This window comes from Myiozetetes cayanensis, unplaced genomic scaffold, assembly GCF_022539395.1.
Source record: "Myiozetetes cayanensis isolate MyiCay16 unplaced genomic scaffold, myiCay2020 scf23, whole genome shotgun sequence".
NCBI classification, from domain to species: Eukaryota; Metazoa; Chordata; class Aves; order Passeriformes; family Tyrannidae; genus Myiozetetes; species Myiozetetes cayanensis.
Genome location: NW_026087445.1, coordinates 6,669,411 through 6,726,829, shown reverse-complemented (window position 1 = coordinate 6,726,829; position 57,419 = coordinate 6,669,411). Strand labels below are relative to the sequence as shown.

Sequence of the window (57,419 nt, the reverse complement as noted above, 5' to 3'; positions counted from 1 at the left end):
TAGACTGAGTATTTACTGCCTTAAGAGACAAGGAAAATGAACATTAATGCTGCCACAGTAATGTGAGGTGTGCTAAAGCTTCTACATGGCAAAGCATTAAAACTCAGTCCGGGGAAATTCAAGAGTTCCAGAAGTAATCGCCAGGAATTAATCTAATCTGTTATTATGCTGAGCCTTTGGGTCAGTCAGACTGAAAACACTTCAGCAGATCAGGATATTTTTGTGGTTTCTAAGCCACTATCAAAGCAGTGACCTTTGGACTTTTTCTGAGAGCACTGACATGGTTCTGCAGAGCTCCCTCCCCTTTGCCACAGGCAGGAAAGTTTCTGATTTGGAACATTTACTGATGAGCAGGTCACGACTGTCAGGGCAAGGACTTGCAGCTTAGAACTTAGAACTTTCTCAAGCACCACAAGTAAAGCAGCTGTTCAGCTCAGGCTGGAAATGGATGTTCTGTTCCCTCCAAGCCCCATCAGCACTGGGAAGGAGAGCAGTGTTGTCCCAGAGCTGGCCCCAAACTCCACACACGTTGGCTATCGAGGTTACTCTGTGTTTTACTGGATGCCATCACGAGCTACATCTCCTTTCTTTGCAGACACACACTGAAGTAATTTCAATTTTCAATGCACAGCAATAAAAAACTAAACATTTCTTTAATACAATTATGGTACCACTTCCAAGGATATTTACAAACAAGGCTAATTATTTTACAGATGAATGTGCTTCTGCTGTTCTAGGCTACTGTAGTAATATTATTCTCAGCACGGTCACACTTATGCATGAGACACTGAACAGAAGGACAGCTGACTTGGTTAATGTGAGCTGAACAAAAACTTGCTGCTACTGGAGGTGAAGGAACATTTCCAAAATATGCATAGTCATTGAATCGAGGAACCAAGCACCAATCACACATGCACTGTTGGGAGACTGATGCTGTCAGGACAATTCCACGATTTCTCAACAGCTGTAGAGCACCTCCCACACAGTTAAAGTGTCAGGAATCACCAACAGGGCGACACCTCTGCCACTGATGCTCTGCAGAATGGAAATACATAAACTCAGGATTATTTGACAGCATGGATTGAAGTTAACAAGACAAACTGTACTGGGTAACCAGAGACATTTTGGAGGTGTTATTCCTCTAACACTGCATAGGAAGTTGAAAAAGATTCTCCTGCTCCTGGTAGGAACAGATGGCAAAGAGAGAGAGATGTTTTTTTTCTGATAGGACAGTTAGAAGGCAAATTAAATGTCCAGGCTCAGCCACACTACATCACTGGTGTGTTTGTGAATCCCTGGATGAGGGACTCAGGGTTATCCTGAAGGAGCCTACAAGAAAGATGGAGAGAGACTATTTACAAGGGCCTGGAGAGACAGGACAAGGGGGAATGGCTTCACACTGACGGAGGGAAGGGTTAAGGGGATATTGGGAAGAAATTGTTCCCTGTGAGGGTGGGGAGGCCCTGGCACAGGTTGCCCAGAGAAGCTGTGGCTGCCCCATCCCTGGAAATGTCCAAGGCCAGGTTGGATGGGGCTTGGAGCAACCTGGGCTAGTGGAAGGTGTCCCTGCCCATGGCAGGGGAGGTGGAACAAGATGATCCTAAAGGTCCCTTCCAACCCAAACCATTCTACGATCTATGAACAGCTTCACCAGACTCCTTGGCCTTACCTGGAACGTCAGCCACGGTGGGGGTTTGGATTGGGTGTTCTCTTTGTTTGGGGTTTTTTACTGTGTTGCTATGAAAAGAGAAACTGTCAGCTGGGAGTGATTGCTTGTGTGTCAAACTTGTGTAAAACTCAATTCCTGGATGAGGGAGACTTGCAATTTCATTGAAAATGAGGTAAATTAGTAATTTAAAAAAGGAAAAGATGATTCCTGTTGGTAGAGGGTTAAGTGAAGCCAAAGGCAAATACACTGGCAAAAGCTGGGAAGGAGTTAGCTCAGAAAAAGAAAGTGGGGTAAGAGAAGAGCATTGGAAATTCTATATATATATTAGTGTTTAATCTAATTGCTATTAGTTTAACAATTATTACATTTTAAAATTATTTTTACTGATCCCTGTTTGACCCAGGCAGCCAACATCCCCCTCCTGACTTCAAGGGTGTTACAAAAGTTACTCTTCTAGACTTCAAGTGAAAATACTGGAATGGCCAATTTCTCTCCCGTGGCTGTGACTGGCACGTGCTTCGCTCAGCAAGGAACTGGAGCCACAAATTCTTTTGATAGTTTAATATTCTGCAGCAAGTGCCAGTGCTTGTTAAAAAGCAAAGGGAGCACTACAAGCTGAAGCCTTCTCTACCCACCAGGACCATTCCAGAGGCAGCTCCATGTTCCCGTCCCAGCTTTTGGGAAATGACACATTTGGGCAGAAAGGACAGTTCACACTGTGCTCAACACTTCAGTTGTCAGTGTCCAGCTGCTGAGCCTTCCATGGGGTGCTCGTCCAAACCTCTTTTAAACTGGCTCTTCCAGGTGTACTCCTGTTTCTGGAGCATGGGATGGGCTCTGGACTCAAGGAGTTTGCAGAACCCCTGATGTTTTATGTACAGGGCTGTGGACAGTGTGTTCCTGTGCTCTGTGGCCCTCGAGGCTGAGGGGAGCTTATGGAGTAGAGAAAACGCTTTCAGTCTTTGCAGAGCTTTTCTCTAGAACACAGGAGAGTCACAGAATGTGCAAGGTCCTTGTAATAACCTCTTGATCCATTCAGGATCTGCAAATAAGAAAACAAGTTGTTCAAAGCTGGGGGTAGAGATGCACAAAGAGGGATCCTGAACAGTTTATATTCACCATGCAGGAGTAACTGAGAATTCAGAGGAATCCAACTCCATTTCTGCTCTGAAATTTTAAGTAATGCCAATTTAAATTCCACCTCAGCAGGGGACAAAACGAAGGTGGAACAGTCTGTGCTATATCATTACACACTCATCTAAATACCTATATGGGAAATAAATTTAAAGGTTCACCATGGCACAAATGTGGTGTTCTCATTTTCTAAACTGAAATTAGATCCTTCACATAACACAGTCCTTGGTTCCTGTTTCTTTGTCCCTCTTCCATAACTGGATGCTAATATATTCAACCTGAATATAAACTAACTGCTGTAGCATTCCAGCACAGATTGTGTTTACCCGGCTCTCATTAAAATGTGGCATTTATACATCAATTTCTGCAGTCACTGATTAGTAATTAACACATCAGACAACAGGACACTGTGAAGTGCAGAGCACTAGTGCTTCACATGGTAAGTGCCTGAAAGAGGAAAGTCAGTGGAACTAATTCAAGACATTTTGCAGATGCAAGTTAAAAAGACCTAATCGTGCCCCTTTTGCCCCAGGACAATTTACCTTCGGGGGTCGGGTGCCGTGCGATGCTGTCGTGAAGCAAACACCTCCTGTACACCAGACTCTGACAGGACTGGTAGGTCAGAAAGCACCTGTGGAAGGACGAGGAGTTTTATCAATATACCACTGGAAAAGGTTTCATCACTGGCCAGAATATTTTTAGCATCCAGCAGAGGAGGTGAAAAGCTTGAGGCTCCTTCAGGCCATGCCTGTTTACCCAAAGTAGCACCCAGTGCCTGTGAGGCAAAGTTTTATCTTTGGGACAGACTACTGGCTTGCCAAGGCTTCAGGGACAATCTCCGTGAACCCCACGCAGGAAGATTTAATTTTCTAGATGTTCCAGAACTTGCCTGACTTCTCAGTGTACCTGTTTTCCAATCTTTTTTTGTGAACATTGCTTTTGTTTTCAAACAATGAAGGAGCCAGAACAAACCTTCCTTTGCCTGATGTTCCACAAAGGAAGACTTGTCCTTAATTTTCCCTTGCCTGCTTTTTCCCTGTCCCCACCTTCCCCCACGTGGAAAAAAATTAAAAAGAGGATCAAAAAGCATTTTAGTATAAAATTAAAATGTATTTTATAATAAATACATTTATAAAATAAAATTTTATTTTAAAAAAGACTGTGCTGCTAAGGAACCAAATCCAGTGTCCTCCCTCTCTCATGGAAGAGGACAAGTAACAGCCAGCAAACACTGCAGCATGGATAAGATGCTTCATGACTTTTTACTCCAACACTAACAAGCAGTTCAGGTGGACTCTTCCAGAATGTTTAAATGATCCAGAGGAGGGTAAAAGCTCCTGCAGCCCCAGTTACCTGAGCCAGATGTGGCCGTTGGAGCACACGGCCTGCTTGCGGTCGGTGAAGGGCAGGATCTCTTTGCACAAACTGCAGTGCTCCGGGAACGTCTGTTTGTTCATTTTCTTCAGGATGTGCCCAATCAGCACCTGGAACACACAGGAGTCAGCAGGGATTACAGCAGCACAGCTGAGGGGTGCAAATGCCTCCCAGGGTACTGTGGTTTCAGAGCATGATACAGGATGCACTGAATTCAAAGAAATGAAGGGGTAAGAAACGTAACACCCCACGAAGTGTTCATTTATTCTCCTCGTGTTGTCATCTCCTACAGATTTCTGTCCCACAGTAAAGGGACACAGACCTGAAGAGCAATAATGTTAAGCTATTTTAAAAAGCACTGAAGGAACTGGTATCACACCACTGACCATTACAGCAATGCTTTCCCTCATGACTATCACACTGGATGGGCTACAAGATAATTCCTGTTCAGAAGTGACCTGGATGCATGTCCTGAGCAGCCAGCTGGGAGTACAGTGGAACATTTCTGGGATCAGATTTGTCTGTGATGTTTCAACCGACATAAACCATGTCCTAAAGACCTTTAAAGTGTGACAGCAAACCAAACAGATAGAATACGATCTAGAAGTCGGCTTTTAATCACTATAAAAAGAAGAATCTTGTTTCTAAGATAAGAAAAGCAGCCTCTCAAGCCTTCCATTCATCGGAACGGGATGCTGCAACAACCCAGCAGTTGTGCCAGAATACTCTCCCAGTGAGTTACTGATGGCCACGCCTGTGATTCCAGCAGGGAGAACACCACACACATCAGCAGTGGACATGTGCTTCCTTCCCCTGCCCTTCTGGATGCAAAGTAAAGGCTGATTTTTAGAGTTCAGGGGATTTAAGGACTTAGGGACTGAAAAGAACCGTTCTCTGCTCACGCAAAGAGGTACTTGAGCCATTCTTGTCATTGAGTCTGAAGAGCCAGGAGGCTGATGCAGAGTGTTCCCACCTGTCTCAGCCTCTGGAGCTGATCCTTCCACTGAAGGCTCAGGGAGCAATGCCAAGACCTGATGTAGCACCTGAACAGCCACAGAGCTCAGTTATGGAGACTTTCAGAAACGATACTTCTGCAGCTCCTAAAATTGGAACATAACTGACTAGAGGAGATGCAGCCAAAGTTTAGTTTTGCAGAGATGATTAAATAAGCTCAGTCATGAAAACATCTCTCTAAATTAGTGTTTTAAGCCACTGAGAGCAGCAGAACCACCCCAGTCCTCTCCCTTGTGCTGCAAAACCTCAGGCGTGATTATTCTTAATTGTACCTGATCCAAAAGGCACCACCTGTACTTACGTTCCTTCCTACCCCACAATTTGAAGGAAGGGCAGTTTAAGCAGAGTGCTCTGCAGGAGCTGACTGGTAAGGATGACATGATTGCACTTCTCTTTCCCACCCCAGTTGAATGTTCAGGAGTGGGGAGAAGGAACTACCTCCTAACATGGAACCCCCCGAGCACAGGGGTCACTTACTCGGGCTGTTCTGTCATCGTAGCCATCATCAGACATTAAGAAGTCACAGACTCCTCTGGTGGGAATGCTGGTGTTTTCTGTAATCCACGTGTGCAGGTAAACTTCTCCCAACACCCGTTTCATGTGTTCCCGAGTCAAGTGCATTTCCACGGCCTCAATCTGGGCCTGGATTTCAAGAAGTTTTTCCTCCATTGGCTCCCGCCCTGCAGTGTCACTTGGCTGATGGAGAGAATCCTCTGCAGTGTCATCTAAGTCCACACCTTTGCCTGTGTCACACAGGCTTGGCTTGCTGGTTTGTTTCGAAGTTCCCTCCTCTTGATCATCCTCAGTGCTGCCCATCCCAGGGGAATCCGAGATCAGGATTTTGACATCCTCGTGTGAAGGTCTCCACGTGGCCTCTGAGGGAGCCTTCTGCATGGACTGGTACAAAATCCTCAGGAGAAACAGCTTAAACCTCCAGAAGTAAGTGGAACCACAGCTCTCTATCTTTTTATCCAGTGCCTCCTGCAAGAACTGAGGAATGTGCTTATCCCTCAGAATTTTCCAGCGCACCAGATCCGTCAGGTCCACCTGCCGGAAAAGGTTCTGGACGGAAGATTCCAGGAGCTGTGCAGCCGCCTCCTCGAAGGTTTTGAGGGTGACAAACTGCACCTGGTAGTTCTTGCTGACGGGGTGCAGCCCGTTGGCCATGCCCTCGGTCGTGATGACCGCCAGGTACGCCCCGCAGGGGCTGACGGCGATTCCGTGAGTCCTGACGGAGCCAAACACCTCCGAGAGCTTGATCAGCTGGTGCTCAAACTTCAGGGCCACGTCCGTGAAGATGGGGATGAGCTGCCGGACCTTCCCGTCGCTGGAGCAGGTGTACACCGTGCCGTTCTGCTTGTCCGCCGTCATGGACACGATGGGCAGCGAGTGCAGCCCCGTCACGTGGGAGTTGTGCACGTTCAGGCCCGCCTTGGAGATCAGCAGGAGGCACCAGAACACGTAAGGGCCTCTCGCAGCCACCACCAGGCTGCAGCTGCACTTCTGGTAGGGGTGGTAGAGGGGGATGCACTTGATGCTGTGCACGGGCAGCTGGTCCATCTCCTGCCACAGCACCACGGGCTGCCTGAGCGTGAAGTAGCCCTTGACCGCCTTGAGGTTGACGGGCAGGATCTTCACGGGGCCGTAGGCGCTGCCCACGATCAGCCCGCTCATCTTGCGGTTGCCGTGCTCGTACTCCCACCAGGACAGCACGCTGGGGGAGCTTATCCCGGACTCGATGGTGTTGCAGGAAGTGATGGACTCCTTCCCCAGGAAGGGCAGCTGGAACTGCCACACGGCGATGGCGCCGCTCTCGAAGAGCACGGCCAGGAGCACGCTGCCCACGTCCCGGCACTCGTTGTTGTGCTTCACCTGCTGGGTGGTGCAGATGCCCGACCACTCCATGCGCACGGGGGCCTGCATGCTGTGCCGCCGCTGGAACTCCGGGAAGTCGCCCAGCTCCCCGCGGGGGGCGTCGCCCTTGCAGAGCTTGTAGCCGGCCTCGAACAGGCGCTCCCCGTAGAGCTCGGTCAGGTCCACGAGCTGCACCCACTGCAGCCGGTTGAGGTTGGCGTGGATGGTCAGCCGGCTGTCCATGGTCAGGGCGGCCAGCAGGCACCTCCCGTTGGCGTCACAGCCCAGAGGGGACCAGCTGGAATATTTGAAGCCCCTCATGGGTGTCAGGGACTTCCCCTCGGGGTTGAACATTCGGTCCAGCATGAACGTCTGGCTCACGGTGGGATCCGCGGAGCTGGCGAACTTCTCCTTGCACTCGGCCACCTCCTTCTTGGGGCCGACCTGCAAGGCAACAGAAAGAGCCATTAAAACAACCGTACAACTATTTTTTTTTAACACAATTAAAGAAATCCCTCCCGGTGTCCAACCTGAAGCTCCCCAGCGGAGCCCCCCTTTACATATTCACACACGTTAACGAGGGTGCTCCTGGGGCCGTGCCGGGCGCTCACCTTGAGCACGCAGGCGGCGGCGGGCGCGGGCACGGCGGTGCGGTGGATGACCATGTCCTGCCCGCCGCTGTGCACGTCGCTGAGCTGCTCCAGCACGGCGATGCTGCGGGCCGTGCTCACCGACACCCGGTGGTCCTCGGACCACGCCAGCGGCTCCAGCCCGCTGGCGCCGTGCTGCAGCCGCACCGCGGGCTCCCGCCGCACGGCCGTGAGGCGGAACCCGGCGCTCGCCGCCGCCGCCTCCTCCGCCGCCACCTCGAGCCCCAGCGGCGGCTCCTCCCGCCCCGCTGCCGCCATCTTGCCGCCGCCTCACGGGCCGCGCGCACGCGCCGCCGCCGAGGCCCTCCCGGGCGGGCCCGGCACGGGGCTGCCCCCACCGCCGCCTGCGCGCCACGCGGGGCCGGGACGCGGGTGGGAGGGGAGCGGGGAGACCCCCGAGCCCCCCGCGGCGCTGAGGGGTGGGAAGAGGGTGGTGGGAGGGCTCCGGTGCCTGGGAGGGGGAGCCGGGCTGGCCGCCGCTCTGCCCTCACGGAGCGGGCCGGGCGAGGGGCGGCCCCGGGGGCCTGCGGAGGAGAGGGAGGGACATGGCTGCGGCAGCGGGGCCGCGCGGGAGCGGCGCGGTGAGAGCGGGAACGGTGGGACAGGGCGGGACACGGCGGGATACGGGGATGTGCGGGATACGGGGGGACACTGCGGGACATAGGCATGTGCGGGACACGGGGGGACACTGCGGGACACGGGGATGTGCGGGACAGGGGATGTGCGGGACATGGGGATGTGCGGGACACTGCGGAGCACGGGACGCCCCGACCGGCTCGGGGGCTCAGCGTCCGGCAAGTTGTTAAATGGGGCTTTGTGGGTCCCCCCCGCACCCCCCGAGTCTGATCCCGCTCCGGGGGCTCGCAGGGGCTCCCTGGGTCAGGCGGGTCCGAGCTCCCCCGAGCCCCGCTCCGGTCACCGGCCCGCGGGTGATGCTCCCCCGGCCTCATCCCCCCATGCTTTAAAATGCTACCAGAGAGAGGAAGTTTTACACTTTGTAGAAAACTTTTATACAGTGAAGTTTTGTGTCTATAAAGAGAAGTGCTGTGAGACGCAGGAATGGGTGCTTTGCTCTGAGGAAAGGAGAATAAGAGTGGATTAAATAGACTTTTTCGGTTTTAAAGTTGTTGTTACAGTGGTTCTGGCCTGTTTTGGTTTTTATTCCGAATTTTTGAATTGCTCTTGAAATACTGTGCTGAGGGGTGTGTGAGTGAAGGGAGTGACAGGATTTATCCTGGTTGTATCAGGTTTCTAAAGACAGGGCACCCCCACTTTTTCTGATGGTGGTTGTTGGTGGAGGGAGGTTGGGTTTTGGTTGTTTGCCCATAATGTGAAGAAACAGGTGAAAAAAATAAGAGAGCCTGAGGACAGAGTGGTTTGTGGGAAGACAAAGAGTGGGGGAGAGAGAGGGGGGAAATGGGGTGAGATTCCACTGGTGTTTCACATTTCAGGAGCTTTGCAGTTGTGATGGGGAAAAACACGTTCATTGGAAAAGGGCTGGGGGACGTTGAAGAGCTCTGGGGGCCAAATGAGGTTTAATTTGCTAGTTCACTCTTCCTGGAGAGATATGAGGAGAGTTTTTCTGAGGGGATTGAAGATCAGCTGCAGAAGGAAAAATCAAGAGCTCAGAAATGCTGAGAGTTGGCAGCAGCAAAAGTTGGAGGGAAGTCCAGGCCCACAGAAAGAGGGAATCCTGCAGGGATGGCTTTAACGTGGGCTGGAGATCTGCAGAGCTTGAGAAACAGGTTGTTTTTTTTGCTGGCCGTGATGTCCTGTTCACTGTCACCCACAATGACTCTGATTTGTTCCTGTTGAAGCCGCCTGGTGCTCTGAAGAGGAAGCTCCAGTCCCCACAGGGGACCCCACCCTTGAAACGCCAACGCAAACCCTCCCTCAACACCTTCAGGAAAGGTGCTCCAGGGGCTGACACGAGGGACAGGGGGAACCCACCACAAAGGCCTGTTGGCAAGAACAAGCAGCAGCTGCCTGACAAGCAAAATGAAAGCCAGAAGGGCAGACCTTTCATCAAGACATCCAGCCTGTTCAAGAACAACCCAGATATCCCAGAAATTCACAGGTATTCGAGACAAATAGGAGGGAAAAACCCTTTCAGTGCCTTGATAGTCGGTGTCTTGAATTCTTGCCCTTGCTTTGTATTGTAATTTCTTTGCTGTTTGTGTAGAATGCTGATGTATAATTTTTAACCCCAGTTTGTGCTTTCTTTGCTTTGTTTCCCCTGGCTCAGAAAAGCAGTGCAGCAGGTGCAAGAAAATGTTTTCACTACGGATTCTTTCGGCCAGTTGGACCTCCATCCTCATCTGGTGAGTGGCAGGGAGGCTGCACAGCTCAAAACATGGGGTTTTTTGGGTGGGGAGCAGGTTAGAAAGCTGAGAGGGGCACCTTTATTGATGGTGACCCGGACAGGGCTGCCAGTTCTTCAGCTGATTCTGTTGCAGTCTCTCAGCTCAAGGTGCTGGTCCCTGTCCTGACCCAAACACAGTCCCAGCCCCTTCACTGCTTGCAGCTGTAATACCAAAAAACCCCAGAAAACCAGCAATGGTGTAATTCTGATTAACTAGGAAGTACTTTGAGGACATGAGAACTTAATATTTGGTTGTCCTGGACCAGCTATGTAGAGAATAAACATCAGTCTTCTGGTTTTTGCTCTGTCTTGTGCTACAAAAAAAATGATAAAAGGAACAGTTTGACAATGAAACCTTTACTGCTCTTTATTGTCTCTCTAGATCTCCACCATAAACACTGTCCTGAACATAAGTAGCATGACCAGGTAAGCAAATTTATATAAAATCTTTGTGCTTCACTACCCCCTAAAGCCAATCATCTGGGGTTATTTCATTATATGGAATTGGTTTGTGAAGACCACAGTGCCATTTGCTTTGGGGTTTGTTGCTTTCAGAGTTTGGGATGGGAAATAACTTCTTAGTTACACAGGAGGTCACAGCTGAAGGTGGAACCTGGGAGTCCTGCCTTCTGCTTTGGTCCTTGAATCATAAAAACCTGATTTGAATTGATCACATCTGATGCCTCTCCAATGGCCCTGCTTGGAAATCAGCTCAGCTGATGTAGCCACACAGCAGAGATGAATGTGTGGAATTTGGGGGACATAAACTGCATGTGAAAGCTGCTGGATTCTATCCTCTGTCTCATTTGTTTTTCCTCACCTGTTTGGTTTGTCACACAGTGTTCAGAAGCAAACAATCCCTGTGCTCCTGCAAGGCAGAGATGCTCTGGTGAGATCTCAGACTGGCTCAGGTCGGTATTGAATTGTCACTCTCCTTCCTTAAAACATTTTAACTGGGTCCCAAAAACACAGAACTGAAACCTCACATTCCCAGTACAGCTCATACAGTGCCAGGCTGGGAAGGCTGGTGGGGGTCAGGCTCTGTCTGCAGTTCAAGAATGGTGGGACAAATGGTGCTTTAATTGGCTGAAGTGCTGTAATTACCTTTTTTTTTTTTTTTAATGGAAAGTTTTTCTGATTGTCTCCCTTTCAAAAAGGTAAAACTCTTGCCTATGGGATTCCACTGGTGCAGTCTTTGCAAGGAATGGAGTCCAAAATACAGGTAGGTGCAACAGAATTAAATACATTTGCTTTTGATACTAAGATTAATAAAAATAAAATCCAGCTCTTGTAGTCATTACTGTCTCTTCTTGATGCAAAGGTCAAGCAGTGTGTCCTCCCCTTTATTTGTGCACAGGATGTGTGGGATCCTCCTGTTCTGTTGAGATACAGCTGATCCAAGATCAGTGTCACCCATTCCCCATTGCTCCTGGGAGGAGGGTAAACTGAAAATGGGCTGAATTTCCAGGGTTGGAGAAGGCAGAGTGCAGAAGAGACAGTGCTCTGGAAGCTGGGAGAGCTGAAAACAAAGGTTACTGCCTTGTCTTTCACTAGACTTTGACATGGAGTGAGATCTGATAATTGCTCCCAGTTTGGATCATCTGGTTGACCAGGAAATGCTGCTGCAGATCTCCCATCTTTTTATGGAAAGAGGTCATCCTGACTTACAGGTGGAAGTGTTTCCAGCCCATCCTAGGTAGTTACTTTCTGCAGGTGTTACCTGTAGATTGTTGCTGTTCATCGAACAGGAGAGTGTTTGTGCAGCTCAGAAATACAGAAGTGAAACAAGATGTGTGTGGAATAAAGGGTTGGGTTGGACTGTGAGCGGGTTCCCAGCAGGAAGGAGAAGCCAACACAGGACTGATACGGGAAAAACTTGATTTTTTAAAAAATCTGTGAGGTGGCAATACCCTAAAATGTTGTGTACAAACTCGTACTGAAGCCCTTCAGAACTCTCTGTGCTGTCTGAGAGCTGTGAGGTGTGAAAGTGCTCTGTTTATTGGTGCTACATTCTTAGTGGACCTGACCTTGTGTGTTTGCAGCGCAGTGATGGCCCTTACGCACTTGTACTCGTCCCAACAAGAGAGGTAGGTGGCCTTTTTCCTTCTGAATCTCAGTGTCTGAATGCTGATTTTTAATGTGGGTCCCCCAGGGAAGGTGAACTCTAAATGCACCCCACCTTAGGAAATGTTCTCTGTCCTCGTGCTCACATCTTGCCCTCCCTGGAGGAGCGTTGTCTTGTTGTTCAGTGCCACACCAGAGTGAGGGAGGAGGGATTTCTGAGTTATTCTTGTAAGTTGTGAAGGCTGCAGAACCTCTCCAGCTCAGTGCATGCCTCGTGCCTAACTCACACAGGGGGAGGTGGGTACAGCCAGTGGAATCAGCTTTGCAAATGTGCAGGTTTATACCAGCAATTCGTTTTTAAAGCTGTTTTTTCAAATCCAGGAGTGAGCGCTGAAATTGAGGCCTCCAAGAGTTGGTTTCTCCACTGAACTCTCTTCTATTTCATTTATATTATTTGCAACTGCAAAAGGCAATGTCAGGGGAGGGTGTCAACCTTTTCTTAATTTTTTATATGACAAATGATAATAACTTCCACGTGGAGAACATACTGCAGGTGTCTCATTTGGGGCACAATATTTTATGCAACCTGCAGTGCAATATCTCTGCTCAGTTCCATGAAAGGAGAAGGCTCTAAAGCTATTTAAATTTTTACAGCAGCAACTTACTGCCTCTCAAGGATGCTGTGTGAATACTAAGCTTGGAGGAGACTGTGTGTAAGCTTGTTTAAAGGGCTGCCATGGAGAACACTTAGGAAGATGATTTGTAATTACAATTGGTATTACTTCGAATTGGAAGCAGTGGCTTTCCTTGAGAAAAGACATGCAGGGGTAGAAAGTTCCAGAGACATCACTCAGTGGGTCAGGGGAGGGGACACTGTGGGCTGCCCTGACTGCCAGAAGATAACTAAACTCTGAGCTACATCTCCCTTTCATAGTGGTTTTCTTCCAGAATTTGTGCCATTTTCCCTTTTACTCCTCCAGTGGAGCAATTTCTTCTGTGCCTTCAGCTTGTTTTCTGCCAGGGGCATCCACAGAATCCAGCAGAATTCTCTCCTGTCCTGAGAGCTGAACCGTGGAGAGGGTTTTGAACAGGTCCAAATATAAGAAGAGAGGGATTATTCAAGAGAACAAAAATTAAGAAGCAGCTTCTGAAAGAAGAATTAAGGGTGTATTTAGAATTCTGATGATAGACATAACTAAATTAGCTTACAGATTTTAGAGCCATAGGGACTTGTAGTCCAGTTTTGGGGTCCAGAGACACTTTGTCAGAGCTCATTTTCTTCTGTTGGTTTCCATAGCTTGCACTCCAGAGTTTTGATACAGTGCAGAAACTACTCAAGGTAAGAATTCCATGTTCTGTGTTCTTCCTATTCCTTGAGATTCATGCTGTAAGGGGCTAAACAACTTCAGTTCCTGAGAATTCAGCAAGTTTTTTTAGGAAATCCAGCACCTGGCAAGATGCATAGTCCTTAAAGATAAATGTGTTTAAGTGCATGATTTCCCTGTGGCATGTTTGAAACTATTACATGAGCAATTAAGTGATTAATTATGGCACCTTGGTTGCACATGTGTTGATAAACAGGAGTAGTTGATTTTCAGAGTGATTTGTTTTTAGAAATCCCTTCCCATTGTTTCAGTCTGAGTTATGAATGGAGACTCTCACAGTGACAAGGACCATTTTACTGAAACTAATACTGGCCAGATGGGTTTCAGATGGGGAGCAGAACTTGGGGAACTGCTTTGCCAACTGAATGACTGGAGAAATGAGAAGGCTTCTAAAATCATTAAGTGATAGTGCTTTCCTTTTAATTGAGGCAGAGTATCTGAGGCAGAGTATCTTACCATGGGGCAGAAGGTACCTAAATTGTTTATCTCACCCCTATTCCTACTCCCTCTTCTTTTTTTTTTTTTTCTTGAAATGTTGAGACTTCCCAAGTCTTTTTTTTTTAATGCTGGAATTACCAAGTAAGATTTTGTTGTGTCATTCTTGGGTTTAAAGTACTTCAGTCTTCTTCCACAGTAATTAGGAGTTATTAGAGTGGACTTCTGATGTCCTTCAGAGGGTGAAGTCTGGTCAGTCTGGGCCAGCTGCTAATGCCAACCAGCTTGGATATCTTCCTTTAAACCTTTTAAAAGAAACTTGTTCTGTAGGCACTGTTTTGTTGGAGTGGTTCTGGCCAGCAGTGACCTGTGCAAACTGAAGCCTGTTTCCCACTCACACCCTTGTGCAGCCCCAGCTTTGCTGCTGCCCTGGTTTTCCTCCCGAGTGAGGCAGTGGCAGTGCTTTGATTATCTCCCCTCTAAATAATTGGGCAGTAGTAGATTCAGTGAAGGATTGGATCTCAATAAAGTGGCAAAAACTCCTGCAGTATCAGTGAGACTGACATTTGGTGTTCACAGACACAGGCACTGTGTGCACGTAGCTCTGGGGATGGGTCTATAAACTTTATAAGTCCTGTGCTTTCCTGACATTTTCCCTGGCCACAGCAAGATGTTGCTGAAAGGCAAGATGAGGAAATAGCCTTGTAGCTTGTCTTTGAACATTGAGGCTACGTGGGGAGAAGGGAAAGAAATATCTATAACGTGATTGGAAGCGGTGCAAAACCCATTTAATTTCCATGTTCCTGGATGATGTGGGAAGTGAGTTACTGGCTAGAACTAAAGGTGCCATTGGTGGGGAGCTGTGGGTGAGAGTGCATGGAGGCTGTGTGTTAGATCACATCAGATACATGCTGCTATCAGCCCCCAGCCCTTTCTCTGTTTGCCAAGAAACATCATGTTTTGATTAGGCTTTGTCTCTTTATTGAGAAGAATCAGTACTGGTCTTGTTTTCCTTCCTGCAGCCATTTAACTGGATTGTGCCTGGAGTGCTAATGGGGGGAGAAAAGAGAAAATCAGAAAAAGCCAGGTAGGAAGCCAACTTCTTTAGCTCTATTTTGGGTCCTTCTGCCCTACAGTGTCTTTATCTGTTACTCATCTTCTGAGTGTTTTTCTTACTGGGAGAGAGGATGGTGGGCTTGGATCAAGCTGTGATCCCCCTCGATCTTACACAGACACAGTGACTGGGTCAGCAGGAAATATTCACTTCCCCCAGTTGGATCTGCTCCTAAAATGTTGATGAGCCTTCTGAGAAGATGATCTCTTCTGTCAGTATTTTTTTTTTCCTCTCCTGACAAACTCCTCTATTTGCTTACCACCCAGTGCTGCCTACAGTATTTGTTATGGGGGAAATTGCTTGCTGGAAAAGAGATTTCCTGGTGTTAAAAATCCCTTCCTTTTCCCTTTTTAAAAATTGAATTGTAAGCTGATAATCCAAAATGGCATTTTCATTTCTCTCTGTATAAGCATACACAAAAAGAAGTTTACTCTTTACGAGTGAAACAAGTACTCAATTAGAAAGGAAAACCTAGCTTAGATGTATTAAATTTTTTTTCTAATATTAATATTTCTTTCTACCCTGTCCTTCTCACTGAGTATGCCTCTGAGTATCAGTGATGATCAAGGATAAATTTTAGCTGTGCAAGAAATGTCAGTTTTAATCAGTGAGAAAGCACTGTCCCTGATTTTACTGTCACCCTTTTTCCCTCTGAGAGTTCCCCTTCCTCACTCTGGCTTCCTATTCCGGAGTTACTGGTAACCTATACGTTTTGGGGTTTTTTTTCTTTCCTTTTCTTACATGGATTTTCTTTTTTCTTTGGTTTTTAAATCTAAACAGATTACGCAAAGGGATAAATATCCTCATTTCCACCCCTGGTCGCCTGGTTGATCACATCAAGTCCACAGAATGTATTCATTTCCATCGCACTCAGTGGCTCATTATTGATGAAGCAGACAGGTAAACTTGCAAGTCTTTAGATATGGAAAATTATTATGATGCCCTCTGCATCCTAATTCACTAAATATTAAAAGAAAAATACAAGAGAAAGCCTGATCTTAAGCCATTCATGCCCAGTGGCCTCAGCCAAGCACCAGATGTCTGGGATTAGGAAGAAATACCCGCTTTGGACAGATTGTTGTACAATTATTCATTGCAAAGATGTCATGTAGTATTTAAGACTTTCTCCTCATTCCTTCCTGCAGCACCTTTTTTCCCCTCTGCTGTTTTTGTAGGATCCTGGACCTGGGCTTTGAGAAGGACGTGGCTGTGATACTCAACACTTTAAATGCCCACAGGGAGACACGGCAGAATGTCCTGCTGTCAGCCACCCTCACAGAAGGTGGGTTATACACACTCTTTTAGCTGAAAAACACACAGGCAGCTGCAAAATAGTTGGTTGAGTCTGATTATTACAGCCCAGTTTGAAGCTTTTTGCAGAAGTGGAGCAATGCCTGTTCATTTCTTTGGCTGATGACACTTGTCCCTCAGTACTGGAATTGCTATCAGTGTCTATGTATTTACAGGGTCCTTACGTCTCCCAAATTGGAGAGCAAAGTCACCTGGGAAGCACTGATTGGTTACTTTGCTCTGCAAATGCAGAATTAAGGCAGAAAGCTGATGACAAGAGAGCTGCTGTGTGATTTGCTCTGTATCAGCCAAGCAGGCAGTTGCCGAGGCAGGAATTGAACCAGACCTCCTGACTCCTGCCCTCTTGAGAGAGCGAGGATTTGTTCTTTTCTTTCCCACACACACATTTAAAACCAGGGCTGCCAAATGCTGTCTGTCTGTAAAGACATTTATGTACTCTGAAATAGCACAGTTGGCCGAAGCAGTGCCTTGTGAAGGTTTTGGTGGAGTCCACTGCAGCTAAGCCTGGCAAGCCCTGCTAAGTCTGAGGCTTGGGGAGGTGTTCTGTCAGTGGCACAGGCATGGCTCACTAGGTCCTTTCCCTTCACTCCTTTTCACTGGAATTGTGTTAATTGTTTGGTTTCTGTGAACACATCCTCCCACCCCAGGCTGGGCCTCACGTGTTTCTCGCTTCCTGTGGTTCAGGAGTTACCCGACTGGCCGATATCAGTTTGAACGATCCCGTCAGCATTTCCATAGCAGATGAAGTCCAGAAGGTGCTCAAACCAGCATCACAAAAGGATAGAGAAGCCAGTAGTTCATCAAACTGCATGGAGCAGGACAACTTTGCTGTTCCAGAGAAGCTCAAGCAGTATTTCGTGATGGTCCCCAGCAAACTGAGGCTTGTCACGTTAGCAGCTTTTATCCTTGGGAAATGCAAGGTGAGATTCTGTTTGCATTTATATTACTAAGTAGCCCTTTGCCCTTTCCAGCTCCTTTATCTGTTCCTCTGTCAAGGATAGCATGGATTAAACCCAGGGCTTTATCTTGAACCACAGGAGAGCTGAGGTGCTGTTGCATCTTTCGTGCTGGCAGTGAGATGTGTACTCACACTTCTTTTGTGCTCTCACTATTTGGTGTCAAACTCTTGTAATCCTTTTTCCATGTAATTGTATCTCCAGAAGTGTAAACCTCTGGGATCTTTCAGCAGTCGGGGAGAGTCCTGTGGAAGTGGTCACGTGCAATTCTCTTGTCTTTCGTGCAGTTTGAAAAACACCACAAGATGATCATCTTTTTCTCCAGCTGTGAACAAGTGGAATTCTACTATGATCTCCTTGTAAAGGTCCTTGCAGGAGGGCCAGAGTTGGAACAACCAGGACGTTCATCTCCCTCCTCCGTGTCCTTACAGTTTCTCCGCCTGCACGGCGACATGGAACAGGAAGTAAGCATTCCCAAAACGTCAGGATCCGCAGCTTTATTCCTTATTCCCTGTGATTTATTGTGTGGCTATTTCGGGGAGGAGGGCAGAAGAGAGGACAGAGAGTCATTTCACCTCTAGGGGCCTCACTCTTCCATCTGCTAATGAGAATAAGGATATTGTCCCATTTCTGGGAAGTGCCTTGGTAGCTGTATCTGGAAGGCACAGCTGAAGAGGCAAGAGGTGTTATTTCAGCAGGCTGAGGCAGCCTTTCTCTATTCCCACTGGGTGCACTTAAACCATTTATATCCTGTGGTCACAGTGTCCACTCTGACCTGTGGTTCTCTCTCCTGCAGTCCAGACAGACTTCTAATGCCAAAGGAAAACCTTGCCCAAGCCCTGAAACGTTACCACCTAACAGGTTGCCCCCATTAGATGAGGATGGAGCAGTTTGGCTTTGGTTTTGAAGAACAGTGTCTTGACAGATTGCTATTATTCTATCCAGGGAAAAGAGCAGCGCAACAGTGATTACCTCAAAATAGGTTTAGGTTTTAGTCAGATAGACCTGAGTGAAGAGGTTGGAGCTTGTTACAGAGGGCTGAGAGGCCAGGAGAAGAGTGTCAAATGAGCTGTCACTGCAGAGTTTCCCTGAGTAGCTGAGAGACCTCCCTTGGAAGTTCAGCCCCTGATCCTGCCCTTGGTCTGTGATGGAGAGAGTTGCCACTCTACTCTGAGCTGCACAGCAGAGATGGTAAATGAATAGAGCTCTTCTGATGAAGCAAGAGGTGAAGAGCCATTGTTTTTCTCACTCATTCCCATCCTGTGGAGACCAGAAACATGTGCTTTGCTGTCCCTGCAGTCTGGCCTTTCCTCAACCTGCCTGCCTGAGCAAGTGAGCAGGCCTGGTCTGGCCCAACTCTACCCTGACCAGCTGTTAAGCCAACAGAACACCACTAAGTAGCTGGCACCAGGGGAAGGGTTTTGCCTTTTTAGTACCCAGTGTGTAATTAGTGCTTGATGTCTTCAAATTAAGAGCATTAATGGAGCTAAATTGTGGATCCCATATGGTACTGCTGAGCACGGCTGCTGTCATTGTCAACAAGATACAGCGTGCTCTCTTCTTTAATTTTTGTCAGCAGAGGGTTCAGTGTGTAAGCAAGGGCCCAAGTTTCCCTTCTTTGTACCTCTAGCTGGGAGTGAAGTACCTGAGATTTCTTCTATATCATCGACATAACGGGACATTCACTCACCTCCCAGCCAGAGCTCTGGGAAGGAGGGTTTGAAACATGGAGCAGGGATGTTTTGGAAGGAGGGCGCAGAAAGGAAAGGGGTTTGGTGTCTCTGAGGCCAGAGAAGACCTAAGCTCTGAAAAGCAAAAGAGCAAATGGAACCAGATCAAGGGATTGTGTGTGGGCAGTTGTTCCCCACAATTACAGAGGGGGAGTGTAGGTGCAGAAGTGGTACTGGAAATGAAGACCGAGTGTTGCTGAGGCCTTTGGTTATTAGTGCTCAGAGATTGTCTTGACAGATAGCAGATACCATTGGGATGTAACATGAGTTGGGGAGTCCCTTTTTGTGCCTTTTATCAAGTTAAAAACAGCCCCCAAAGTTGTTAGTTAAGCTGACAAGAGTGTGCTTGGGATAGTTTGGGGACTGGCAAAGCAGGAGGCTTTTGAAGTCAACTGAGGAGCTGTACTGGGTTCCTGCAGTTCTGGGGCTCAGTGGTTCAAAGACTGCTGGTGGGATAATTTGGGATCTAGAGATGTGGATGACCCTGCCTGGGGGCCTGAGCTTGTGTTAAAAGTGGGGACTGCAGAGTTCAGGCTGGGGAGAACCTGGCTCTGACACTCGTGGGAAGGAGCAGCCTCTGTCCCAGTGTCTGCGGCCCCGTTGGTGGCCTTTGCCAGTATGAGGGAAGGGTGCCCTGGGAGCTGCCTGCAGAGCCCAGGAGTCCTGCCTCCTTACCCCCTTGGACAGGGGTTTCTGGCCAAGCTCTCACCTCTCCTGCCCTGTTACTCGAAGTCTTGTCCCACAGCAGTTCACGTGAGCAACTGTGCAGCTGAGCATCGCCGGTGCTTCATAATCCCAGAGTCAGTCCAGGGCTGTCTGCACGGCCCATTGGGCACATGATGAGCCTGATCTCTTGTGATGTGATTATATCACTGTGTCAACAAAATGGGCTTATCCTGCCCATCGTGTGACTGGGCAGACAGCAGTGAACGTGTCCAGCTTTTTCTTGCACTCACAAAAGCCTGTGTTGCCCACCGAGTGTGCCAGTGCTTCTGCTGGTGCTGCCTAATCCTTTGTGGATCCCCTCTCCGTGTAAAACTGTTCCTGCTTTTTGGCATACACAGGCTGTGCTTCTGTGCAAACTGTGGAGGTGTTGGCTGCTTTGATTTGACCAAATGCATCCAGGCTTCCCCAGACACTGTTCTTCCTTGCCTGGGATCACACCTGTGTGCCACAGATTTATTTTTTTTTCCATTCTCAGGAAGAGTCTTACTGGAACTCATGAGGCCAATTCCTTTGCTTTTGAAGCTGTACATGATCTAGAGAACAACACACAGTTGTTAAATTGTTACCTTAGCTAATTTGCTTTGTCTTTGATTGCAATCTGCATAAGCAGTCTTTTAATTTTTATTTTTCAATCTTCTAGGAAAGAACAGAGGTCTTCCAGGAGTTCCTGAAATCCAAGACCGGGGTCTTGCTTTGCACTGTAAGTAACTTGGAGTCCCTTTGCAGCTCCACACTAATGGGCCTGTCTGATCCCTAATGGTAGACCAGAGGATTTGGCACTGAGCTCTGATTCCAGCTCTGTCTGACCTTGAGGAAAGTCATCTCCTTTCTTTGCATCTCACATGTTAAGTAAGGACTGGGGCCCTCTTTGCAAACTGTTCTATGATCTTTTGCTGCGAGGTACCACGCACAGATGTCTTACACAGAGGCCACTAAGTATTTTGCATGGCTCTATGTCTGGAAAAATCCGTTCATTTGAGGTTGGAGCCTTGCCCTCTACGTGCAGCCAGCAGAACGCAATCCTGATTTGTGGTGTACCCCATAACTGCCAGAAAAATGGGATGTGATGTGGTATTTCCCATCTTAATAACTACCCCAGGGTTAAAACCAAACACCTGCAGGGGTGGAAGGGGAGCCCAACCAGAGAAGGGGGTCACTGGAGATGCACATACAGTGCTGCTCTCCACGCCCTGTGCCCTTCAAGCTTCTTCCAGGGGCGCTGAGGGAGAAATTCTTGTCCTCTGCTGAAGTTTGCCGGCACCCTTGCGTTGTGGTGGCACCTTCCCCTCTCGTTGCTGACCTGTGGGTGCCACAGCCTGCTGCAGTGGTGCAGAAGGCTGCACGATTTGCTCTCTAATAGTGGCAGCTGTTGATCTGCAAACGTGTGAATCTTGGCGATTTCTGCCCACCGCAAACCTGTAAATTACAGCGATCGGGAGTAATTAGAGCTGAGAAACCCTCTCCAGCTCTGAAATGACTCCTGTTCTTGCAGCACAGTGTTCTTAAAGGAAACCAGTTGCAATTTCTTTCAAAGAGTGAGGGCTGGATTCTTCTCTAGTTTTTATGCCTGCAGTTCATCCCAGGACTGCCACGTGTGTGGGAGTGTTTGATTTAGCATTGCCAAATTATGTATTATATTATATCACCTCTAAAGTGGTACTTGTTACATTCCAGTGTTGGTCCTGCTTGCGTGCAGGACCTTTCAGTGGTTTGATCAAGGTCAAAATGGATCCTTGCTATGCATAATTGTAGTTATAACTTGATTTCCTTGTATGCAGAAGTAATATTTCAGTATCTCAGCTGAGAAGAATGGCAAAGCTTAGATCATTCAGGTTAAGTGATTTGAAGATAAAAAGTGTTTGGTAAATTCTAAAAAATAATAGCTAAACTTTGTTATGCTTCATGCACGTGCTGCCTATAACTGAGAAATTTCAGGTGCGTATCTTGTTGAAACTCCAATTTAATGAGTTTGGAAAGATGGTGAATGCTCAATTTTAGACAAAGAGAAGACAGAATCTGTGGGCTATCAGTTCCTGGGTGAGACCATTTGAAGGGGAAATGGCAGCCTGTGACAGGAAAAATCTGTCAGGAAAAGTACAGCTGTTGACAAGGTAGGAAGAAGAAGTTGGATAAAGAAATCCCAGTGGATGGGATTCCCCTCTTGAGACACTGGAGTTGTGGTTTGATTTCCTGCCGTGCCACAGGCTCTGTACAGGTGGAGATGGGATTGGGGGATGACCAGGCAAGTAGCAGTGATAGTTGAGTTTACCCCAGACCTGTCACAGCTTGGAGGTAACGTGAGTTAACCTGGATTGCCGTGAAGAGGGTGGTGTGAGGTAACACATTTATCAAAACCCTCCTCCATTTCAATCTAAGCCACTGTGCATTTCCTGCAGGGCAGGGATGCAGGTCCTGAGGGTTGTGGTGACCGTGGCTCAGCTGGCACGTGGGCAGCACGTTAAGCACAGTAAGTTGCGTGTCTGAGCCCAAAATCTCTCGGCGCTTCAACTCCCCACCTGCAAAATGGGGAAAGCAGCACAGTTCTATCTTACAGAGATGTTGGGAGGACAAATGCATTGAAAGCAGGAGGTGGCCTGTTACCACAGTAATGGGGACCATATGGACACCTTAATATAGAGATACACTTTGCACCAGTCCCACATTACAGGTGCCTCCCCAACGCAGATGTCCAAAGGGCAGCCAGGCGCTGTGACCACCTCCTGCCTCCGAGGGCATTGCTTTTTCTGACACTTTTTCCTTCGGATCAGCAAAAAAACCCTAAATGTTCTGCAAAAAAAAGACGGTCCTGTTCTTCTCGCCGCAAAATCACGCTCTGTGCCCACGAAATTTCGAAACCTGGCTCGCTAAAGAGCCACACAAATAACGTTGCCGTCCTTCCCTTGTCCCTTATGCCATGTTCTCCACCCATCTTTCCGCTCTAGTAAGCAATGGGACCTGCTGTTCCTTTTATTAATTTGCTCTATGTCATATGTATATTAATATATTCCATGAAATATTTTTTTTTGCCAGGCAATATAAGCTGGCAGGCGAGGAGATAAAGAAAGGGCCGCTCATCTCAGAGGGTCTCATCCAGATTTATTTCTCTCTCCTTCAACCGAAGTTCTCCGCGGCTTCCTCTGGGACGTGCCTTTTAAACAAGTTCATCTCTTCCAGGGAGGGAGGAAAGATCATTTGGAGATTGTTTGCTGTTTACTCAGTCACGCTAACTCATCTTGCCAGTTTTCTGGCGGCCCCAGCCAAGAGCTTTCGCCTCTGACAGCTTCTGTGCTCTCCCCTTCCTCCTCTGATTACGCAGCCCAATCTGTCACCCTGCCGACGGGGGTCTCTACCCTGCTGATGGCTTTCCACACTCGGCAGTAATGACTTTTGGCAGGCCGGGAAGGCGCGAGAGCTTCTTCCCCAGCTTGGAGAGCCGTTAGGCCCTCTCTGCCTGTTAGCTAAAGCACTTTGTGAGCTTCTTTGGTAAATAAATGAGTCATTTTAATCCAACTGACAGCCTGGCACCTGAGCAAGCTGCCTTCCATCTGTACTTCTAGGCCTCATGTAGGCAGCCAATTGTCAAGCTCAGGGCCTTCAAGACCTCACCATTGAGTGTCTTTCAAAAGCAACTTTAGCAATTTCCTTTGCCCTAATTAGATTGTGTGAGAGGGACTGAGCGAAACCAAGGCCTTTGCAAAACTTTTGTGGCCATGTTGGTTCTGATCCTCTGCAGTGACAGGCCTTGCTTTTGGGGTGGCCTTTTAGTTCTCTGTTCCCTTGCACCCACCCCCCTGTCCCCCACCACCACAAGCACAGGCTGGTAACACCAATTATTAGAAGCAGAAATTCCAGCCTTTCTGGCGTTCCCCAGGTGGATTGTTCCTCGATCCTGTGTCTTGGAATTGGGATCAGGGCAGGAACCTGGTCAGGGCTTTAGATTATAGTGTTTGCTTGGCACCTGGGCTTTCTTTAAAATTGCACTGGTGTAGGTTATTTGTCCTTGCTCCCATCAGATGGTCACTGAATTCTGCCTTCCACTGCCCACTGAAAGGAGTCAGCAGTGACCTGCCAAGGTGTCATATCCTTGATTTCCCTGTAATTAAGGAATGGTGGTGTGAGGTCATGCGTGGAAAGGGGAATGTCTGATGGGTGGAAGAGAGGTATGTTGGAAATCTATTGGGCTTCTTGAAAGAGTACTGGCAGCAGGGTAGTGCTTCTGTGCATGGAATAAATGTGTGCTAGTGAAACTGGGTAATTGTTGCTTGAGCTGTATTCTCTCTCGTGGTGAGCTGACCCACAAGTAATTTTTAAAATTCTGGGAAGTGGAAGCTCACAGGCCCTGCCAGCAGAGGAAAGCAAATCAACTCCCAACTTTTTACCCCAGTTCTACCTTGCTACTGTCTGCTGGGGCCTTTGAGGAAAAGGAGCTGCAGGGAGACACAGGTGGACTGATACTGAGGAATCTTTGAGAGTTTGCAAAACACTCCAATTACCAGTAAATCCCAAAAGACTTCTGAAAGAAAGCCAAGTGAAACCCCAGGAGAATAGCTGTTGATGTGTGTCAGTAAGGACTGAGGGGATTTGGTGGCTTGTGAAAGCAATAGTGAATACAAGGCTGATGATGGGAGAGAGCCTTCTGCTAAGTGTTGTCCCTGGCTATTTGTTAGGCTTTTGGTTACTCTTTTCAACTTTGGCAAATGCACATGAGAACAGTGCTGTCTGTGGCAGCGATTTTCCAACCTGAGGTGTTGGGAAAATGCATCTTGGAGGAGGAGGGAGAGAGTCTGGATGGATGAGAGGGATGGCTCCCGCCCCTGCTGTCTGCGTCTCCTTCCCGCACTGGAGGTGCCTTCTCCTGACCACAGGGAGGGCTCGGCTGGTGGTTTGTTTTGGGGGAAGGAACTGACCCTGTCCCAAGGTCAGAACCCTCTCATCAGACAGCCTCTCCTCACCTCCTGGGCGTGAGGGAAGAGCAGAGCAAAGGAAAAGACCAAAGGCCTGTCAGCGTGGAAGAACAGAGCCGGCAGCTCCGAGTCAGACGTCAGCGCTCCCGTCTGATCGCGCTGCAGAGTTTATAGTCTTGTTATCCCGGTAACTGCCGTACACACTCCCCGACTTCTCTTGATTTATTTTCTCCAACCCCCCTTTAAATGGCTTTTTGTACATCTGTTCGTTCCGACTCTGGGAACGAGTCGCTTCTTAATGAGCGTGTTGGAGCACAAGTGTGTGTTATTTCGGAGTGGGCGCTGTGGAAAGTGTCTCCTCTTCTACTGCACTTGGAGCCACAAAGCAGCCTGGCTAGTGCTTGTGGGAAGGGCCTTTGCTGCCAAAACATCAGCTTCCCAGCCTTTTAACGTGTGTGGGAGTTGCAGGAAAACACTTCAGTGGGTGGCTGACACATTTTTAGTACATTAAGCTCCTGCTTACGTCCTTAATATATTCTATTTTGCAACTAGCTAAAAGATACATGTGTTCCAAAACATTCCCTAACAGAGTTAAACCTGCACACCTGCTCTGCTATTGCGCCTGGTGAATGTAAAATCCAAGGAGGATGTGAGGACATTACTAATGAACAGAAATTCAAGAAGGGAGATTGAAATGTGTTTGCACTCTCCGTTTTGGGCAGTATTTAAACTCACTTTTCCCTCTGAAAGGGTATGTTTTTTGAGCTATACTGGCTGTGGATAACTGAAGGGTCTCGTTCAAGTCCTTCTCCAAGTTGATGGGTTTTCTCACCAGCTGGCACATCAAATAACACCCCTGACAGCAGCTTCAGACTCTTTTTTTCATGGCTGAATTTTGTTTCTCCAAATCAAAGCCAGACTGGTGCACATGGAAGGGAGAGCTGAAGTCCCCTCTCCTCGAGCTGTGCCCCAGCTTCCCACAGATTCTGCTGGATTGTTTGTTGGCCTTTGTTTTTAGGGCCAGGTGACCTGCAAGTCATCTGCTCCTCAAATTCAGACCATCACCTAGGAAACAACTAATTATTTGTGGGTAGAGATCAGTGTATCTTTGGGCGCTCCACTCAAGGCCAAGGATCCTTGACCATTTGCCTTTTTTTTTTCTTCCCTTTTCATCATAAGCAGCCTGGTTTTGGTACTTAGGCTTGCTGTGGAGAAAGATGTGCTCAGAGATGATGTTGCCTTTCAGAGGTTGAATTCTGCCTCTCATTGTTTGGGTGGTAGGTCTGTTTTCATCAGCGAAACAATCTGAGGATCCAGAGGCCATTCAGGCAGTGGATTCTCTCAGATCAAATGTAAAAGGACTGCAGCAAACTGCTGTAATTCAGCACCACCCTCCTGAAACAGGTGTGTTTATATCCTCCAGGCTTTGGGCCACAGTAGTGGGTCATTGCTTATTGTATTGGTCTGTTAACAACAGTCCTTGCATTTTAAACCCTCAGTGTTATTTGTGACCTTCAGTCCATCTCTCCCCAAACTAGGCATGTACAATTCCTTCTTGCACAGCCTTCTGACGTAACTGCCATCCCAGAAGAGTTGTCACTCATGCTGATACCCCCAGAGCACCTTTACTAAAGTAATTTCCTTATTAATTTTAAAGGATGTCGCAGCACGGGGACTAGACCTGCCTCAAGTTACCTGGATCGTACAGGTGGGTTTGCTGGGAGTGTCCATGTGTTTTAAGTGCTCAGAGGAAATCCCTTTTCAGTCCAGAGCTTTCCAGGGAGGGAGTTCCATGAGGAGTTTAAGTGCAATCCTCATGTTAAACACCGAGTAGCCCAATAGTGTCTGTGCAGTGACCTGAGTGTTTGGAGTAAGGCTTTGCTGGGTTGAGGCTGGGTAGCTGGAAGCATCCAGCTTCCAGCAGAACTGCATAGTTCAGATTTTCCCTGAAAAAAAAACCACCAAAAAAAGCCCAACAAAACCCCCACACTGCTGTGTTGCTGTTGACAGAAATGTAGTCTTTGGGAAAAAAAGAAAAACAAAACAAAAAAAACAACTAAAGAAGATGGATTGAACCTTAAAAATAGCAACCTGTCGTTTCAAAGAGGAGCCTGAGAGCATGAGGCAGGTTTCATTTCTATAAAAGATTTATAATTAAAAAAAGGTTAGTTGAATTGAGGAAGAACTGATCCAGAGATTCTCGTGTATCAAGCAACAACTGGGTAGAAGGAACAGGGCACAGAGCCTCAACAAAGCTTTTTAATTTCTACCTCATCCCTTCAGGTAACAAATTTGATTTGATTTTTGTGTGGTTTTTTTGTTTTGTTTTTTTTTTTAAAGAGTGATTTTAGAGCAGCCAGCTAGTTGGAGAAGGCTGAGGAGGTGAAGTCTTTAATTCCCAGATCTGTATATTAATATAATTTAACCAAAGATATAGTTGCCAGTGTTAGAACGCAGTGCAAATTACCTAAAGCCCTGGGAGACTTCTGTGTGTCCAGAAGGCGAAATCTCAGCTGTCCTGAGAGCTGTGTCCAAGAGCAAGGACCTGCAGGGAGCAATTAGATTGCTCACAGCATCTTACTCACACCTCTAGCCAGTAGAAACTTTGCCAGAGGGCACAGGTATAAACACTAGAGTGGGCTTTGGTTGTTGGGTTTTTTCCAGTTAAACTGCTGAGGGCTCATTTCTGAGCAGTATCTCTGTGCATGTTCATTTTTCCAGGAAAGAGAGGAGGGGGGCAAGAATAGGGGGGAGGTTAAAGGGAGGGAAATATGTCACCCTTTATCAGATCTTGCAGATGGCTGGGCAGTTTTGAGTGGAAGTAAATGAGAGGTACTGCTATATTTGGGGGGGGGTCCTTTAAGCAACATTTTTTGCTTTAGTTTTTTGCCTGCTAGTTCTGCATGGGAAGACAGTTGCTACCTGTGTCATACACTGCTGAAAGCACTCCCTCCTCTCTCCTGGATTTATTCTGTCCAGTAACCAGCTACGATTTGCTTTAATCCAAACAGAGCAATTTAGCCCAACTCCAAATTTGAATCAGTTGCCTTTTATTTTGTGGCTTCTCTCCCAAATCCAGAGCAGGCAACTCCCCGCTCTGTGCAGGCAGCCCTGGGAGTTGTTTGATTTGAGATCACTGCGAGATTGGATTTTATATATATATATATATATTATTTTAGGGGAAGCCAACAGGTTTCTGACATGCCTGCACAGAAATAAAATGTAAAAGGCAAAGAGAGACACCGAGATGGGGGAAACTCTCCTATTACCTGCGAGTTGGCCAAGGTGTCACATTGACATGTCAAAAAGCTGAGGGGGGTGAGTGCTGCTTACAGGGACGAGCCCCACGGGCGCCTCCCCACCAGCCCAATTCCGAGGGAGCTGCACCCCCACATTGTGGGGTTTGCTGAGATCCCCCTTTTTTGTTCCCAGGCGAGCTGTCTCGTTTCTAATTAACACCCCACATCCCGTTAATTCCTCCTTTTTCCCCTCCCCGCCTTTTCCCTGCTCCGAAGTGCAACGCTCCGGCTTCACCTGCGGAATACATCCACCGGATCGGGAGGACGGCGCGCATTGGCTGCCACGGGAACAGCCTGCTCGTCCTGGCGCCTTCGGAGGCAGGATATGTCAGCTTGCTGGCTTCTCACAAGATTAAGTGAGTCAGAAACGCGAGCGAAAGTTTTCTTCGCCTCGTCCTCGCTAATTAACCTTCCGTGGCACTTGCAGCGGGACCGCGTCTCGTGCAGGTTTTAATAAGGGTTTATTAATTCTCGCGGTCCAGGACTGGCCCCAGACTAGCGAAAGGAGAAGGAGGGAAGTGTGTGAAAATCGTCAGCCTGACAGGTTGTGCGTGAAGTGGGTGTGTGTGGCGAGGGGCAGAGAGGAGACAATAATCAGGGGGCTTTTTTCACCCCATTGTTTTCTCTCTGGCCCGGGGTTCAAATCGTGGAGATCACGAGTCAGACGAGCCTGTCAGACGCTCCCTGACCATCTGCCTGCGTGGCACCATATTGTCAGAGGTGTTACCAGAGATTGTGCTTGCTCTTCAGGAGAGATCTGGTGGAGAAACTGCTGGGGAGATGTGGGTCATACCTGGCGGGTAATGGACCAAGATGTGTTGGTTAAGTGGCTTGTGACAGCCCTGGAAGGCACAAGGGGAAGGTGGACTCTGCAACCAAAAGTGGGGTGTGCTTCCAAGCCTTGGGAAAGCTTCTCCTACATCAGCTCTAGCTTAGACTTGGGAGTAGACAGCAAGAAGAGCAAGCCAGGCTCGGTAAGGACCTGCCCAGTGTGCAGTCAGGCACCTGGTGGCCAACACGTGATGAGATTTTTAGTCCATCCCTGCTTGCACAATGGTCCTTTTGTGGGGAAAACCCACAACTGGCTGCCCACATTGCTAGGCAGGAGTGCTGGTGGGTCTGGAGCCTCCTCAGGTGGGGCTGTGTGACTCCCCTTGCTCCCTGCACTGCTGTCTCTCAGACATCAGCAGAGTCCCCTCAGTGTTGTACCAGTGTTGATGGAGCCCTGGAAACTCATGCACAAATTAGTTCTCTTTTATTTCTCGTGTCTCTGTCGGGTGGAGCTGCTTGGAATCGGATTTGGTTTTGCATCCTTGAAACAAACAATTGTTGGCAGTAAATACAGGCTTATTCTAGGCTGTGAGCCATTTAGTGGTCTAACAAAGAGCCATCCATCATCCCAGGTAACTATCTATTAAGCAGACACCAGCAAGACATGGAAGGCTAAGCTGACAGGGGCTTTTTTTCATGTAACAAACAGCACTGACATTTAAAGGTGAAATCCCACATAATTGTGAATTTTTAACTCCAAGTGGAAAGTTCTATTTTTCTATTTTATAATATTTTGGAGGCGTTAGGGGAAGGAGAGGGAAATTTGCCTCCCTTTTATTTTAAATGTTCACTCTTTTATCCAATTTGGTTGGGTTTTAACAAGTTTTAAGTTCGCTCAGGCTGGTAATTACATCTGCTAAGGGGACCTGTTGTTGAGCTGGAATCTTCAGGAATCTGTAGAAGACTCTGAAGGAGCAGGGGCAGGTTTATGTGAATTTATTTTTTCCTTCACTTTTCGGAGCCGAACAACTCTGGGGGATTGTCTTTTCGTGTTTGTTTGGTTTATGTTCTTCATAAAACGTGCTGCCCTGCAGGTAAAGGACTGGCCAAAAAGGGAGTGTAATTTGCCTTCCTTGACCCCCATCTTCAGAGGGAAGAAAGCAAGTGTCTAATTGGCACGGGAGGGCCATCGGCCCGCTCGCAGCTGCGTGGCCTCCGCTCTTCCCACATGGATGTGGGAAGGGGCACCAGGACAGAGCAGGGAGCTGATGAATTGCAGAGAAGATGCAGGAAGGCAGCTTGGAGCTAAAGGCAGCAAGTGCCATCAGCACAAATTGCCGTTACCCTTCATAAACAGAGCATTATGGTGATAATCCTGACAATTTAATTCAGAGCGAGGGCGAAAGACAGCGTGTGTTGGACTGTCACCGAGCCTCTTCAGCACTGCTCATTTTTGTTCTTTACCCTAAGTCTTTGTAGCTTTTGACTTGGTCTGCACGAGTTACTGGAGTTGGCTTTTTTTTTTAATTATTATTATTTTTCAATTCTTTGCTAAATCTTTAAACCTCTCAAGTTTTTGTGGAGTGACGAGTGCGTGCGGTGAAATTGGTTTTAATTTGTTTTGGGGTTTTGTCGGGGTTTTTTCTCCCCCCCCCCTTTTTTTTTTTTAAATGAAATTCCCACTGGGTTTATTGAAATGTAAATACTTCATAAAATATGTATTTTGAAGAAGACAAAGCGTGAGATGGGTCCCTGCAGCCTTCAGCTGGTGTAAACGAGTGGTGCTGTGCTGGTTCACAGCAGATGAGGATCCGACCCAGAGTTTTTTCCTAAACCCCTCCACCCACCCCAGCATGCATGGGAGTAAGTCCAGGAATGTTGAGAGTCGGAAGTAATGAGAGCAGACACGGCTTTGTTCCTGGATGAAAATCCACTTCGGAATTAGAGATGACTGCCTTTGAAATTGGAAATCGCTCGCAATTAATTTTCACCGGTACCTGAAGCCTCTCCTTGGCTTCCACCGCGGAAAAGCAGCGTCAGCCTTTGCCAAAACGATCTCACTTTGGCTCTGCTGAGATCGGGAATTCCCGGTGGGGCTCGGGGGAAAGCTGCAACTTTCTGCTCGGCCTTTGTGCGGCTCGAAGTTGTGGCTCCTCTCCCCAGCTGTAAATTCCTGCGTGCACAACATGCACACTCACGTTTCCTGCTCGTTTCCTCTTTCCTTCCTCCCTCTCTCTCTTTTTTTTTTATTTAAAGGTTCTATCTCAGCTCCCGAGCGCAACGAACAGATTTTCCTTCAAAGGGAGGAGGCAAGAAGCAGGAGAAAAGTCTGTGAGGTTCACTTTTTTTTTTTCCCCCCCCCTTTCCTTTATGTGTCTTTTAGTCCCTTCAGCTGCAATCTCGCAGCGCCTGCCTCGACAGCTATCAGATAATTTCTTTATCTCCTAACGGCGGCCTAACTAATTTATAAAGGGAAAGGCATCACCGTGAAGGCACGAGTCGTTTCTCTCCCTTCTCCTGGGTTGTGCAGACCCCCCTCCCCTGCTCCCCTGGCTGCTCCCCGCTGTGAACCAGGCTCGCAGATCTGTTCTGCTGCGCTGGCGTCGCGCCAGGCGAGGGGAGGATCGGGGAGAGGGGGTGACAACTCCGACAAATCAATGTCAAAGGTTTGACATTTTCATTCATAGCCGCGTCAAAGCCACCTTTGGCGGGGGTGGGGAGGGGGAGGCCTGCTTTTCTCTTGCTTAAGTGGTTGCCATTTATGTTTTAATTTACTGTTCTACGTTTCAAAACCAAACAGAGAAACCCTCGGTTGTCGTTTTATGCTCCATTTCCCTTTTCCCCCCCCATCGCTCCCCGCCTTTCCCTGCGAAGGAATCTCCCAGCTGCACAGCAGTGGGGCTGGTCTCCCACACAGGGGGATCTTCTGGCCTGTCCCTGCTCCTCTGGGCCACCTCTTTTCCTCTCTTTATGCTGGGGCGAGGGGCGGGTTGAAAAGGCAGATTGCAAAAAGTTAAAGTATTTTTTGCTTTAACTGGGGGAAGGACTGGGAAAGCAGGTGAGGATCACTGTACACAGTATGGCAAAGATTCATCTGTTCCTGCTAGCCAGGTGTTTAGAGAGCTTTGAGTGAAAACAGTATCCTTGTTCTTATCATTTCTTGCTGTCCTTTACAAATTGAAGAATATCAGCAGTGTTTCCTTTCAGAACCCACAGGCACCTTTCCAGCCATCTGAGAACTGTTGGACCCCAAAGATTTCTCTCTTCCTTAAGATTGATGTCATCCCAAATGAACTCCTTGGCTTCTGTGCATTTGTGATTTATTCTGGTATTAAAAGGAAAGGAATCTCTTTGCTAGAAATGACCTTTGCCCGTTACTGAAAATTTGGGCCCACAAACTTCAGCCTTTGTGATCTGAGCAATTCCCTTGGAAACGGGACCCAGTTTGGATGCAGCTGTAATATTAATGGCCTGGAGCTGCACAGCTGTTCCTGTGTTGTCACCTGGTGCGTGTGTGCCCCATAAGACAGTGTTAAAGAGGACAAAGAATTCCTAGGCTCCTGTAAATGCACCTCTAAGTAGGACTGTTTGCTCAGAAATGAAGCAGGTTTGTAAGCATTTCCATATCTGGGCCATGGCAGTGCCCAGCAGTGTCTTGCAAGCAGGACTGGAGAATAAATCATCTGGTTGAGTCTACAGGAGGAATGTGAGTCGACAGAATGAAAATAAATGCCCAGTGTGAAGCCTGGCTAGGACAGCTGACTGAGGCTCCTGCATGTAAAAAAAAAATGCCGTGGGGTCCCTGATGGGCTGGGCTTGGGCTTTGCACTTCAGATGAGAGGGAAGGTGAGTTTTCAGAACAGAGAAGGAAATCAAACTGTGTTTCTGGTGTCAGAGGTGGCTTTTGAGGCTATAAATGAGTTGGAGGGTGAGTGTGTCCATTGGGAGGTGTCTCTGAGCTTCGACCCAGGCAAGGTAGCCAGGAGCTGGAATGATGTAGATCTTGTGGGGAAGAGTGATGATGTGACCAGAAGGAAGGAGGGTGTGGGAGAATTGGCTTGATAGGAGAAGATCCTTGGGATTTTGTTGTTATTCTCTGAGTCACTATGAGAGGAAGGAACTGTGTCTTTACACAGCTTTAGCTTAGCTCATAATTTTGGGAGCATGGTCTCTAATGGGGGGTGGAAACAAATGTGTGTAAACAGCAAAGCATTTCAATCCTTTGAATGAGGGTTGAGTGTCTCTTATTCCAGAGGTTCTGGAAGCTAAACTGGGAGAGACAAGATGCAGGAGAAGTGGCAGAGTAAGTGGAGCACATGTTTCCAGCCTCTGTGTGTGTGTTTGTGTGTCTCACAGTCAATCTCTTTCTCACAGTTGCACAACCAACCAAAACAAACACCTCCTGCTCCCTGCCCGTGGCATCAAATGTACAATGAAATGTTTGACAACCTCTTGGTTCAAGGTGGAGGTTGCAGATCTTATTCTTTAGAGTTACAAAGCAAATCTACAAGAAGCATTAATGTTATGAGCTGCTTCAACTCTGTCTTGAGTTTCTTTTAGTGGAAAACATAACCAGATGGTTCCCAATTGTCTTGGTGCTTCCCAGTGCAAGGAAAGAAAAATTCTGAAAATAATGGAAGTGTAATTAAAGACTTAAAGTTTTTTCTTCAGTCAGTTCCTCTGGTTGAGAGCCAAGGAGACTTTCAGTGAACTCAAAGTCCACCCTCAGTTATTTTGATGCTCTGTTAGGACTGGAGTGTGTGTTGGTGGCTTAAAACACCTGACCAGATTGTGGGTGAACCTGTGTCTCTGTGACACAGAGTGAGTTTAACTGGGGCCAAGATTTTACAGTAGTAAGAATTTGAGGGTTGCTGAGGGATTGTCTGGGCTAAGACCTCATGTATTTCAGGAATAAATCCTTAAGTTGAACATGTAAATCTCAAATCTTTTTTGTTCAAGTGTTTCCAGTCTGTGGCTCGTTCCACTCTGTATTTCTAAGTAGGAGAAATGATAATTTTTTTGTCTTTGTTGCCTCAGTGTTTCAGAGATGAAGATGGAGAAGGTGTTAACCAGCCTGATGAAAGATGATCGCTTCAAGTTGCACAGACCAGGAAGGAAGGTGAGTTACTCTGCTGATTTGGAACTGCTCCAGTTTTCATTTACCAGTTAAACACCACAAGTATTCCTTCCTCAGCTTCTTTACAACACGAGGGTTGGTATAGCCATGATGTCAGCCAGTCCAAATAATTACAGAACTGCCTTATACCACAATTTTCCAGTCTTTCTTGTCCCCAAAAAGCAGTTGCTTACTAGGTCTTCAGCAGTTATCTTTATGAAAAGCAATAAAGGCTTCTGGCTGCAAAAGCTTAGAGTTTTTCCCCTCCTTCAATGTTTCTGTTCTTCCTGTTTTTTCTGCACTAAAATACTATTGGAGATGACAAATGGCACTAAATTTCTCTGAAGAAATAAGGAAAATGTATTTGGTGATGTGTTACATAGGGTGGGGGTTTTTTTATCATCTGTATTTACTTGGAGCCTAAACCAAAGCTCCCTGGCTTGTCAGGCACCTCTTTATTGACTTGGGCCAGCTCTGGGTCTGCCTTCAAGCTGCTAATTCACAGAATTCAGTCATTTGCAATTGATGTCTCGGGCGTTGCTGCATCCTGGCAAATTAAATCCTCCAAGAACCCTCATTTTGACTGGAAGTCAAGAATGTGTCAGGCATGATGCAGCAGCTCTATTTTTTTTTTCCTCTTGGTGCTGTTCTCCCCGCTCGTGCTCTCGGTTACGCCGTGGATGAGCTGCCTCGTTTCCCGGGGCTGGCTGGGGTGTTCTTGGTAAACATCCTTTTGAAAGATGTTCAGTGTTCCTGCACACCCCCTGTGCCTCACAGAAAGCCAGATCTGAGCTTTCTGGGCAGCTCTGTTGAAAGCTCTTTCCCAACTCTGCACAGTTTTTGGCTGAAATCAGCCTGTAATGCCTATATTTTAAATATCATCATGCCTAGGATATGACCTCTTAACTCAGCAAATGTGTAAAAGTTTTGGTGGGCTTTGTTAATGCAGAAATTATTTTAAATGGTTCTTCTGTGTGTAAATGCTTTTCTCCCAAATGTGCTTATAGGGGGGTAACTTTGGGTTTCCTCTGGAGACTTTTTCACCAATAATATTTATGCAGAAATTGCACTTTAAATTTGTTGCTGACGTTGGGCAGAATGTTATCTGTTCTGGGCTTGAGGACAAATGTTCTTTTAGTGGAAAGTGGGGGAAAAAGAAAAAAAAAAAAAAAACGAAAAAAACCCAACACAACCTGTTTTGTTCCAGGAAATTATGATTTAAGTCTTAAAAAGTGGCAGGAGAAAATGCCTTTGGAACAGCACTAAAAAGCTAACAAGCCTTCTTGCTCCCAAGACTGATCAAATTGGTATTTCAGTCTGCATATTTAAGCACAGATTTTTTTGTTTTATTTTTTTTTTCCAATACTCTACTTTTGGCTTTCCCCTTTTCCTCTTAACAACCAGAAACCCAAACCCTGTTTGGGGTTGGGGCTGTTCCCCTGGTTTGGCTCAGCTGTGCTTGCTGGGCAGGCCCTGCCATGGCAGGGAGGTGGCACAGAAGGAGCTGCTTCCTTTCACTTGCAGTCAAAGGTGGGATTAAATCCCTCTTTTCCCTCTGACATCAAAGCGAGTGGGGCCGTGCTGTTGACTCCACTGGAGCTGAGACACATCCACTGTGGCTGTTGGAGGCTCTTAATCTGCTGCAGGAATTTATAAGCACAGAGTAACCAATTTTTGTTGTAACCCAGAATCTGAAAGGATTGGGACTGAGGAATGGGGTTTATGGGAAAAATTCTGTGTCGTTTAATGGGGACGAAATTGCAGCAGTTCCATCAATATAAAATAGGCCCCACCAGGAGTTACTTGGGAAAATGTATTAAATGCAGTCAGGATCCATGGTGTTTGTTGGCTGTTCCACTGCCAGCAGGGCTCTGTGAGTGGTCAGCAGCGCTGCCCCAGAAGGCTGCAGGGGCATTTCCCAAGGTTTGACGAGGGTTAATCTCTGCTAAATCCTGGGAGTTTGCCACGCAGGCAGTACAATGAGCTGGGAATGCAGCGGGACACTGAGTGGGACAGAGGTGTCACGAGGAGCTGAGGCTGATGCAGTTGTGGTGTTGCCATTGGAGAGAGTGTGAGCTTTGCTGATCAGCTCTGCATGCACTGAGTCATGTATATATTATAGGTGCACACAGGAACCTCATTATGATGCTCTTCAGTTCTCATTGCCTCAACTCAAGTCCATTATAAGTACCACGTTGGAACAAGTATTTTTTGGGCTTCTGTGTGTGCAGCCAGGGAGCAAGCTGAAGTGCCTGTAAAATGTATATTTTATATTTAGGTGTATAAAATATATATGTGGCTATGTCTGGGCGTGTGAATGTTCACCTGCCTACAAAGAGAATAAATTTGATCTTTCAACTTTTATGGAGGGGGGCAGGGGGACTTGGTGAGTTCTAGAGAAGGTGTGTGGAGGTTAGTAAAAAGTTGTTATTAAAACAAAATCCTTCATTTTGTTTTGAAGTGTAATGGAAGCAGGAGATGTTACAGCCAGGCTTTTTTGGTGGTGGGTTTTTTTTTCCCCCCATCTCTTTTTTTTTTTTTTTTTTTTTTTTTTTTTTTACACTCTTTTAGAAATGAACTTTTCTATCTCAGTCTGGTCTTACTGTGTCTCAATTCCTTTTTCATTATCATATTCTTTTAATGAAATCAGAAGTTTTCAGTACTTATCCCAACCTCTCAAACCTAAAACCTGCCATCTTCATCACTGGAAGTTTCCTTCTTCTGACAGAAGGAATTTTCCTGATGCCTTGAACTGGTTAAATAACGTTGCACCCAGATTTCCTTCCCTACTTCCCTTCTTTCAGCTTACAAACACTTTTAATTGTCCACAGACATTTTGCCAGTGGTTCAGGATCTGTCAGAACAGGCTTTTAAGGAACCACAAGGCAGAGAAAGTTCTCCTATCCCACTGGTTTCTCCAGAGTGGCCATAGCGCTGCTTTTTTAACAGATGTAACAAATTTAGATCAAGCAAACCTCTGGGGCAGGCTTTTATCTTGGTAAAGGTCTCAGATTAATTGTCCTGTTCATCCAAAGCAGGATACAAGCAGGATTAAAGCTTGCTTGGTGTGAGTAAAGCACATGGGATGGCTTCCCTGCACTTCCAGGGGCACTGGTTTATTTGATCTGTCCAGACACTCACGGCGTGGGCAGGTTTTATTTTTCACAGTTTGCCTCTGAGTCAGTTTTAAATTTAGATTTATTTTTCTATTATTATTATTATTATTATTGGAGTGGTTTGGTTTTGTTGGGTTTTTTTTTTTTAGATGAACCTCCCTGGAAGGCAGGAATCAAACACAGGGGTTTTTTTCCTGCCCATTAGGGTGCAATTTTAAAATGAGATCTGTCTCCAGGGGCTGAAGGGGATAAAAGGCAAGGTGGAGATGGGAGGAGGGGAGAAGCTGTTTTCTGAGGACATTATGTTTCCTGCCATTTGCTTTGTTTTTTATTTATATCTCTTGGACTGACCTCACACTTTAAAAATTATGCACCTAGGTTTTTTTTATCCCTCATTTTTGTCTTACTTTTTCTTCTTTTTTTTTCTTTTTCTTTTTTTTTTTTTTTATTTTCCCCCAGCACCAGGAAGAAGAGATGCCTCATTTTGAAACCTAAAGGGGGGAATAAGAAAAGTCCTTTGTAATATATTGCCATATTATCACTAAATCCCCTGACAGTTGTGACACAGAAGCAAGTCACCTGTCACTTAAGCTTGAGGTCTCTTTAATTTTCTCCTGGAATTCGCACCAGGCTGTCTTTAATTTGAGGCCTTTATTGGAATTCTGAAACCTTTCTGCCTCCCCGGTGCTCAGATCTATTCTGAGTGCTGTTACAGAATGTATACAATAACCAACACAGGGATTCAGAGGGGGCTGAAGCACTGTTTATTTAACACTCTGGAGGGATTTTCGTGCTTATTCGGTCCTGGCTACCCGGCTTTCAATATCGCTTTGACAACCGTTATGCCCTTCTCATTAATTTTAAACAGTTAAAACACAGGAAAAAGAGAAAAAGTTTTCATTATTAAAGTGCTTTACTTTTTAATAACAGAGGATTCTGTCCGCCAGGGGAAAGGGCAAACCTCACTAATTTCACATTCATATTAAAAAACGCCGGGAAGGTGACACTTGGTGCTGCCAGGAGGCTTAAACAAAAGGAGAAGGGATGGATGGAGGCGGCGGGAGCAGGCGGGGCGGGAAAGTTTTATGTTTCACGGGCGGTGGAAACTTGGGAGGGACAACAAGGAGTGTCCACTTCGGGGAGGCTCCTCCACTTGGCCTTGATCAAACCCCCTGCAGAGGCCCCCAGGGCTGGGACTGTCCCAGCTGAGCGACAGGCACACCTTAAGGCATCTGTAAAACGTGTCCAGAGAAGGGTAGCAAATCTGGGGAAGGGTCTGGAGGGTGGGGTCGGGCTCTGCTCCCAGGGAACAAGGGACAGGATGAGAGGAAACGGCCTCAAGCCATGCCAGGGGAGGGTCAGGTTGGACACCAGGAAGAATTTCTTCATGGAAGGGGTTGTCAAGCTTTGGAATGGGTTGCCCAGGGAGGTGATGGAGTCCCCATCCCTGGAGGTGTTGAGAAAATGACTGGGTGTGGCTCTCAGTGCCATCCTCTAGTTGACAAAAGCGATGACCGGTCACAGGTTGGACTCAATGATCTTGGAGGTCTTTTCCAACCTAAATGTTTCTGTGAGCTGTGTTGTGAGTGGATCAGGAGACAGATAGCAGAGACCAGAGATCTGGGTGCCTTAAAATACCCCCAGTTTTCTTTGGAGATGCAGGTGGGCACTTCCAGGTGGTGAGTGAGCAGGAGCTCCAGGCCCCCCAAGCGTGTTTGCTTTGTTGAAGAACAACCTGGAAGGTTCCAGAGAGGGGACTGTGGAGGGGGTTTAGACCACGTTTGAGGTCTGTCTGTGGGCACACTTGGTGTTGGGTGTAGAGTGGCAGATTTGGTCAGCAGGGTGGGGTTTGTGGTGTCTGTGTTGTGGCTCCCTTGGACTGGCAGCAGTGCAGAGCTCTGAGGGAAGGAGGGGTTTGCAGCATTAACATGCAGATCTGCCAGAGAGGGACAACAGGATTGTTGCCTTGGCACAGGCCTCCTCCAGAATCCTGGGAGCTGGATGTTTGTTGTCAGTCAGCCCTGGTCAGATGAGGGGGTTGACTGGTATCAAGTTCCTGCCTTGGATCTGGCACTGTTACACTTGGATGCTGGTTCCTGTGTGAGGAGTATTTGAGAACTGTGGCCTTTTTCTGGGAAAGGAGCACATCCATGGATGCCTGGCTTTGCACTTTGCTGTCAACTTGCCATCAAAAATTCACTTGTTTTCTGGTCCACACTTCCTTTCTCTGCCTGGGGTGCCTTAGGGAGAGAGGCAGCCCCTCTCCTCCTCCCAGCAACAGCTTGCTCCCAGGAATGTTTGTTTTCCATTTCCTGAACTGCATCCTGCAGTCTGATCCCAGGAAATCTTGGGCACATGCAGAATTGCCCTTTTGGTCTGAGGAAGTTTATTCTGTCATGCCTTTGGTGTCTTCCAGAGGAGCCAGGTGATGGCAGTTCCAGTCAAGTGTTGACAGTGAGAAAATTCCATGCAGAAATTCATGGAATTCGTGAGATTCATTTAGTTGCCTTTGTTCACAGGCAATGAATCTGGTCTCTTCTCTGGAGCTTGGGGGTAAATGTGGATCTCCTGGATCTCCTGCCCCACAGGTACCAGGAACAGTCCAGGTGTTTTGGGGAAGTGCACGGGGAACTTGCAACACCAGCCTAAGACTGTTAGTGTAGAGTCTGGGAGAAGTTACTCCAAATAACTCCAATGGAAACAAGCTGTGGGATCTGCCCTGTTGAACCTGGAAGAAAAATTTTAAAAAGCAAGGGAAGAAGATAAAAAATGATATGTGATAGCTGTTAGAAAACACAAAATTAAAACTGATTTGCTCTCCCCACCACACAGCCCTCACTGGCTGCTCTGACTTTAACATCTTTATCTGGATTTTTTTTTTTTTCCTCTAGTAATATTGAGAGGATTACCTTTGTTGGCCCCTGGGTAGTTACTGTGTGATTTTACTGTTATTAAATCTATTGTAAACTGCTTCATTATTCCTGACTCAAATTCTCTCTTTCCTCTAATCCTCCCGCCTCCCCCTGGTTAGAAATCCTGTGGCACGAACCCTCAGGAAGTCCGGGAGAGGGCCACGGTCCTGCAGAGCAAATTTGAGAACCACGTTCACTCCAGCGAGGGGACGCTCCGGTGGGCCAAGAAAGGTCAGTGTGTGCTCTCCTTCCAGGAGGGCTGGGATGAGCTGTGCCAGCCTTTTCTTCTGGGGAAGAGCTTTTCAGGGAAAAGGCCTGGAAGAAACATTTTGGGCTCTGCAGAGGGTTGAGATGGGCCCAGAAGGCTTTGGGATGATATTAAATGTTAATTTCTCGCGTTCCCGTATGAGGTGCAAATGGGGTTTAATCTTGGCTTTTGATGGGATTCGATTCCAAGGGCTCCGACCCAGTGGCAGGAGGGAATGGAATGGATGGGGTGTGTTGTGCTGGGGAGGGAGTGGGGGACTCACTCCACCATGTCCTGGGGCAATTCCCTTCAGTTCACACCAGGGATGAATTTGAAACCTGGAAGACAGAGGATGCCTCGGGAGCAACTCTTTAACAGGCAGGGATGTAAGAGAGGAGGTTGTTGTACGGGATGGGAGGAAAATGGGAGAGAGCAACAACTCCAAAAGGCGGGTAGAAGAAAAACTGGGGTGGATTTAATAATTGTAGCTATGTGCAAATCTGGGGCTTGATCTCCCATCTTTGCCAAGCAGGAGGCACAGCAGCTGTCACTGAGCAGTGTAAGACTCTTCCCTTCTGCCTCTCAGTTTGGAAAATTCAGAGGAAGGTATATATGGGGGAAAGATCAAAAACTTGCCAGGGATGTGGTAGGAAGATAAACACTGAGCAGTGGCCAGAGAGGAGCCAAAAAGGTGGTGCAGTGTGGGCACCCCTCTTCCATGTGCTGTTGTGTTTGGTGTGGGGGCACCTGAGAACCTGAGAGCTGTTGTGAGGGAATATGGGAACCCCAGAGCTCCTTGGCAATTACTTGGAATTTGAGTTATTGAGATGAGTCCACAAAACACAGACTCTTTCTGTGAGAGACTAAACCACTCTTGCTCCCAATATTTAGGACCGGAGCCTTTCCCCTTTTTTGAGTCTCTTCTTCCCACGTTTCCTTTTCACTTTGATCTGAGTCAAATTCTTCTCTCTAAGCTTGTGTTGAAGTCCTGTTATGTCAGTTTTGCAGCAGTGCCAGTTGAGAGGGGTCCTGGTGAGATGGATTTTAATGGTCTGCACCATTTCTGTTTCCCATTCTGTACACCTGCTGCATGCACGTGCACACAGGTCTGGTGCAGGTGTACCACGTGTGCTAAACTACTTAAATCACCCTCTAAGGGGTCCAAAACCAAGTGGGGAAATTGGCCTTTGAGCTGTGCAATGTCTGGAGAAACTGGAGAAGGGGAGACTGTTCTCAAGATAAGAAAATTATCTGGAGTCCTGAGAATTGACTGTTCAAGAGGTCAAAGGTGCTGTTTTTTCCTGAGTGTTGTACTAACTTCTTAGGTGATGACATAGCAGAATAACTAGAGCACCTACTGGGGCTGCCTGCTTACCCCAAATTAATCTGCAGTGCTTTTAATGATGTGTGGCTGTGTTGATGGGCAAAGTATTTGAAATTCTGCTGTTTCACTCTTTGCTCTCTCCCCCTGCCACTGCAAGTCACTGGGCTGATTTCTCACCCCACCTCCAACTGCTGCAGTGCTGATTTTAGTCCCTTGGGGTTTTGAGACACCTTTTTCCTAACAGTGGAAGTGCTGGAGACTTGCTACACCAGCAGCTTGCACCCATTTTCAGGTGTGCTGTTCTACTTGTCTGGTGTAATGACTTTCATAGCTTTTAAATCCAGGGTCTCTCAAAGCATGTGGCTGATATGATCATAATCCTTCATTCTGCATGGATGAGCTTCTGGCTGCTCTCCTGGGGTTTCACATACCCCGTGCAAACTTCTAACCTGAGGTGTCTGTGACAGGGACAACCGCTGTGGTCACACCTAGGAAACCTCAGTGGTTTCTCTCCACACGGAGAGTGTCACTGTGTGTGCACACACCCACCCACACCCACTTGTTGCTGAGCTGAGCATTCCTAACTTCTTGAGCCACGGGCAAGAAGTGCAGGGAACACAACAGGAAATGCTGAAATGGTGTGCATCCCATTTGTCTTGTAGAGGAGCACTCTCCACCTCTTTTTCCAACTCTGCTATCTGCATATGCAAATTTTCCACTGCTGAGTGGCTTCCATAAGCCCCCTCTTCCTCCCCTCTGAGCCAGGCATCATGAATAATTAACATGGCAGCTGGCTTTTGCTTTCATGGCAGACAATCAATTGGAAGCTGTGCCAGGGATGCATTTGTTTCTCTCTCTTTTCCTGCTTTTCCCCATTTTCTGCCCCAGTCGATGTTAATCAGCGGTGTTTGCGCTGCAGCCCCGCTTTGGAAAGGCGAGTGGCTCCCTGCCCGCTCTCCCCTTCTGCCTCGGGGTCCCGTGGTTTTCACACTCCCATCGAATGGTTCAGTGGAGGTGCTGCCCTTCAGACTTGATTGACTGATCAGCAGCAGTGAGATGGGGTGGGAGGAGGGGTCTGGCTTGAATTGATCAAGCGTGGAGCCCCTTTTGGGAAGCGGAGGATTCTCATCCGAAGGGGGGTGTGGTGATGGGTGCTTCCTTTTGGAGCTGTGGGGACAGGCAGAGCCCGTGAGACTGGGATCCTTTGTGCCCCTGAGAGTGCAGAAAGGGTAAGGAAGCAAACCCTGCTTTTCTCCTCCGTGTTTCCCAATTTTACAGCCAATAGGTGAGCATTTTGCCTCCTTTCTGCCCTCAGCACCCGTGTGTGGAGAGGGACAGCAGAGCTGCAGGATTGCAGTGCTGGGGCACAGTGCTCATGAATCCATGATGGGTTTGGTGCATCCTTCCCTGCTGTTCCCACTCTGGCAAAGTGCCTCCTGGTTTTCTCCTGTGGCTGAGGGCTGTGCCCTGGGCCCAGTGCTGGGAGCTCTCAGCTGGGAACAGGTTATGTCACCTGTCTCACTTTCATATCTCGTTACCCTCTTGTCCCCTGGTTAAAAGAACAGCAAACCAACCCATCTAAACCCCCATCATATATATATATATAGCACTTCTTTTTTTCTTGTTTCCTCTGACTTTCCACACTTATATTTCCTGTGGAAAGATGGGGATGCACAGGTGGAAAGGACTCATCTAAATCCATTCTTTTATACAAGCCCAGGTCTGAATCCCACCCCAAGCCAGTATATGTTGCCTTAGGGTCATGCTGGTGTGGCAAAAACTGTAACAGCTCAAGGCAGTTTGATCCTATGACATTAAGATGAGGAATCCTTTACAGGAGTTATGGCCTGACCAGCACTGCTACCAGTCTTTATGAGTTGTTTTTATAAAGCTCTGTCTCTATGATCACAAAATCATAAAAGAATTTGAACTTTAAAAAAATTAAAAAAAAAAAAAGCTTTTGGTGTCTGGCCACTCTGATTGCACATAAAAACCAGACAACACGACTCTGACAACACTGAGAGGTCTAAAGACCTGATAGTAAAGATTTTCACATCTGCAAAGGTCTTCATTTCAGTCTCACTGGTGCTGTGATGAACATCAGCAGCTCTGAGCTCCTGGGGGGTGAAGCAGTTTCCTGGGCTGGGGTTTTGCCCCGTTGGGTCAGCTCTGGGTCAGTGTCCTGCATGCAGCATTCCCTGGTTTTCCATGCTCTGACTCAGAGCTGGGTCTGGCAGATGCCTGTCAGGACTTTGGGAAGGGGAGGGGGGGCTTTGACACTTTATTTAACTGATCTGGGGAGTTGGTACCAGCAGCCTTTCCTCTCTGCACAGCTGTGGGAGCTGAGCTCAGCCTTCATAATAACAGGATCTGTGGTATCAGCCATTCCAGCTGCTGTGAGACAGAGCTGTGTTGGCTCCAATGGGACTGAATTCAGAGCGGGAGCAAGTTCCTATTGTTCCTTTTGAAGAGTTTACACCTTCTCACAGGTGAATTTGACCAATAACTTCAGGAAAAAAAGCAGCAGAATAGGGGTTTTTGAAGGCATTTGAGCTGGTTTATAAGCCCTCAGAAGGATGGCCTTCAGAGGAGACACCGAGACAGAGTACTTGGAATTTAGCATTCTCTTTTTTGGGAAAACACAGGTCTCTTGGTGCTCGGGTGCCTCTGAAAGAGGAGTTTTGTGAAATTGGGAAGAAGGTGCAAAAAAACTCAATCTTTTCTTCTCATCGATTGGGAAAAGGAGTTCGCTTTGCTCAGTAAACAGAGCTTTGATGGATTCCCTGGGTCCTTCCAGGAGCTGATCTGCTAAAATGACATTTTTATTACTGTTCATAAACTCCAATCTCCGGCTGCTGCCAAGAGATTAGACATAAGCTGTGGGCAAACTTGCTGGTCCGGTGGCTCAACAGGCAAGGGCAGGAGAGGTGAGAGTTTAGAGCTTGCTGCTGCCAGCAGTGAGAGGGAGAGGAAGAGGCAGGTGCTGGTTGGAGTGAGGGTTGGGGGTGGGGGGGTGGACACAGGAGGTTTAGCAAGCAGGGGATTGAAGGGAGGCATTTTCTGAGCTGTAGAGTTTCCTTAACTGGAAGTCCCTCTATTCCCAGAGCAGAGGGGCCAGCCTGGGTGGAGTGAGCGTTCCGGGGAGGAGCAGAGGCAGTGCTCGTATTAGTGGATGATTGTCTTTAGAGCAATGAGCCCTGAGGGGAAGGGCATTACAGGAATATAAAGATGTGAAGGGAAAATTTGCACACAGTTCTATTATTTTTCCCTTTTGAGAAGGTGAGCTCTGTTCTCAGTGTGCTGATGAGTCAGGAAATCCATCCGGCTCTCAGATATTTATAAGGGACTAGCTGGTAACTGGTGAAAAATGCATGGACTACTGGGACTCTAATATCAGAGGAGCCTTCCTGTGCCATTTCCATGCTTCTCTTTCCCTCTCTTCATCCCTATATCTCTATTCCCTCTCTCCCCTCCTCTGTAGCCATTCATTGTCAATGACTCTTAGGAGACGTGCTACAAACATCACCTTTTTGGGCTGAAGGGGCCTCCTTGCAGGAGGCAAACCCAATGCAATTTGATGTGGCTTTGTTTCAGTTCCTGACACCTCTCCAGCACCTTCCTTCTCCTTTTGGGATTACACTATTACTATGCAACCTTCACAGACTTTTAACACACCAGCCTTTCCCACCAGCTGCTGACCAGAAGGGTGTCCCAAAGGACAAGGCCGATGTCCTTTCAGCTGGAACAGCTGAATCTTTAAGTGTATATATATAAAAATGCAGCAGCAAACAGAATTCACCCTTTTTTTTTTTTTTCCCTCTTTTTCTTCCCCTCAGCACTGCAGTCTTTCCTTTGTGCCTACACCACCTATCCCAGGAACCTCAAGCACATCTTCCACATCAAGTCCCTCCACCTGGGTCACGTGGCCAAGAGCTTTGGCCTGAGGGATGCCCCCCAGAACCTGACTGCTCTTCCAACTGCAGGCTCAAAGAAGAAAACCAAGCCAAGGCCAAAAAGGTAAGCCAAGCTGGTGTTCCTGAGCCAGCAGTTCTGGCAGAAAGGATTCCTGCAAAATCCTGTGGGATCTCTCCCAGGAAGAGTCTGCAGCAAACCTGGAGTTAGAGCTCTGTCCCCTCTGGTGAGTGCACAGGGATGTTCCTGGGTGCTCCTGTTCTTTGTAAGGAATTGGAGACTCCCTGATGTGCTTGAAAGGGAGCTGAAGATGCTCAGCACAACTGATCCTGGCTACTCTGAGCTGGTTCCACAGGACAGATAATCCTGATATTACAGTGTTAAGGACATGCTCTCTTCCCTAGTTAGTCAATGGCAGGGTGGGAACCTCTGGCTTGCCAGTAAAATCACTGCAATAATTCAAAGGAGGAGAATATTTTTTTTTCTTTATAAGCATCAATTGTGACTCTTCCCATGTAATTGTTGCCACAAACTCTGTGAGCAAACGTTAGCTGTGCAATTAAAGCACTAATCCACATAATTGTTCCTGGGCTGGTCACATCTCCTGCACATGTACATATCTTGTGGGGAAAAAAAAAATGCAAGGAGAAGGGATTTTAAAATAAAAAGTTGGAGCCTGCATTGTCCTGCTTTCAGAAGCCACCAGGGACAGGCCACTGCTCTGCCTCCTGCTCCAGCTGACCCTCCTCAGCAGATGGGCAACAGGATGGGAATGCCCCTGTGAGCAGGGGATTTAACGGAGCTTTATTTCGGGAAGAATAGCCTGATTAGCTGATAAAGAGCATGTAAGATGGTATGGGGTGGGCTTTGATGTCTTGCTGGCCCAGCAGGGTGTCAAGCTATGACTGACAGTAGCGTGTCACAGGATTACTTGGCCTGTAACAATGCCTCTCTCTGTTCCTGTGATGTTGCTACTCTGTTAGAGCTACTTTTTCCCTTGTTACAAACCTCTTTTAGACTGGGGTTCCTCCTCCCCAAGTCTTCATCCCATTATAGCACAGCCAAGCTCAGGATACAGTAGGTAGTTTATGCACAGGGTGTGTGGGGTTGGGGGATGTGGAGGTGTTGGAACAAATGGCCTGAGAGTGATTTGAAAGCTCATTTGCACGTGGATCATATAATTGCAGCTCAGGGAAAGTGGGCAGACTTTGCTCAGGTTTGTCACGGCTCAAGCTCCAGATTTCAAATCCAGGAGCATCTGGAAAGTTAAGACCCTGCAGAAACAGCCGAAGTTGTGATGTGCAACAATTGTTCCTGCCTGTTGTGAAACTTGTTTCTAATCAGCTTTCTCTGGGTGTGCTTCAAAAAATTAAATAAATAGAGAGGATAAATTAGTATTTATAGGATAGTTTAGAGAAAGTGAATATAGATTCACATTCAGACTCCACTGGCACAAATCCAAGTCAGCGCTGTTAACTCAGAGAATTGCTTTTGATTTCCCACTGACAGAGCAGAAAGCAAAATTCAGCCTGCCATTTAGAAGACAAATGGGTTCTAGTTGTAAAATGCTAGGCTTGAAATTATAACAGCACAGTCTCAGAGCAATCTTTTTAATTATATTTCTCACGTGATGCTGTGAGTGCTGCTTGTCGTATTACACATTGTCTCCCAACACCCGATACTTGTTTTTGATCAGGCTGCTCACTAAAGCCTCATCTCTCAGCACCTGCCTGGAGAATAAAGAACAGGCAGTCCAGGGTGAAAGTGGGGTAAAGGCAATCATTAAGTGTTTCCTTAAGAGCACAAAGAAAACTCTTAATTTCTTTTGAAGTCTCCTTTTGTGCTTCGGCCTCCTTCAAGAGCCTGCCTGGGGAAGGTGAGACAGCAAGAGGGAGCAGCCAGGTGTGTGATGTTTCAGTGCTGAAATGCCCATGTAAACTTCCATGTATTTTTTAAAGCCCTCTGTGCAAACCAGCTGTCCCCTTTGCCGTGGTGGCTCTCGCAAAACCCGACCTGAAGAGGGGAAAAAAAGAATCGCTCGCGACGTTCGTGAGAGTCGAAGTGCCGTGTTTAGGTGAGGGAGGAGCACACGAACCAGATACTGGATATTGAGTTACACTACACCAGCTTAGGAAGTGTCTGGGCTCATGCTTTTACTGCAGGGTGGATGCAAGGAAGCTGATCCCACTTGCAGTGAGGGATTGGCTGAGGAAGTCGCTGACGTGCCAGGTAGACGTGTCCTTTGACTCCCTCACAGTGCAGATGCCAAAGAGCTGCTGCCATTCCACCGTGCATCCCTGTGCTCCTCAGTCTTCTGCATTTTGGATCAGTGAGGCTTTTATGGGATTCTGTGGTGACTGATGGTCTGTTTTGTCCTTTTGAACTCGGGAGGGCTGGTGTGTGCCCCCAGAGGGTTCCACTGCAAGCAGGAGTTGCAACTTAATTTGCCTTCTTTGTGAGTTCAAGCCATTGCAAAGAGAGAGATGAATCTTTAAGTTCTACAGAATCTGTGAAACTCCTTGCTGCAGGAATCTCTGATGCCAGAAACGCTCAGAAAGACTGAGTTTACTAAAAGAACGTATTAGCTGCTACAGCATGTGCAGAAAGTGATGTAAAAACTAAGGTGAAAATCCCCTCATGCCTCAGAGTTTAAGTCCAACCCTTAACTAAGATGGGATCAATTATGTACATCATTATTATAGTGCCATTGCTCTGAATATGGAGGTCAGCATGGTCTGAAGGTTTTGGCTGCAAGATCATTGTGTAAATTCATTCTTCAGCATTTAGTGATCAGATAGAATTAGACAAATACACCTTGGAACCCTGTGTGTCCTCCTTTGCATGGCCAGGGCAGCAAAGAGTGAAAGCTTTTCACCTTCTCTCCCACCTCATACCCTTGATTCCACTTCTGAACATCTTGGCACTGACAGTTATGGAAGGACTAATACAGGGCTTGTGACTCAAGGCTGCAGCTGGGCCTCCCTGAACAACAATTGTCTAATCATTAGAAGCAATCTGCCTGCCAGTTTTTACCTGCACATTTAGAGCTTTCTTAATATCACTTAATTAGTCAAAATGCAAGTTTGGAATTCTGCCCGCTGGGAATTTCTCTTGGTTTGGGCATTCTGCTCTGGAAAGCCAGACTGGAGCTCAGGTAAGAGTGTGTTATCCATGGGCTGGAGTGCAGATGGATCCAAAACTTAGAGTAAGAGTCGTGACTGCTGTGAAAGGAAACATCACCATCACTCTTCATTAAGGCAGTTCAGGAACACAGATGAGTCCTGTTTACCACATCATGATGTGATAAAAACGTCCTCCTGTCATGGAATTTAAAAGTTTCATAGTTGTAAAATCCATCTGATTGTTACCTGCACACAGCAGTGCCCTTTTTTACTGTCAACCTCTTTTTCCCAACCTCCCAGTGCTGCTTTTCTTTTTCCATGGGGTGAAGACCAAGGCATGGCAGTGAAAGTGAAATTGGGGGTTTGTCTCCTTTGTAGCTGAAGTACAGTTGACTTCAGTAGGGTGAGGAGTGGGCTTTGCTGTTCAGCACACCCTGGCATGGAGGCCACCCTGCTCTGGGTGTTCTGGAACAGGCTTGGTGCTCATTCTGGACGGGTAATAATTTTCCTCGATCTTCTCAAGCATCTGCATCAGCTGGGAACAGAGGACCTGGGCCATCTGTTGACCTGTCGAGAGCAGTGTAGGGTTGCTGGTGGATTTCTTGCCCCCACTCTGCAAAAACAACAGCAGAAAAACCAACCCAAACAGGGTTGCATTGGCTGCAGATGGTTCATCCAACACTATAAGTAGAAAAAGCAGGTGTTGCAGCAGCCTTGGCCCAGAGGTAACCCAGCTCTGCTTCTGGCACGGTGTCAAAGAGCTGTTGGAGATGCTGTCAGGCAGATTGATGGTGCAATCCACGTTGAAATGTTTTCTGATAAATGAAACAGCCCACTCCTGTCTCCTCCAAAGGCACGCCATGAGCTCTGGGGCCGTGCGTCACAACGTCCTCCTCCTTCTCCCTCAGCTGGAGCAACTGAGGAGCCTTTGGTTGCTGCAGATGCTGGGAGTTGGTTAAAGGTCACCACACTTGCTGCACTGCATTGCAGCAGCGTTTCACACAGCTCAAGACAAAGGAACAGGCAGCAGTGCCAACCAAGTTGAGGGAGACACCTCTAACAAGAAGCTCACTCACCACTGAGGTGCAAAGATGAGCAGAGGCATCTTCTGAGCCAGCAGATGATACCCAAGGGCCCATTCATGTTTATGTGCCACTACTGTGGCATGAAGAAGTCTTTGGCTTGGAGATCAGCCTGTCATTCAGTTCTCTAATGAAGCAGATGTGCCAGTGAGACACACATGTTGGGATTTTGAAAATAACTTGAGAAATGGTGTCATACCTGTCCCTTTTCTTGTTGTTGTTACTTGGTCCCTGCACACTCAAAAGGTTTGAGTCTCCACATCCAGGATGGTGGTTTGCATATTGTAACAAATGCAGTCCAGCTAAATCAGCTGGGGAAACCTGATCATTCTTGTGATCTTCTTGTGATCTGCTCAGGAGTGCTTGGGAGATGAATGGGATCTTAAATAGAAACAGAACAGTTTGTGTGTGCTGTTCTTCCTCTTTCCTCTGTGCCTTGGAGCTGTCCACAGCCTCTCAGCTTTGTGCAAAACACCCTCAGGGCTTAGTTCAGTGTTTGTTTGTGGTTTTCTTTGCCACAGTGCAGGCTCTGTTACTCCACTGTCTTGTTGCTGGTGACTGTGGAATTCAGTGCATGGTGTCTTTGGAACTCACATTGATCACCCAAGGTGTGTGCAAGTCACAAACTGAGTGTGTGAAGGTGGTGCCTCTAAGTTGGGTGGGACTTCTGTGGTCAGTTGGCATCGTGTAGCAGAGCAGGAGGCAGTTGGAGACAACAGGCAGGATTTCATACTCATCACCTCTGCTATTTTCACCTCTTGTGTTTTTGGTTGGTTGGTTTTTTCCATGACGTGAAAAAATCACATCGTGATTTTACCATGAATTTCTTCTGAGATAATTCTGTATTTAGCAAGATTCCCGAGTTTCTCATGTTTAAAGAGTAAATAAATTCATTCCTCCAGTTTTCTGGAAGAGAGCAGAGCTTTTTTGCCTTTAAAACTTTGTATCTGGCCTAGGCTTTTCCACACTTTCAGGATCTAAGTCACCTGGGGACAAAGTTCCTCTGTGGTCTCTCTGCTGAGGCTCTTGCTACCAGCTTTTGTGAGGCTGCAGTTTAATTACAGATGTGCACAGGCAGCTCTAAACTGAGTTATGACTGTTTCTGTCTCATTTACCCCAGTCCATAAAACTCAATTCTCTCATTCACATGAACACTCCTGTCTCCTTCAAGCCCTGCTGACGTCTCAGCACTGTAGCACTTCGGGATGGATCAGTCAGCAGAGAATCTTTTTTTCCCCTGTGACTTCCCAGTAGCTGCACCACCCAACTGGGTGCAATTCCCCACCCAAAGAGTGCTGTGTTTGGAGGGAGGGATTTTTAAAGGGTGGGCATTTCCCTCCCCTTTTATCAGCATGATGTGTTCTCATTAGGGCTCAATATGATACCTAGACATGAGATCACAGACAGAGATGCTGACAATCCATGTGTTTATCCAGTGATGGGAACATGAGTTCTGTCTCTGTTGCAAATGCATCTTACATTTGTGAGGCTTTTTGCCACAGTATCCAGTGTCACCATCACTCCAGCCTTCAGGAGCAGGGAAAGCAGAGCCATCCCTGGTTGGGAAGTGGTGGGAGAATGGACATGGAAGCCAAAGAGATTAAATACTTTGCCCAGGGATGCTCAGGGGGTGAGTAGTAGGGTCTCCCTCTGTTTTCCTGGGCTTTGCCTCATAACCACAGGGCACCTTTCCTCACCATTATCTGGAATGCTCTGGCAGAGCCCCAGAGACTGTCAGCAGCTGAGCAGAGAGGAGAATTCACAGGTTTACAGCAGGAATCAGAATCCAGCCAGGACTCCTGACCTGGTGCCCTGGCTCCACACTCTTCCTGGTGTGCTGTCACTGCAGGCTGTTGCTGTTGCCTGTAGCTCTTCCATCTCGTGGTTAAACGGGGCCTTGACAGCTGCTTTTCTTCTCTCAGTGATCAGCACGGGTTCCACAGCACAACTCCATTGATTTTCGTGGCCCCGGGTTAGAGGGAGAAGCCTCCCTTTTCCCTGCATCCCAGCTTTTCTGTGTGCAGCTGATCACCTCAGCAGGGGGTATTGATTTACTAATTGGGCAGCGATTTCACCTGATTGATAATAAAGTGTTGGACAACCCCCCTGCTGAGCTGCAGCTCAGCCCCGCAGCTCCTGGTGCATTCCTTGTCCTTTTGCAGCAGAGGGTTCCCTGTTGTTTAGTAAACTGTTGCTTGGTAACCCTGGAATTGCTGTAGTTAAAGCTTGGAGACACAACCAAAGTGTCAAACAGGAAGTTTATCCAGTGATGGAGGGGCTGAGCAGAGGATACACCTGCCAGAGCTGGGCTGGTGAGGGAACACCTTGGCCTGGGGCTGTGTGAGCACCCACAGGCTCCCCCTGCACTGCAGCCACTTCTGAGGTGTTTATGTCCTGTGGCCTTGCTTTCTGTGAGTTCAAACTCTGTGGTGGCCGTGGGTCTGATTTCTCAGGCACATCCAGTCCCCAGCCCTTCTGTGAATGCACAGCTGGAATGTTTGATTCGTGTCAGAATGGAGGCTAAAGGGAATGTAGCAGTGTCTTGTGTATTCCAGGCTTTCTGTTCTAGGGAAAACTTCCACTGGTGACTGGGCTCTGGTTGGACCTGGTCTAGTGGAAGATGTCCCTGCCCATGGCAGGGTTTGAAACTGGATGATCTTGAAGGTCCCTTCCAACCCAAACCATTCTGTGGTTCTATGACTGTAAAGAGGAGAGTGTCCAATAGCTGTGGACACCCATTGTGCCCAGGAACATGGGAACATGGGAAGGAACAACAGGTCCTGCACCCAGAGATCACAGGTTCAATAAGGGAGGGCACGAGGACGAGATTTGCCCAAGGTTATGGATCAGGATGGCGGCAGAACTCGTGGTGGAAAAGTGCTGAGTGGGTTTTTATATTTATAGCTGGCAGTTTAGGGCTACAGGGAGATCCATGTTGGAGTTCAGGGGCTGGGCAGAATGCAGCTACCCTTGCAAAAGGCAGTCTCTGGAGAGGTGGCTGTGAGGTGCCTGTGATGGCTGCAGGACACTACAAGGAAAGACTCTGTTGGGTTGAGACTCCTGCCATTTTCTTTTTTTTTTTTTTTTTTTCCCCCTTGTTTGCTTTCCCGTGTTTTCAAGCTCTGGATTTCAGCTCTGTTTATAAAGTGTTTCCACTGTTCAGTGTCATGAGGCTGTTAACGGTTTCTTATTATTCTTACAATTTTCAAACTGCTGTGTCACCTAATTCATCAGCCTTCAGCTCGCAAACCTTCCCTCCTTCTCCCCGCCGCCCCTGCAAGAGCATTTGTACAGAACAAAGGCTTGCTTTTAAAAACGGCGTGATATTTTGCCACCTTTGTGAAAACCTGTCACAACAATATCTCATTTTGCATGAGGCAGAATTTCAGATCGAGCCTGGGAGAAGAGGAAGCCGTTCCTTCGCTAATGCGCAAATGTCACTTTTTCGGCGCCGCCGCCGCCGCTCCGGTCGGTCCCACCCAGCAGGGAGAAGGGAATCTCATCCCTCTGCTCTTCCCTCTGCTTTTCCCAGGTCTGACCTGCTCAGGAAGACCCACGGCAGACGTCGCCTTGCTGAGATCCTGCGCTCTGAATATTCCAGTGGGATGGACAGCAAGGTCAGGAGGAAGAAAAAGCGGAGGAAACCTGGCAAGCAGCAGATTCCAACATAAGCCAGGACCTCCCAGCCATTGGCTGTAAAACCTGCTGGAGCTCCTCAGCCGGGGGGCAGGGTGACCTGCCCAACCAACTGAGGAGTGTTTCAATTTATCAGGCAAATGTGGGAGGGATCTTGGGGATCTCGGCCTCCTCCCCTTCATTCCATAGGTCCAAATGGAATCGAATCCAGGCGTGTCCTGTTGTACTGCTGCAATTAAACGTGGCCTCCTGAAGATGTGCCGTGTTCCTGAGGTGGTTTGTTTGGGGCAAGAAGAATAATTTTGAAAAAAAGGTTAAATATGGTTTTCAGAGAAATGGTTAAATATGGTTTTCAGTGATGTCTGTGTAACATAAAAGTGGGACGACTGTGGTGAGACAGGAGGTGCTTTTCTGTTTAAAAGACCTGTAGGAACGCTCCACAATCCCTTCACTTGCTGTTTTCAAGCAGATTAACAGTCGTGGCAGGGGAGGCGTCCCAGGAGCACGTTGCAGAGGAGAGGGGAGGCTGCAGTGCATTGTCACACTTGATTACAGAATGCAGAGGGTGTATGGGATGTCTCACCTCTCTGAACATTAAAGCTATGCAGGCTCTTGCTAACCCTTGCCAGTAGTAACCCAGCCCTTTGGGGTTCTCTGCCTTGCCTGGGCCTGTTTTGAGCACCTGGATTTCTCTTCTCGCTTTTGCCCTTTGCCACCCATCCTGTTCTCCTCGGAGAACGGGGACACTGAGAAAAGGGATGCAGGATGGCCCCAAACGTGCTGAGACTGCTGCTTGTTCACCATTGCCCAGTGGGTGAAATGAAACCCAAACTCCCCTTGGAGCTGGTGAGGTGCTGGGGAGAGCAGGTGCCCCCAAAATCCTTGCACTTCCAAACTCCCCCAGGTGAGCACCCACCTCCCTCTGCCTGGGTTCCTCACTCTGCTCCTTCCAGCACCTCCTGTAACGCAGACACCAAGCAGTGCACAGGGGAAAACGCTGCAAACCCTGCCAAAACACAACTTCCCGCTACCTGCATGTGTCCTCCTCGAGGACAGGGATGAGGAAGGGCAGCCCATCCATGCCCCAAGCCAGGCATGTTTAATGCAGAAGCAGAAGGTGCTCAAACAGTGGCAATTTCAGATGTCAGAAGGAAGGAGCTACTGAAAAAGGAGTATAAGCAGATGAAAATGATGCCTGCTTTGTGAATGCAGAATTGAGGGCACCTACTTCGGGCTGCAGTGAGTCATACAAAGGATTGTAGGAGAGAAGCAATCAGCCCCAAAGTATTTAATTTCTGAAGTGGATGTAACTTTTTAGAACCAGAATTTTATTTTCCTCCCAGTCAATTATCAGACACACTGATTTCACTGTGATACTCTTCTGAACACTTCAGAAAGAAGCTAAGAAGGCTCCAGTATCAAATTAACCATGATTTTGCAGAGAGAATGAAGTTACCACCGTTCATTAGATTAACATAAAATAACAAAGCTTACCTGATTTTCTTATGAGAAGTTTGGAAGAGCAATCAGGTTTTAAGGCAAATGTCAACTTAAACAGAAAAGAAACCCCTGAGGATGAAAATGACTCAGAGTGATGCAGGGAGTGCAAGTTTGGGAATGATCTTGTGCATGAGGGGAGAATATGTGACCTTCTCCTGGCTGACTGTCACGTAGGAATTAATAGGGACTATTGGCAAATTCATAATAGTAGGAATAAAGGCCAACAGCACATGGGTGAGAGACATCAGGAAATCTCATTGCTGCCTGAATTAACTGGGCAGGGAATGTTACAAACAGTTATGATGAATAATGTGATCTTTAAAAAAGGCAGAATGCCTTTTTCTTTCAGCTTCACCATCCTTTACCAGATAGTGGTGGATTACTGGTGTGATTAGGGGAAGGGAGAAGAGGAGATTGTTAAATAAGAAAGAAAAGGTGTTAAAAGATACATACATGCACCTGGAGTTAAGCTGAGTTTGCCTGTAATAAACTTGAAGGCTGATGTGCAAAATGTGTTTGAATTGTGGCTGGGTGGGCAGAATTGGATTCCTTGTTTACACTTGGGCAGCTCTGGATTGGCCCTGAGCTGACTTTATCCCTGTGCACCACTCGATTCAGGAAGAACCTGGTAGGTTTGGAGTTCATTTGTACTCAAACCACCTCTTAATTCAGGCAGGGCAGGGTGTGGTCCTTGTGGTGGGGCAGGGGTGGTTGAGTTGCTGTAGGATTCCATCACTGCATCACCTGCAGATCTCCAGCACCTGCAGCAGGAACAGGGTGTTGTGGGTGCAAAGGCTCCCAGGTCCTCTGAGCACCCAAATGCTGGAGGAGCTGCTGGGGGTGATGGTGGGTTCCTGTGGCTTTGGAGCATGTGGATGTCACCCTGAACTGCTCCTGAATTTGTCCCCTCGAGCTCTGAGGTACGTGGTGGGCGTTGCAGGGGGCTTGGCTGAGTGGGAGCTCCCCTGGGAGGGGAGATGAGCTGAGCTCTGGGCAGTGTTTGGTGGAACTGCAGCTTTGTTGGGCTGCACTGGCGTTGGCTTGGGTCAGGTTTGCTTTCTGGTCTGCATTGTGGTGGGTGGCAGGGGCTTTCCTGCCCTGCAGCCTGAGGTTTCTGTGTCTGGTCTGGAAATGATGGCACTGTGAAGCTTTTCTGTAAAGCTGCCTGTGAGTCAGAACTGGGCTCAGTTTGGGTTTGTGTTCCTTGCTGTTCCGCTCCCTGCTCTCACAGCCAGAGTTCTGCCTCTCCCAGGAGATGTTCCTGTGCCTTTTCTCAGCTCTCTTCTGGCTCTGTGTCCTTTACCTGTAGAAGGAACCCACCTCCTCCTGTCCTCTGCAACTGAAGCATCTTGAGTTCACACTTCAGGGCTTTGGATTAGGAGAAAGCAAGGAGGTCACCTTGGGACAAGGGTCACAGTTAAACACCCACTTCCAGGGTCTAAGTCAGACACAAGACACAGCTCCATAACTGAGCAGGGTAGATAAGCAACAGAACCTCCTCTTTACAAATTGCTTTCTCCATAAACGTGGGAGGAGGGCAGGAAAAGCCACCTGTGTTCTGGGCTTTGCATTCTGACATAGTTTTGTCTGATGTTCAGATGAAGCCATGAAATATCTCGGCTAGAAACAGTTCTGATTTCAGTGAATTTGTGTGTTGGCATGTTCAGCAGAGCAGCTTTTGTTCTCTGTCTGTTCCAAGGGTGGTGGTCCTGGTTAAAGCCGTGTCAGGAGGGGAGGAAGGTGGACCTTGAGCTGGGTGAAAGCCCAGAAGGGGTTTGAGAGCCAGGACTGCATTTGGTCCTGGCAAACCCACTGCACTATCTGGTCTGTGTGTTGAATCCAGAGCCTGACAACCCAACCACCAGCAGCCTGTCTGTTGGACTTTGTACCCAGGGAGAAGTCAGTGGAGCAGAACTGGTGCAATACTCCAAAGGTTTCCTTCATGGCACTGGTGCTGCTCCTCCTCAGCTGTGCCATTTTTACTGCTTCATCAGCCCAGCACAGCCTGTCCCACCCCTGAGGCCTTGCCAGGATCGTGCCTGCCTGGCACTGCCCTCTAGAAACAAGTAGTTTCCAGCCTGGTCAGGGGCTGCTGTAGGTACAGGACCAGTGCTGGTGGGTTCTGCTGTAGGACAACGGGTCTAATCTCAGTCCCTGGAGGTGAGGTTGGTCCTTCAGTGACTTTTGAGGCTGCTGAGATCCTTGTGTGGCAAGTGCAGTGCTCTCTGAGAGCCTGTGGTGTCTTCCCTAAACTGATCTATCTCAAAGCTTGCCTTGCTTGACTCCGCCATGAGATCCCCCTGGAAGCGACAGCTCCAGCTCTCTCTTGCCCTCTGCTTTTTCTTTCCCAGCCAGACATGGCACAGCCATTCCCCCTTCCCAGAGAGGAGGTTTCCTCAGGGCTCTGCCCTGCTCTCTCCTTCCATCCTTGTGACACAAGCCGGACCCTGTCGCTGTGTCACAGCCTTGGCTCAGTCCCGCTGCTACAGGGGGAGTTTCCAGCTCCTTCCAGATATGAAATGGCAAATTTAAATATTGCAATTACAAACGTGTAACGAAGCCTTGTACTTCATTAATGTAAGAGGAGGAATCTGCTATGGCTACAAGGACAATTAAATATTAGAGAATGTCTTTGATTCACATTCCTGCTGTGTAAATGGGAGGAAGGTTGCTGTATGCTCCTTGCCTTTGCGCTCACAA

At 47.6% G+C, this 57,419-nt stretch overlaps 2 protein-coding genes across 4 annotated transcripts; one reads left to right on the top strand and one right to left on the bottom strand.

The window, feature by feature from the left end:
- Positions 1 to 534: 534 nt before the first annotated feature.
- Positions 535 to 7,942, bottom strand: GTF3C4 (general transcription factor IIIC subunit 4). Of its 2 annotated transcripts, XR_007629471.1 has the most exons (6): positions 7,657 to 7,849; positions 5,669 to 7,489; positions 4,157 to 4,287; positions 3,346 to 3,434; positions 2,305 to 2,711; positions 535 to 1,035 (listed from the first exon to the last, which is right to left on the bottom strand). XR_007629471.1 is itself a non-coding variant. In XM_050320329.1 (5 exons), exons 1-5 carry the CDS (start codon positions 7,708 to 7,710, stop codon positions 2,647 to 2,649), a joined length of 2,160 nt encoding a protein of 719 aa, XP_050176286.1. In that variant the 5' UTR covers positions 7,711 to 7,942; the 3' UTR covers positions 535 to 2,646. The 2 variants fall into 2 exon arrangements, 1 of the variants encoding a protein (XP_050176286.1); XM_050320329.1 differs by having other exon boundaries at positions 535 to 2,711; positions 7,657 to 7,942.
- Positions 7,943 to 8,186: 244 nt separating this feature from the next.
- On the top strand, positions 8,187 to 53,475 carry DDX31 (DEAD-box helicase 31). Of its 2 annotated transcripts, XM_050320328.1 has the most exons (20): positions 8,187 to 8,276; positions 9,513 to 9,772; positions 9,941 to 10,016; positions 10,440 to 10,483; positions 10,898 to 10,968; positions 11,215 to 11,279; positions 12,100 to 12,144; positions 13,419 to 13,460; positions 14,964 to 15,028; positions 15,836 to 15,955; positions 16,231 to 16,337; positions 17,051 to 17,286; positions 17,610 to 17,786; positions 20,419 to 20,478; positions 26,340 to 26,390; positions 28,198 to 28,337; positions 33,790 to 33,871; positions 40,016 to 40,127; positions 45,304 to 45,484; positions 53,116 to 53,475. In XM_050320328.1, the coding sequence occupies exons 1-20, from the start codon at positions 8,241 to 8,243 to the stop codon at positions 53,252 to 53,254; spliced, it is 2,109 nt and encodes a 702-aa protein (XP_050176285.1). In that variant the 5' UTR covers positions 8,187 to 8,240; the 3' UTR covers positions 53,255 to 53,475. The 2 variants fall into 2 exon arrangements, with proteins under 2 accessions (XP_050176285.1, XP_050176284.1); XM_050320327.1 differs by lacking the exon at positions 8,187 to 8,276 and having other exon boundaries at positions 9,149 to 9,772.
- The last annotated feature ends 3,944 nt before the right edge of the window (positions 53,476 to 57,419 follow it).

Excerpts from the sequence above, each read along its gene's own strand:
- GTF3C4 (XM_050320329.1), bottom strand. The coding sequence starts at position 7,710 with ATGGTCATCCACCGCACCGCCGTGCCCGCGCCCGCCGCCGCCTGCGTG. Across the intron at positions 4,288-5,668 it reads ACGATGACAGAACAGCCCGA|GTGCTGATTGGGCACATCCT; the intron begins GTAAGTGACCCC and ends TGTGTGTTCCAG. Across the intron at positions 3,435-4,156 it reads AACGGCCACATCTGGCTCAG|GTGCTTTCTGACCTACCAGT; the intron begins GTAACTGGGGCT and ends GTCCTTCCACAG.
- DDX31 (XM_050320327.1), top strand. The coding sequence starts at position 9,327 with ATGCTGAGAGTTGGCAGCAGCAAAAGTTGGAGGGAAGTCCAGGCCCAC. Across the intron at positions 17,287-17,609 it reads TTATCCTTGGGAAATGCAAG|TTTGAAAAACACCACAAGAT; the intron begins GTGAGATTCTGT and ends TCTTTCGTGCAG. Across the intron at positions 33,872-40,015 it reads TGCACAGACCAGGAAGGAAG|AAATCCTGTGGCACGAACCC; the intron begins GTGAGTTACTCT and ends CCCCCTGGTTAG.